The 62,742-nt window shown below is 36.6% G+C and overlaps 1 long non-coding RNA gene across 1 annotated transcript, besides 5 other annotated features; it reads left to right on the top strand.

The window, feature by feature from the left end:
- Positions 14,807-15,712: an enhancer, noted in NCBI's record as "OCT4-NANOG-H3K27ac hESC enhancer chr4:93198441-93199346 (GRCh37/hg19 assembly coordinates)". NCBI's record gives its function as "activates a minimal SCP1, AML or CMV promoter by ChIP-STARR-seq in naive and primed H9 embryonic stem cells {active_cell/tissue: H9 hESC(naive and primed)}" and the evidence as "EXISTENCE:reporter gene assay evidence [ECO:0000049][PMID:30033119]".
- Positions 15,700-30,504, top strand: LNCPRESS2 (lncRNA p53 regulated and ESC associated 2). The gene is made up of 3 exons (NR_125920.1): positions 15,700-15,952; positions 23,646-23,759; positions 29,647-30,504. It is a non-coding gene; the product is annotated as a lncRNA p53 regulated and ESC associated 2 (long non-coding RNA).
- Positions 15,713-16,620: an enhancer, noted in NCBI's record as "OCT4-NANOG-H3K27ac-H3K4me1 hESC enhancer chr4:93197533-93198440 (GRCh37/hg19 assembly coordinates)". NCBI's record gives its function as "activates a minimal SCP1, AML or CMV promoter by ChIP-STARR-seq in primed H9 embryonic stem cells {active_cell/tissue: H9 hESC(primed)}" and the evidence as "EXISTENCE:reporter gene assay evidence [ECO:0000049][PMID:30033119]".
- Positions 18,437-19,342: an enhancer, noted in NCBI's record as "NANOG-H3K27ac hESC enhancer chr4:93194811-93195716 (GRCh37/hg19 assembly coordinates)". NCBI's record gives its function as "activates a minimal SCP1, AML or CMV promoter by ChIP-STARR-seq in primed H9 embryonic stem cells {active_cell/tissue: H9 hESC(primed)}" and the evidence as "EXISTENCE:reporter gene assay evidence [ECO:0000049][PMID:30033119]".
- Positions 19,343-20,250: an enhancer, noted in NCBI's record as "H3K27ac hESC enhancer chr4:93193903-93194810 (GRCh37/hg19 assembly coordinates)". NCBI's record gives its function as "activates a minimal SCP1, AML or CMV promoter by ChIP-STARR-seq in primed H9 embryonic stem cells {active_cell/tissue: H9 hESC(primed)}" and the evidence as "EXISTENCE:reporter gene assay evidence [ECO:0000049][PMID:30033119]".
- Positions 21,159-22,066: an enhancer, noted in NCBI's record as "OCT4-NANOG-H3K27ac hESC enhancer chr4:93192087-93192994 (GRCh37/hg19 assembly coordinates)". NCBI's record gives its function as "activates a minimal SCP1, AML or CMV promoter by ChIP-STARR-seq in naive and primed H9 embryonic stem cells {active_cell/tissue: H9 hESC(naive and primed)}" and the evidence as "EXISTENCE:reporter gene assay evidence [ECO:0000049][PMID:30033119]".
- Positions 30,505-62,742: the final 32,238 nt, after the last annotated feature.

The following is a 62,742-nucleotide window of genomic DNA, read 5'->3' as shown; positions in this document are numbered from 1 at the left end:
CGCCTCAGCCTCCCAAAGTGCTGGGATCACAGGCGTGAGCCACCGCGCCCAGCCTCTCCTGGTTTTTTCAGGCCAATAAATAATAATGACCAAAATCTGCAAGAACTCTAAGTGGGTCTGACGTATTTTTGACCAGGTGCTGTAGATCAAAGAATTGGCATCCACAGTTGAGACTGATTAATAATCAAGGTAAATTGTTTTAATGTGCAATTAATAGATTCCCTGTTTGGAGAGGTACATTTTTCTTGTCCCCCCTCCAATTGAAACAAAACTGCACTGTTTAGGTGTTTCTTAGCATATAAGGGTCAATTCACAAATATTAATAAATAAATGTGGAATGAATAAATATGTTTAGAATGGCGATTGATTCATAAAAGTCATTTTCAAAGGAAAAAAGAAGATTGATTACTAATACAATGACAAATATTGTTGTTGACTATAGTATGGTTACCTAAAGGAGAATAATGATGAACATCTAAGCACATATAAAAATGATGTTACCTACCTGGAAAAATGAAATACCCTTATACTCTAGGTATAGTGGTATACTTATTTAAAAAAAAAAATTCAGGGAAATAAATTTATCTAAATTGTATTAAGGTTGTCTATGAAAGCAATGAGTAACATTTAATAACAATGATGGAAAATCCTTGAATATAATTTCAGATACAGAATAATTTACTACCGCGTTCACACACACACACACAGCTACGTAGAGTAAAACAAAGAAGTGTTATTGCTTAGCATGTTGCCACTGCTTGAAATAAATATAGGTGATTTTTTGGTTTTGGTGTTTCTATTTTTTTGAATTTTCCTTAATTAGCCCATGGTAATTTACCATAAATAGTAACAAAATAAAACAAGATCATATGAGAACTTTTTATTTTGTTTTCACCACTTACAGTAAAAGTTAGAATGACAAAATTATAAGAATAGGAGATCAAAAAATAAGCAAAGACTAAGTGATCTTCATTTAAAGATGTTATAGCTATTATTCAGTGAATGGTACCATAGAAACAATCACTAGAGCTTAGAATGACTGATTGAGTAAAAACAGGTATAAAAATCAACCAACATAGGCATAGTATATTTTCATGGCTACTTTTAAAGGCATCATTAATGCTTATTTTGTCCTGCTTTGGAATGGCAGTGGTTATTTATAATTCTAGTGATTTGAATTCACATGCTCTATTAAAAAAAAGACAATATTTTTCACATATGAAAATTTGAGAGTCAAAGATGTCATTTGAGTTTTAAAAAATGTGGATATCATCATGATGGCTGACTAGAGATGCCCAATGTTCAGAGGAGTTTACATGAGTGTACCTCAGGGCCTCAGAGCCAGCTACCTAGTGCCAGTTGACAGTGACCTCATTCTCCTGACTGGTGATTACTAAGAGTTGTGCATATCTCCCCCAAGCCTTGAGGACAGGCACATTTGGTGCCTACTGCTGCTGGTGAACCCACCTCCAGCAAAGCTGTGCCATTGCCTCCACAAAAGCCTGCAATTTAAGGCACAGAGGTACTCAAAGACATTGCTGATGTTGATTACACCAGAAATATTATACAAAGACTACATTACTGCTCTTACACAGAAACAAAAGCCAAAGCACTCTACTCAAGCAACATCACAAGTCACATCTTGTATTAGTCCATTTTCATACTGCTATAGAAAACTGCTCAAGTCTGGGTAATTTATAAAAGAAAGAGGTTTAACTGACTCACAGTTCAGCATGGCCGGGGAGGCCTCAGCAAACGTGCAATCATGTCAGAAGGCAAAGGGGAAGCAAGGCACCTTCTTCACAAAGTGGCAGGAAGAAGTGCCGAGCAAAAAGAGAAGAGGAAGCCCTTATAAAACCATTTTAGATCTTCTGAGAACTCACTTACTATCAGGAGAACAGCATGGAAAAAACTGCCCCCATGATTTAATGACCTCCACCTGGTCTCTCCCTTGACACATGGGGATTATAGGGATTACAATTCAAGATGAGATTTGGGTAGAGATACGAAGCCTAACCATGTCATATCTACAAGAAAAAGTCTTTTCCTACAAAAGCTATTCCGTAAAATTGGAAGAGGTGACTGTTCCACCCGATGTGCAGATATCAAGATAGGGACATGAGATAAATAAAGAAGCAAGAAAACATGACACCTGCAAAATTTTCCAGCAACAGACCCCAAAGAAAAAGAAATAAAAAGAAAATTTAAAAAGTTTTTGAAACAAATGAAAATAGAATAACAATATATCAAAACCTATGAGACAGCAGCAAAAGCCATACTAAGAGGAAAGTTTGTAACAATAAATATCTACATCAAAAAAAGAAAATTTTCAAATAAACAACCTAACAAACACCTCAAGAAACTAGAAAAGCAAGAACAAACCAAGCTCCAAATTAGTAGAAAGCAAGAAACAATAAAGATGACAGCAGAAATAAAATAGAGACTAAAAAATACAACAGAACAATGAAACAAAGTTTTTTTTAAAAAATGATAAAATTGACAAAGTGTTAGTAGTTAGCTAGACTGACAAAAAAAAGAGAAGGTTCAAATAAATAAAATAACGAACTAAAAAAAAATACATGACAATTGATACACAGAAATACAAAGGATCATGGAAAACCCAGAGGAAATGGATACGTTCCTAGACACATATTACCTACCAAGATTGAACCAAGAAGAAATATAAAACATGAACAGGCCAATGACAAGTAATGAGATTCAATCAGTAATAAAAATTATCATAACAAAGGAAAACCTAAAACCCAAAGATTTCACTGCTGAATTTTATCAAACTTTTAATGAACTAACACCAGTTCTCTATTTATTGCAAAAAAAAAAAAAAAAAAAAAAAAAAAATTGAAGAGGAGAGAATTCTTCCAAACTTCTTTTACAAGGCCAGAATTACCATGACACTGAAACCAGATGAGGACACAACAAAAAAGAAGGGTATAGGCCAAAGTCCCTAATGAACACAGACACAAAAATCTAAAAAAACCAAACCAAAACAAAACAAAAACCAGGCAAACTGAATGCAGCAACATATTAAAAAGCTCATTCACTAAGAGCAAGTTGGATTTATCACATTATTTTAATACACAAAAAATGGACACACATACCATGTTTATGAATGGGAAAAATTAATATTGTTAAACTTACCATACTACCCAATGCAATCTTATTAAATTATCAATGCCATACTTTACAAAAATAGAAAATAAAAATCCTAAAATGTGTATGGAATAACAAAAAACTCCAAGTAGCCAATGCAATCCTGGGCAAAAAAAGACCAAAGCTGGGGGCATCAAACTACTTAACTTCAAATAGGCTACAAAGCTATAGTATCCATTAAAGCATGGTACTGGGATAAAAACCAACCAAGGCATCAGAATAGAGAATCCAGTAGTAAATTTACATATTTCCAGCCAACTGATTTTCAACAAAGGTGACAAAAAAGTACACTGGGTGATATGGTTGGGATATGTCCCCACCCAAATCTCATCTTGAATTGTATCTCCCATAATTCCCATCTGGTGGGAGATAATTCAATCATGAGGGTGGTTTCCTCTATACTTTTCTTGTGATAGTGAATAACACACAAGATCTGATGATTTTATAAGGGAAATGCCCTTTCACTTGGTTCTCTTTCTCTCTTCCCTCTGCTATGTAAAATGTAATTTGCTCTTCCTTGTCATCTGTCATAATTTTGAGGCCTCCCCAGCCATGTGGAACTGTGAGTCAATTAAACCTCTTTCCTTTATAAAGTACCTAGACTTGGGTACGGCTTCCTCAACAGTGTAAAAACAGACTTGTACAGTAAATTGGTACTGGTAGAGTGGGGGGGCTGCTGCAAAGATACCCAAAAATATGGAAGCAACTTTGGAATTGGGTAACAGGCAGAGGCTGGAACAGTTTTGAGGGCTCATGAGAAGATAGAAAAATGTGGGAATGTTTGAAACTTCCTAGAGACTTGTAGTGCTCAAAAGACAGGAAGATGTGGGAAAGTTAGGAACTTCCTAGAGACTTGTTGAATGGCTTTGACCAAAATGCTGATAGTGATATGGACAATAAAGTCCAGGCTGACACGGTGTCAGTTGGAGATGTAGAACTTGTTGAGAACTAGTAGCAGTTTGCCCCTTCGTTAGAGATCTGCAGAACTTTTAACTTCAGAGAGATGATTAAAGGTGGTGTCTGGTGGAAGAAATTTCTAAGTAGTGAAGCATTCAAGAGGAAGCAGAGCATAAAAGTTTGGAAAATCTGCAGACTGATGATGCAATAGAAAGAAAAGAAAAAACCATTTTCAGGGGAGAAATTCAAGCCTGTTGCAGAAATTTGCATAAGTAACAAGGAGCCAAATGTTGATCTCCAAGACCATGGGAAAATATCTCCAGGGCATGTCAGAGACATTTGTGGCAGGCCCTCCCATCACAGGCCTGGAGGCCTAAGAGGAAAAATGGTTTTGTAGGCCAGACTTAAGGCCCTCCTACTTTGTGCAACCTTGGGACTTGGTGCCCTGCTTCCCAGCCACTCTAGCCATGGCTAAAAGGGGCCAAGGTACAACTTGGGCCATAGCTTCAGAAGATGCAAACCCCAAGCCTTGGCAGCTTCCATGTGGTGTTGAGCCTGTGAATTCACAGAAGTCAAGAATTGAGGTTTGGGAACTTCTGCCTGGATTTCAGAGGATGTATGGAAATGTCTAGATGCCCAGGCAGACATTTTCTGCAGTCAGGGCCCCCTGAAGCAAACTAGAACCCCTGCCAGGGCAGTGTAGAAGAGAAATGTGGGGTGGAAACCCCACACAGAGTCCCCACTGGGGCACTGCCTAGTGGAGCTGTGTGAAAAGGGCCACTGTCTTCCAGACCCGAGAATGGTAGATCCACTGACAGCTTGGACCGTGCACCTGGAAAAGCTGCAGACGCTCAATGCTAGCCCATGAAAGCAGCCAGGAGTAGAGGCTAAACCCTAAGGCCACATGGGTGGAGCTGCACAAGACCATGGGAACCCACCTCCTGCATCAGTGTGACCTGGATGTGAGACATGTAGTCAAAGGAGGTTATTTTGAAACTTTAAGATTTGACTGCCCCACTGGATTTTGGACTTTCATGGGGCCTTTAGCCCCTTTGTTTTGGCCCATTTCTTCCATTTGGAATGGGTCTATTTATCCAATGCCTGTACTTCCATTGCATCTAGGAAGTAACTAACTTGCTTTTGACTTTACAGGCTCATAGGCAGAAGGGACTTGCCTTGTCTCAAATAAGACTTTGGACTGTGAACTTTTGAGTTAATACTGAAATGAGTTGACTTTGGGGGACTGTTGGGAAGGCATGATTGGTTTTGAAATGTGAGGACATGAGATTTGGGAAGGGCCAGGCGTGAAATGATATGGTTTGGCTGTGTCCCTAACCAAATCTCATCTTGAATTGTACTCCCATAATTCCCATATGTTGTGGGAGGGATCTGGTGGAAGATAACTGAATCATGTGGGCAGTTTCCCTGATACTGTTCTCATCATAGTGAATAATTCTCACAAGATCTGATGGTTTTATAAGGGGAACCCCATTTCTCTTGGCCCTCTTTCTTTCTTCCCTGCCACCATGTAAGATGTGACTTGCTCTTACTTGCCTTCTGCCATGAATGTGAGGCCTCATCAGCCATGTGGAACTGTGAGTAAACTGAACCTCTTTCCTTTATAAATTACCCAATCTCGAGTATGTCTTTATCAGCACTGTGAAAATGGACTAATACCCTGGGCAAAGGATAATAAATAAATGTTGCTGCAAAAACTAAACATCCATATGCAGAAGAATGAAAATAGACTCTCATATGCCACAATACAAAAAAAAAAATCAATTCAAAATGTATTCAAGACTTAAATATCAGACTCAAAACTATGAAACTACCAGAAGAAAACATAGTGGAAATGGTTTAGGCCATATGCCTGCACAAAGATTTTAAAAATAAGACCTCAAAATCACAGGAAACAATAGGAAAAACAGGCAAATGGAATTGAATCAAACTAAGGAGCTTCTACATAGTAAAGGAAATAATCAATGAAATGAAGAGACAACCTGTGAATGGGATAAAATATTTGCAAAATATTCATCTGACAAGGAAATAATATCCAGAATATCCAAAATCTTAAACAACTCAACAGCAAAAGACTAAATATAATAATACAGTTCAAATTGGGCAATTGATTTGAATAGACAATTCTCCAAAGAAGCCATACAAATGGCCATACAAAAAGAAATATATGAAAAAAATGGTCAGCATCACTAATCATCAGAGAAAGGCAAATCTGGATAAGATATTATCTCACCTTAGAAGGGCTATTATAAAAAAGACAAAAAATAACAAATGCTGGTGGTGATGCAGCATAAAAGGGAAATACTTATACATGGTTAGTGGGAATATAAGTTAGTTCGTTATGGAAAACAGTATGGAGGTTCCTCTAAATGTTAAAACTAGAGCTACCATATGATCAAGCAATCACCCTACTGGGTATATATCCAAAGGAAATAATATGTCAAATAGAAACCTGAACTCCTATGTCTATTACAGATTCTTCACAATAGCCAAGATACGTAATCAATCTAAATGTCCATCAACAGATGCATAGATAAGTAAATGTTACCCATGAACACAATGTCATACTATTCAGCCATAAAAAAGAATGAAATTCTGTCATTAATGGTAACACAAATTAGCCTGGAGGACATTATATTAAGTGAAATCAGCCAGGCACAGAAAGATGAAAATGACATGTTTTCACTCATATGTAGAAGCTAAAAATGTTGATCTCATAGAAGTAAAGATTAGAATAGTTGCTACTCTAGAGGCTGACAAGGAAGGGTAGGGGAGGTAGAGATAGGGAGAGGTTGGTTAATGTATACAAAATTAAAGCTAGATAGAAGGAACAAATTGTAGTGTTCTATAGCATTGTAAGGTGATATAGTAAATAATAATTTCTTGTATAATCTCAAAAAGTAGAAGACAGGATTTTGAATGTTTTCAATACAAAGAAATGATCAATGTTTGAGGTGATCCATGTGCTAATTACCCTATTTGGATCATTTCATACTGTATACATGTATTGAAATATCACTCTGTACCCCATACCTATGTCTAATTATCATGTCTATTAAAAATAATTTTTAAAAACTCAAAAAAGATATAATCATTGTATTCAATTAAGCTAAGAAGATTGGGGAAATAATTTATATTAATCAGCATGCTGAATAAAAGTATAAACCTTATTGACTTAAAGATATTACCTTCATCTTAAATCCATCTAGCTCAAATGTAACTAATTAATAAGGCAATAATACAAATTTAAATACTGCACTCTTATGCAGAAGTTATAGCCTCTTATTCTACTGTCCTTGCTTTGATGATAGCATTTCCAAGAAAAAAAAAATATGGTACATTAGAAAAATAATGCATTTTCCACTTTTGGGCAGCCTAGAAATTTTAATTGGATGTATCAGTGACAGATATTGTGGGCTTCAACAAACCACTCAATACTTGTTTTCCTATCTTTATTTATAAAATGTGGATTTGAATAGATAATTTCCAACTGCATTATTGGGACCTCTGAAAAATCAAGTTTGTTTTGCATGGTACACCAATGAGGTGATTAAAAACAGCACTTGAAGCATACGCACAAAACCACAAATAACTGGTATGCTTAGACCAAATCAGTGAAGATTATTGTTTTCTTTCTTCAATTCACTGTACATACGCAGTAGAGCCAACCTAAAAATCTACTTGAAAGATTTAAGGGAAACTTAAAAATAAAACTTTTTTAAAAAATGAAAAAAAATTAAGAGAGAGTTTTCCACCTTTTATAGTTGCATAAATTGTCACAGATACTATCCAATTTTAAGATGTGAACAATTTGCAATGGAAGTAAACCCAAGATAAAGGGAAATCACATGAAATAGCACAATACTGTATGAATCTATCCCTTACTTATTACATGTAGGAGGCTTGAGAAGAAAAAGTGCAGCTTAAAGACTTACTGAATACTGTGTACTAAAGAGGCAGGTATGAAAATATTAACAAGTCTACCACTTAGGGGCACAAATAGTTATGGTGGTATTATTATGTAGCCTGAAAAATGCATATCGACTCTGTCCAATCCATCTCCTCTTTTGTTGTTTTTTACATCATGACCTCTATATTAACTGGGGAAGTAAAGACTCATTTAAGTAAAATAATATGTTCAAATAATGGATTTAATTTTGTCTTATCAAAAATCCAATTCAAAGTGAATAGAAAATGCAGCTAGGGGCCAGACGCAGTGGCTCATGCCTGTAATCCCAACACTTTAGGAGACCGAGGCAGGTGGATTATTTGAGTTCAGGAGTTCGAGACCAGCCTGGCCAATATGGTGAAACCTCAAATCTACTAAAAATACAAAAATTAGCCAGGTGTGGTGGCACATGCCTGTAATCCCAGCTACTCGGGAGGCTGAGGCAGGGGAATTGCTTGAACCTGGGAGGCAGAGGTTACAGTGAGCCGAGATGGGCCACTGCACTCTAGTCTGGGCAACAGAGCAAGACTCCATCTCAAAAAAAAAAAAGAAAGATAAAAGAAAAAGAAAATGCAGCTAGGGTATAGTATGTTTCATCTCATGATGGCAGAATTAAATTGGAAGATCACAGAATTTATTATTCCAGATATTTTTGTAATGGAAGATCACAGAATTTATTATTTCAGATATTTTTGTAATGCATTTATCCTCCTGCACTATTTTCATGGAGAAGTAGGGGGTGGTAGGCATGGGGGTAAAACTTTACCTGCAGAATTTAGCTCCAGTTTTTGTAGGTGATTTCTCACTAAGAGATTACTTGTTGAATGGTGATTTTACCACAACATGAACACTACTGTTGGAAACAACGAGGAAAGATTGCAGGAACAAGTTGATGAGAGAATAAAAATTAATTTACAAATAGAAGTCAGTACTGACCAGGAGCAGGAATATCTCTCGTTTACACCAAAATAGTGTCTATGCCTGTATGATGAGATAGTAAAGGCACATCTCAAATGTGTACCTGATGCTGATGGAGAATTCTCTTCCTTCCTTTTACATAGCTGTCTTTATAATACATTCTGCCATGAAGGAGCTGTGTGACATTGGACAAAGCATATATCTGGTCTCCTGTTTTCCCTGTACCCCTGCTATCTCATGTGAAAGTTGAAGATAATAATAGGTTCATGTAATATTTTATACAATTAAGTATATGAACATATAAAGCACTTAAGACAGTGCACACATTAAGCATGACATGTTAGGTATCATTATGTTTTCTCTGTATTATTATATACATTTACTGTATTATGTATTATTTATAATAGAGTTATAGTATGATTTTTATAATTAAATACAAAAACATGTATAAAACATTTAGTGTACCCTTTAAGCATGCTATGTATTAGCTAAAATATGCATGTGTTATCTATCACTATTGTAATTTTGGTCAATTTGGTTGAGAGGAACTGCTTCTTGACTTCCCAGATCAACTTGATTTAGTCCCTACACTTCCCAGAAATACATGAAGATGAACATCTCTGTGATAGTAGGGTCACTGGGAGTGCTTCTCAGCTGAATGGAGCTGCTTCTTGGCTTCCCAGGTCAAACTGATCTAGCCCATTAGCTTCTCCAAAATGGGTGAAGACAGTTATCTCCCAGAGTGGTTAGAATGGGCTCTGAGGCTGAGCAGGTAGGCTAGCAATCTAGGAATTCAAGCTAGGTTGAACTGCCCACCATGCTTCTGAAGGTAATCACCTCAGCTTTGCGGGTGAGCTATGAGGTTGGCTGGTATCGGTTATCAAGCACCACAGCTGGCAGGAAAATAGAGGCACCAACAAGATCCACATGTTGGTCAATATGATCTCTGTTTCCTTTCTTTGTTTCTATCTGATCCTGAGAAGTCTAGCTGTGCTGTTTTCCCTGGTGTTGCACTCTTGGTGAGACCACAGTGGGCTTCCTGGGAAGTGTCTCATAATGCTAGAAAAGCTGCACGAATACTTTTGGTGTTCTCTTCCCCATGTAGAAATGGTGGGCCCAGGGAAATTCTCTTCATCTGGCATTATACCAAATTAGGGAAAGGGGTTGTGTAGTATGGTCAGAGTGAGACCGTTATTCTTATCCTTCTAATTCAAACTTAATTTGGTTCTATGGACTACATAGGTGTCTCAGACTTGTTCCCAAGTGTTGAGCTTTTCAAAAGTATATTCTATTCTGAGGATAATTGCTGGTTGAACTTTCTTTCAGGGAGAGATAGGTAGTAGAATTTGAGACTTCCTATTCTGTATCTTGATGTCTATTTTTGAACTTTATATAAATGAAAACAGTTTTCTTTTGTGACTGGCTTCATTTGGTTTACATTTTGTTTATAAGTTTCATCTATGTTGTTGCATGTAGCATTCGCCCGTTCATTTTCAATGCTATAAATACTATCCTACTATGCAAACACACCATAATTAGCTTAATTCATTGTTATTATTATTGTTCTACTGGATAATATGGCCAAGATAATGTACATTAAACATGCTAATAGTGGGCATACTTTATCTAATTTTTCAATAATTTACCAATTCGCCATAAAGATGTCATTTGTTTTGAGATTATATAGATATTCCTTATCAGATTGATACATCTATTCTTACTTTTCTAGAAGTCTAGAAAATAGATATTATCTGTGATCAAATACTTTACTACATTTTAGGAGGATTATAGGTAAGCAAAATATGCTACAGTAAAGTTTAAACTTTTATAATGATTTTAGAAAAATTATTGCTTACATGGATTTTGAAAGTCAGAAAAACAGGAAAATTATTCTGATTAGTAATCTCTATTTATAAATGGAGGAATAGTTCCAAATAAGCTGGTAAAATGGTTCTATGAAATTCAGTATGTGTGACTTTGAGAGAAAAACATAAAATCATGGCTCCCATCCATAAACAAAAAAGAATTTGTCTGTAAGGTACATAAAATATTAATTTTTCCTGATCTGAGACCAAGTACACCACAAAAGGAAAGTATATGCTACCTATAAAATATCTGGTTTCATGTCATAACTTAAAGACAGTTTTACTATGCTCACCTAAATTCAGAATTCAGTATGATATTACATTTCTGCTTTGGGATTATAAAAGTAGGAAGGAATCTTTGATGAGAAAAAAAGTGAAAGCAGGCTAGAGTAGAGATTTCTTTGCAGAAAGTGAATGATCTCTTTGATAGGCAGGTGAAATTTATGTGTCTTCTTTTGGTTCAGGATTGTTCTTTACATTTTGTTTTCTTGGAAATATCATTGCACTATTCCAGTAATCTTTGTTCCCCCCTCCACTGAATACCCTAGATTTTGTTTTGTTTTTGAGATGGAGTCTCACTCTGTCGCCAGGCTAGAGTGCAGTGGCACGATCTCGGCTCACTGCAACCTCCGCCTCCTAGGTTCAAGCGATCCTCCTGCCTCAGCCTCCTGAGTAGCTGAGACTACAAGCGTGGGCGCCACCATGCCCAGCTAATTTTTTGTATTTTTAGTAGAGACGGGGTTTGACCATGTTGGCCAGGATTGGTCTTAATCTCTTGAACTCGTGTTCCGCCCACCTCGGCCTCCCAAAATGCTGGGATTACAGGCATGAGCCACCGCGCCTGGCCTGAATACTCTAGTTTTTTTAAAGCACCCAGTGGTGAGTAATTTCTTTATTCTATTCATGTCACTATGTGCCAAGCAGGGTGCCCAGCATTGAGGATATAGCCATAAAGACCCCTGCCTTCAAGGAGCTTTTATTCTAATGCATATGTATCCTAATACTCAGAATTCAAGTTTAACTGCAGAAAAATAATTTTAAAGATTGTTATGCTTTGAAGTCTGGAGAAAAACAAAACACCATGTGAAACCTTACAGGTTTTGGGAAAAAAATATTTATTAACTAATGTTTTTTTCTTTTGAAAATACGAGTGAGTGCAATCTGATATTATGGCCAAAGATTAAATGTTAAGTAATTTTTAAAGTACATTTTTAAATGTTGATAGCAATGCATGTGGTGAGAGCTTACCAGGATGGAAGGAACAGGCCTAGATAACAATCTAATGCTTTCTGGCTTTGTAAAGTCAAATCAAAAAAACTGGTGGTGAAAACCATAACATTCCTAAAACAATATGCATATGATTGGCAGACATCAAAGAAAACTCTCCCAAATCGATGCTTTGGCTTTCTGTGCTATTCATTATTGAGGAAATAAAACCCCATTATGCAAGAGATATATTGTTACTTTATGACATATATTGTTCTTTTCTTTTGCAGGATAGACATATGGCCATGTCTATATTTGGTTTCATATTTTAATAAAGCATTTGAGAAAATACATCTACCACTTCTTCATTTTCATGCTGTGTATTTCTTCTGGCAATCTCCCATCCTAAGACTAGTAAATAGCTTACCTATGAAGATGAAAAAAAAATAACTTTTAAAATATAGAAATAACTCTGGTAGGGCCTGGCATGGCAGCTCACACCTGTAATCCCAGCACTTTGGGAGGCCAAGGCAGGTGGATCACGAGGTCATGAGTTCAAGACCAGCCTGGCCAACATGGTGAGACCCCCGTCTCTAGTAAAAATACAAAAATTAGCTGGATGTGGTGGCCTGTGCCTGTAATCTCAGCTACTTGGGAGGCTGAGGGAAGAGAATTGCTTGAACCTGGGAGGCTGAAGTTGCAGTGAGCCAAGATTGCGCCACTGTACTCCAGCCTGAATGACAGAGCAAGACTCTGTTAAAAAAAAAAAAAAGAAAGAGAAAGAAAGAAAGAAAAGAAAAGAAAGAAATAACTCTGCTAAACTCAAGATACATTTGGCAATTCATTTTGCAGAAGTAAAGACCGACTCATCTATGAAAACATATTGTCAAATGCTTTTATTCATTTACCCACATTATGTAAGTTCTTTTTTTAGTAACTTTCATATTTCCATCAAGAAGTCTTAGTTTTAAATTCCCCAAGCTTTTCCTTTTTCTTAAAAAAAGGCTTGGGAAAGAAATATATTTTTGTGGTGTGACCTAAAGTTCTGTTTTAATACAGAGTGCTCAAATACCTGATCTATGAGATCTATCAGATTCACACCAGTCTTTCATTTTTGTCTACTACTTTTCTTTATACCATCTAATAGGGAATCAAAAATATCTTCCTAAGCCTCAGTAGAATATTGTCTTAAGCTGCACTTTTCTCTAACTCAGAATGTCTAGAAATATTTCAGTTTAAAAGAACCACTCAATCATGGGAGAAATGCTGTTGTAATCTAACTATTTTAATGTTTTACTGCCTTGAATCTTACTTTGCCTAGATTTTCCTGCAGTGAGTGAGTCTCATCTGTGTAAGATTTCTTAGATGGCTTGAATTTATACTCTAGCACTGAGAACTCTACCTACTTTAACAAGGGACTCAACTAGCCCTGCAGAAGTAGTTTAGAGATTTGTACCTTCTTTGAATATTCATTTCACATAGTTGCTGATTCTTAAGAATGTGGCATGCATACAATTTCTTGAAAGCTGTGCATGCAAAAGAATCTATTTCAGAACTGCATCATTACCATAGAAATGTAAACGCATCATTGTCTTTAGAAAGGAAAAATAAAGAATGTAAATTAGCATTTTCCTTAGTCCCACCATATTAAATTTCTGTAAAAAGTAAAATTATTAGAATCATTATTAAAGCATAGAAGCATTATTTTCCTACCATGTTTATTCAAAATGATGAAATACAATTCCAAAACTTGTTACATGAAAAATATTAAATATTTAAACTTTTATATTGTGGAGACTTTAATGTTTGATTTCTCTGAAATAAAATAGGAATTTTAAGGCATTTCCTTGTCTAGTTAATTTTTCCTACAAGATCATATTAATAGTTTGTCTTCCAGTAATGGTGTTCTTCTGGGTACAAAAGACGTAAGTAGGTTCTTCCTTCATTTCTGGCCAGTTGAGTTTCAGAACATGCACTTTTGTACTAATTTACTATAAAAATTAACTTACTATTAAAATGATGGGATTTTTAATCAATGATATTTTTCAAATATTTATGAAACATAAAGAAATGATAAGGGAAAATGTTAGCAAGGTTTCATGATGCTTGAAATTTAAACCATTATTGATGATATTTAGTGAAATGTGGAGTTTTGAACTTACAATGTTGATTCTGAAATTTTGGTGGTCACTCAGATTTTTAATTTCTTTTAGAAAGAAAACAAAACAAAACTAGCTGTTTGTTTAACCAGAGATAGGCACCATTATAAACACCATTACTGACTTTATGAAAAGGCATTGGTGAAAAGATCTTTTCTTTGTTTGATGCATGTCTCCTCACTAAAGCTTTCCATGTAATAAACCACATTTCAATATTCTATTCCTCAATCTTTATACTTTATATTAGAAGAGAAAAAAAGGAGAAATATCTTGCTTTTCTCTTCTTCACCTAAATATTTGTGACACCTACCTTCTAGTTAGCATGTGAATAACTGAATAATCTACAAAAATAATTTATTTCACTAAATGATGCATTTTGCAATCACTATCTTGTTTCATAAGCATATTTCGAGATAATTATTACAGAAACTTTTTTGAACTAAAAAAAAAATGTACATGCTCTTTGAATCTATTTAACCTGTTTTGACCAGAAGAGAATAAATTAAAATGATTTGTGGTGTGTGAGTGAAGTTTCTTCAAAACTACCAAAATAGTTATTACATTAAGAATGAAAAATAACATAGGCCATCAGTTTCCAATTATAATAAAATCATGAGGTTAAAATGCTTTCCTCTCTATAGGAGATGATTTTGTTACTAACATTCTGAGACCATCAGAGTAATGAACAATTGCAGTTTTCCAGCTATATTGCTGGAAGGTTATAAACAATTTTTAGGACTGGAACCAAAATAGTAAATGCTATCTAAAAAGCTTCCTGACAGTTAAGAACAAAGCCTAGTTTTCTTATCATCTTAGTTTGTAGTCCCCTCAAAATACCATGATATAAAAACTTGGATACCAGTACTTTATTTAGTAGATGATTAAAAAAAAAAAAAAAGCCAGAGAATAGGAAAAGTGAGAGTGGAAGAAAGAAAAAGCCAGCATAGAATGTGTTAATGAGTGGATTGTTGGGACTCACTTCTGCTGAGTATCCTCTGACAAACTGTGATGAATATGCTTCTGGATAGTACTACTGAGAGATGGGCATTTTTTTCTCCACAATTGCAGGTGAAGACACAAGCAAGCCAAGGAAATATTGAGTGCTTTATCCATTGTGTTGGCTACCGTCTACCTCTTGCACTGCTCAGATATGCTTACATCCAATACAGATTCTGTCAGGCCTCTGAGCCCAAGCCAAGCCATCACATCCCCTATGACTTGCATGTATACACCCAGATGGCCTGAAGTAACTGAAGAATCACAAAAGAAGTGAATATGTCCTGCCCCACCTTAACTGATGACATTCCACCACAAAAGAAGTGTAAATGGCTGATCCTTGCCTTAAGTGATGACATTACCGTGCGAAAGTCCTTTTCCTGGCTCATCCTGGCTCAAAAAGCACCCCCACTGAGCACCTTGCAACCCCCACTCCTGCCCGCCAGAGAAAAAACCCCCTTTGACTGTAATTTTCCTTTACCTACCCAAATCCTATAAAACAGCCCCACCCTTATCTCTCTTTGCTGACTCTCTTTTCAGACTCAGCCAGCCTGCACCCAGGTGAAATAAACAGCCATGTTGCTCACGCAAAGCCTGTTTGGTGGTCTCTTCAAACAGACGTGCATGAAATTTGGTGCCCTGACTCGGATCGGGGGACCTCCCTTGGGAGATCAATCCCCTGTACTTCTGTTCTTTGCTCCATGAGAAAGATCCACCTATGACCTCAGGTCCTCAGACCAACCAGCCCAAGGAACATCTCACCAATTTTAAATCAGGTAAGCGGCCTCTTCTTACTCTCTTCTCCAACCTCTCTCACTGTCCCTCAACCACTTTCTCCCTTTCACTCTTCAATCCCTCCCTTCTCTTAATTTCAATTCCTTTCATTTTCTGGGAGAGACAAAGGAGACACATTTTATCCGTGGACACAAAACTCCAGCGCCGGTCACAGACTGGGAAGGCAGCCTTCCCTTGGTGTTTAATCATTGCAGGGACGCGTCTCTGATTATACACCCACCTTTCAAGGGTGTCAGACCACGCAGGAATGCCTGCCTTGGTCCTTCACCCTTAGCGGCAAGTCCCACTTTTCTGGGGAAGGGGCAAGTACCCCAACCCCTTCTCTCCTTGTCTCTACCCCTTCTCTGCTTTTTTGGGAGAGGGGCAACTATTCCTCAACCCCTTCTCCTGCACCCTTAGCGGCAAGTCCCGCTTTTCTACGGGGCAAGAACCCCCAATCCCTTATTTCCACGCCCCAACCTCTTATCTCTGTGCCCCAATCCCTTATTTCTGCACCCCAACCTCTTTTCTCTGTGCCCCAATCCCTTATTTCTGCACCCCAACCTCTTATCTCTGTGCCCCAATCCCTTATTTCTGCACCCCAACCTCTTTTCTCTGTGCCCCAATCCCTTATTTCTGCACCCCAACCTCTTATCTCTGTGCCCCAATCCCTTATTTCTGCACCCCAACCTCTTTTCTCTGTGCCCCAATCCCTTATTTCTGCACCCCAACCTCTTATCTCTGTGCCCCAATCCCTTATTTCTGCACCCCAACCTCTTTTCTCTGTGCCCCAATCCCTTATTTCCACACCCCGACCTCTTATCTCTCTGCCCTAATCCCTTATTTCTGCACCCCGACCTCTTATCTCTGTGTCCCAATCCCTTATTTCTGAGCCCCAACCTCATATCTCTGCACCCCAACCCCTTATTTCTGTGCCCCAACCTTTTATATCTCTGTGCCCCAATCCCTTATTTCTGCACCCCAACCACTTTTCCCACTTTTCTGGAAGATAAGAACCCCCAAATCCCTTCCCTCCGTTTCTCTACTCTCTCTTTTCTCTAGGCTTCCTTCCTTCACTATGGGCAACCTTCCGCCCTCCATTCCTCCTTCTACTCCCTTGGCCTGTGTTCTCAAAAACTTAAAACCTCTTCAACTCACACCTGACCTAAAACCTAAATGCCTTATTTTCTTCTGCAATGCCGCCTGACCCCAATACAAACTCAACAGTAGTTCCAAATAGCCAGAAAATGGCACTTTGAATTTTTCCATCCTGCAAGATCTAAATAATTCTTGTCGTAAAATAGGCAAACGGTCTGAGGTGCCTGACGTCCAGGCATTCTTTTACACATCAGTCCCTTCCTAGTCTCTGTGCCCAGTGCAACTTGTCCCAAATCTTCCTTCTTTCCCTCCTGCCTGTCCCCCCAGTACCAACACCAAGCGTCGCTGAGTCTTTCTAATCTTCCTTTTCTACAGACCCATCTGACCTCTCCCTTCCTCCCCAGGCTGCTCCTCGCCAGGCCGAGCTAGGTCCCAATTCTTCCTCAGCCTCCGCTCCTCCACCCTATAATCCTTTTATCACCTCCCCTCCTCACACCTGGTCTGGCTTACAGTTTCGTTCTGTGACTAGCCCTCCCCCTCCTGCCCAGCAATTTACTCTTAAAAAGGTGGCTAGAGCTAAAGGCATAGTCAAGGTTAATGCTCCTTTTTCTTTATCCCAAATCAGATAGCATTTAGGCTCTTTTTCATCAAATATAAAAACCCAGCCCAGTTCATGGCTCGTTTGGCAGCAACCCTGAGACGCTTTACAGCCCTAGACCCTAAAAGGTCAAAAGGCCGTCTTATTCTCAATATACATTTTATTACCCAATCTGCTCCCAACATTAAATAAAACTCCAAAAACTGGAATTTGGCCCTCAAACCCCACAACAGGACTTAATTAACCTCACCTTCAAGGTGTGCAATAACAGAAAAAAAGTTGCAATTCCTTGCCTCCACTGTGAGACAAAGCCCAGACACATCTCCAGCACACAAGAATTTCCAAACGCCTGAACCATAGCAGCCAGGCGTTCCTCCAGAACCTCCTCCCCCAGGAGCTTGCTACAAGTGCCAGAAATCTGATCACCAGGCCAAGGAATGCCTGCAGCCCAGGATTCCTCCTAAGCCGTGTCCCATCTGTGTGGGACCCCACTGGAAATTGGACTGTTCAACTCACCTGGCAGCCACTCCCAGAGCCCCTGGAACTCTGGCCCAAGGCTCTCTGACTGACTCCTTCTTGGCTTGCCGGCTGAAGACCGACGCTGCCTGATCACCTCAGAAGCCCCGTAGACCATCACGGACGCCGAGCTTTAGGTAACTCACAGTGGAGTGTAAGTCCGTCCCCTTCTTAATCAATACGGAGGCTACCCACTCCACATTACCTTCTTTTCAAGGGCCTGTTTCCCTTGCCCCCATAACTGTTGTGGGTATTGACAGCCAGGCTTCTAAACCTTTTAAAACTCCCCCACTCTGGTGCCAACTTAGACAACACCCTTTTATGCACTCTTTTTTAGTTATCTCCACCTGCCCAGTTCCCTTATTAGGCCGAGATATTTTAACCAAATTATCTGCTTCCCTGACTATTCCTGGACTACAGCCACATCTCATTGCCGCCCTTCTCCCCAACCCAAAGCCTCCTTCGAGTCTTCCTCTCATATCCCCCCACCTTAACCCGCAAGTATAGGATATCTCTACTCCTTCCCTGGCAACTGATCACAGGCCCATTACCATCCCATTAAAGCCTAATCACCCTTACCCCACTCAATGCCAATATCCCATCCCACAGCACGCTTTGAAAGGATTAAAGCCTGTTAACACTCGCCTGCTACAGCATGGCCTTTTAAAGCCTATAAACTCTCCTTACCATTCCCCCATTTTAAGTGTCCTGAAACCAGACAAGGTTTACAAGTTAGTTCAGAATCTGCGCCTTATCAACCAAATTGTTTTGCCTATCCACCCCGTGGTGCCAAACCCATATACTCTCCTATCCTCAATACCTCCCTCTACTACCCATTATTCTGTTCTATATCTCAAACATGCTTTCTTTACTATTCCTTTGCACCCTTCATCCCAGCCTCTCTTTGCTTTCACTTATACTGACCCTGACACCCATTAGGCTCAGCAAATTACCTGGGCTGTACTGCCACAAGGCTTCACAGACAGCCCCCATTACTTCAATCAAGCCCAAATTTCTTCCTCATCTGTTACCTATCTCGGCATAATTCTCATAAAAACACACGTGCTTTCCCTGCTGATTGTGTCTGATTAATCTCCCAAACCTCAATCCCTTACAAAACAACAACTCCTTTCCTTCCTAGGCATGGTTAGTGTGGTCAGAATTCTTACAGAAGAGCCAGGACCGCACCCTGTAGCCTTTCTGTCCAAACAACTTGACCTTGCTGTTTTAGCCTAGCCCTCATGTCTGCGTGCAGCGGCTGCCGCTGCTTTAATACTTTTAGAGGCCCTAAAAATCACAAACTATGCTCAACTCACTCTCTACATTTCTCATAACTTCCAAAATATATTTTCTTCCTCATATCTGACGCATATACTTTCTGCTTCCCGGCTCCTTCAGCTGTACTCACTCTTTGTTAAGTCCCACAATTACCATTGTTCCTGGCCGGGACTTCAATCTGGCCTCCCACATTATTCCTGATACCACACCTGACCCCCATGACTGTATCTCTCTGATCCACCTGATATTCACCCCATTTCCCCATATTTCCTTCTTTTCCTGTTCCTCACCCTGATCACGCTTGATTTATTGATGGCAGTTCCACCAGGCCTAATCGCCACATACCAGCAAAGGCAGGCTATGCTATAGTACAAGCCACTAGCCTGCCTCTTAGAACCTCTCATTTCCTTTCCATCGTGGAAATCTACCCTCAAGGAAATAACTTCTCAGTGTTCCATCTGCTATTCTACTCCTCAGGGATTATTCAGACCCCCTCCCTTCCATACACGTCAAGCTCGAGGATTTGCCCCCACCCAGGACTGGCAAATTAGCTTTACTCAACATGCCCAAGTCAGGAAACTAAAATACCTCTTAGTCTAAATAAACACTTTCACTGAATAAGTAAAGGCCTTTCCTACAGGGTCTGAGAAGGCCACCACAGTCATTTCTTCCCTTCTGTCAGACATAATTCCTCAGTTTAGCCTTCCCACCTCTATACAGTCTGATAACAGACGAGCCTTTATTACTCAAATCAGCCAATTAGTTTTTCAGGCTCTTAGGGTTCAGTGAAACCTTCATATCCCTTACGGTCCTCCATCTTCAAGAAAAGTAGAACGGACTAAAGATCTTTTAAAGACACACCTCAATAAGCTCAGCCACCAACTTAAAAAGGACTGGACAATACTTTTACCACTTTCGTTTCTCAGAATTCAGGCCTGTCCTCAGAATGCTACAGGGTACAGCCCATTTAAGCTCCTGTATAGATGCTCCTTTTTATTAGGCCCCAGTCTCATTCGACACCAGACCAACTTAGACTGTGCCCCAAAAAAACTTGTCATCCCTACTATCTTTTGTCTAGTCATACTCCTATTCACCATTCTCAACTACTCATACATGCCCTGCTCTTGTTTTCACTGCTGGTTTACACTGTTTTTCCAAGCCATCACAGCTGATATCTCCTGGTGCTATCCCCAAACTGCCACTCTTAACTCTTGAAGTAAATAAATAATCTTTGCTGGCAGGACTATGCTGAATCTCCTTAGGCACTCTCTAATCAGATATCCTGAGTCATCCCAATTCTTAAACCTTTTATGCCTGTTTTTCTCCTTCTGTTATTCCATTTAGTTTTTCAATTCGTACAAAACCGTATCCAGGCCATCACCAATCATTCTATACGACAAATGTTTCTTCTAACATCCCCACAATATCACCCCTTACCACAAGGCCTCCCTTCAGCTTAATCTCTCCCACTCTAGGTTCCCACGCCACCCCTAATCCCGCTTGAAGCAGCCCTGAGAAACATCGCCCATTCTGTCTCCATACCACCCCCCAAAAATTTTCGCCGCCCCAACACTTCAACACTATTTTGTTTTATTTTTCTTATTAATATAAGAAGGCAGGAATGTCAGGCCTCTGAGCCCAAGCCAAGCCATCACATCCCCTGTGACTTGCATGTATACACCCAGATGGCCTGAAGTAACTGAAGAATCACAAAAGTGAATATGCCCTGCCCCACCTTAACTGATGACATTCCACCACAAAAGAAGTGTAAATGGCCGGTCCTTGCCTTAAGTGATGACATTACCTTGTGAAAGTCCTCTTCCTGCCTCATCCTGGCTCAAAAAGCACCCCCACTGAGCACCTTGCAACCCCCACTCCTGCCCGCCAGAGAACAAACCCCCTTTGACTGTAATTTTCCTTTACCTACCCAAATCCTGTAAAACGGCCCCACCCTTATTTCCCTTTGCTGACTCTCTTTTCGGACTCAGCCTGCCTGCACCCAGGTGAAATAAACAGCCATGTTGCTCACACAAAGCCTGTTTGGTGGTCTCTTCACACGGACGTGCATGAAAGATTCCACTCTGTCGCTGGCATTTCAAAATAGTGGCTGTACTCAGTATCTAAAATAAGAGCTTAAATTAAGATTGTTAGTGAAATGTATCTGCTGCTACAGATTAGATGCCATAATCTATATTCAACCTATATTCAATGTCTTCTTTCTCTACTTCCCATTTCGGAGACCATTCATCTTAGTGGGATTGTTACTGTCTAGGTCCATTTCCTCGTGGGCACAGATCTTTGTTCCTGAGGTTTCTACGCCTCTCAATACTTTGGTGTTCTCAGTCCATGATTGCTAAAAATGCTCACTTACTCTCATCACAGAGAAAGAAGCACTAGGGGATATCCCAGTGAATTTCTCACATTCCAGACTCATGTCCTCCATGCCCTGATTCAGGAACAGCAACTCTAGCACCTCATTGTGGCAGTTATAAGAATACACCTTGCAGATCTCTGCAGGTGCATTTAATTGTCTGAGCTCTGAAATTAAGTCCATGCTTCCCATGGACTATTCCCAGCCAATAATTTACCAAGTAAAGAATACTAAGGTAAATCTAGTCATAGGAGGTAGAGGACTCCTCTGACAAGCAAATTTGATTCAAGGACTCCCTAACAGCCTTGCCAATCTCTATTATAATTGTGTTGAATCTGAGATGCTTCTACCCAATCTTCTCTCTCCTTTAACTAGGATTAGATCTTCATCAAAGTGTCATTGCATTGCCAACTTCCTTCTTACTCTTTCCCAATTTCCCTCACAATTATGGCGATTTTAAATATATGGCAAATGGCTAATCCTCTCTTGGTGTCTTTTTCTTGGAGGACCTGACACAACATAAGTGATACTATGACAGCAAACTTTATAGAAGATTCCATAGCAAAGATAGAGGAGGGTGACTGTTTAAAGCAGCAGTATTGAACACTTGCTGCACTTATGAGCATCTCCAGAAGGCCATCTGAACTTCAGAACTCCCGCTGCTCCAGTTTTTTGAGGTCGTTTTTGCAACCTAATCATCACAATTCAACTTCTTCCTTTTTTCAGTTCTGCACTGTCATGGCCTTTCTGGTGTAGTTCCTGACAGCACTCTCCAATCAACCCCCTGTAAGGCAATCTCATTTTGGGAAACCCAACCTATGACTGCAATGCAAACATTCTTTTCTACCTTTGTTATAGAATCTTTTATTAAATTGACATTGCTCATGAATGCTTTTAAGATGATTTTTTTTTTTCAAAATTTGAAAAAGCGTTGAACTTCATATTTGTGTTTAGGCCACACAGACAAAGCCCTGAAGGAGCCCTGAAGAGAAAGAGATCCTTCGAGAATGAGTGTTTGTGAATTTGCACAAATTGATGAAGCTTAGGGTTTCCCCAGTCATAGGCTTTGGAAGGGGTTGAGGAAAGAATATTATGGTCAAAGAAGTCCTCAAAAGACATCAGACTATAATAATTTTATGATAATAAATCTATTATGTTAAATTGTTAGGGGATCTATCAAAATATTGTTATGTGTTTGGAGCCAGAACACCACTGGGAAATTAAGGCTAAAGTTTAGGCTTGGATATTTTCTACTTGGAGATTGGAGTTGAGGCCATAAAAAGGAAAATATGCTTTGAAAGAAAATACTTAGTTCTAAATTTCTGACAACCTTCTCTACATTTGCAACGCTAAACTTGCTCTGACATTCTTCACTTTTCCTTACTGCTTTGTTATCATATTTTGTACTTTTTACCATGTAACCTATTGTATATTTTAGTTATTAATCTTGTATATTGTTTGTCTACCTCATCTATAATGTAGTTTCAAAAAGGGCAAGGTTTTCTCTTTATATCACTATGAAATTCCCAGAACCTGGAATAATATCTGGCTCATATTCGGTTCTTAATAATTTCATGAGAATAAATGAATATGAATGAATAAACAAATTTCAAAAGAGTTTAGATAAGAGAGTTATATAACAGAAGCCAGCCTTTTTACTGAAGTAAAATGAAATTTATTTTTCTAAGAAAAAGGATTACTGTACCCTGATCTGGAATTTAAGTAAGAAAGATGAGTTTTACTCTTGCTTATATGTGAAATATACTAAGACAGTGCTTTTAAAACTTCATTGCACTTACAAGGCAATCTTGCTAAAATGTGTATTCTATTCCAGTTTTTCAAGTGGTACCTGAGATTCAGCACTTCTAAAAAGCTCCAAGGTGATGAAGGTGCTGCTAGTTGGAGGCCATACTTTGAGTTGCCAGATGCTAAAAATTCAACAGATGGGGTATGTAAGCAGATAGTGTAGCATATTGAAAACAACTCTCAGTTTGAATCAGAAGCCTGGGTCTGTGATATTATGACACTAACTAGCTTAATATTTTGTGGATTATTGTGCATGAAATATATCCATTTAAATATCATACTTTCAATTTAAATTATGGGTTTCAACTTTGCCAGGCAAATATAATCAACAATATATTCAATAGTATGCCACAGCTAAAGACACAAATGAAAACAATGATCTCAGACTTTTGATCCAGGTGCCAAGTTAGAAAAAGAAGTTAAAACAGTGTAGTTTATTTCTGTTCAATGTCCTGTATAGGTGGAAACTAATTTCAGGGTTAATTTTTGGTTAAACAACTAGCTTGGAAATTTATAATTATTTGGGATTGAGGACCAAACAAGGTGAGGCACGATAAAGAAATTAGAAGGGGATCGCTATGAAAATCAAGATGAATAAAACGAAGGGAGTGTTTACGGCAAAGTAAAAAAAGAGGCATCAAATTTTAATTCACTGCTGCAAAGTAGAGCTCTTATATCTATTGCTGATGTAAGGAGACAATCTGGATTATACTGTGAGAAGGAAAGCATAACAAACAACAATCCTTGACAGTATTCAGATTAACAACCTTGTAGTTGAGGTTGTTGGTACAACCAGTTAAATGAAGAAAAATTAGGTGAGACAAGGATATATATTAAGTATAAGACACAAAGTTAGAAAAAATATACTGTCTTTTTTCTCTTTTTATCTGAATATGTAACTATTCTAATCTGAAGCAGATTACATGGTCATAATTGATTTAAGACTAGAAGCATAAATTTTCTCTTTTGAATTCCATCAGAGTCTACTCTGGCATTCCCTCCTATGTACGCAAGGGTTTGTAGGTAAAGATTGAGGGCGCTTAACAAACTAAGTAAAAAGAAACATATGTTACTGTGTATGTAAATTACTATTTTTAGAAGATATTCTTAATAGTTTCTTCTTAATACTTGTTAGTAATTATCAAAGGGCATTTTTCCAATTTTCCACCTTCCCAATTTATTAGAATTTTGACTTGTTTCAATGATTTTACACCCAGAAGTATAGCCTATAAGACAAAATAAATATTTTAATTTATTCATGGTCACTATTTCTTATCTGCAAATTATTCCTTACTACTCTTCCTTAACTTTTTAGTTATATTTTATATGTTAATGAGAAAGCAAAATACAAATATTTTCTGCATTACAATGCAGATGTCTTGCTACTTTTGCTCTATGACTATGAATTTTGAAATCTCATCAAAATTTGAATTTGTTTTTCTTATTTTATAATCCTGATTAAAACACAGAATAAATAAGCACTCCCAAGAACATTTTTGATGTCATTTTCTTTACTTATTCGGCCTGATTGCCTTTAGGAGAGTGATGTCAAATAAGAATCGAACTTTGAAAGTCTTAAAGCAAACATATACAAATAACATGATTATGAGATTGCATTTTTTAGGTTGGCAATGCAGATTCTGGTGGTTAAAGATCCTGAAGTTTTTCACAGACAATTTGTCACCTCTGAAAGAGATAACAGGTTGCTTCAAAGCTTTGATTGTCTGTGATAGAGAAATTAGAAAATTGAGCACCACTTGATGAAACAGCTGAACCAATTTTATATTTCCAATTCATTTTCTCACAAATAATGCTTGAAATTAAGGGCATAAATAAGTAAAAAATGAGCCAAATTGTTTTTACATTTATTTAAAAAAATAGAAATTGAGAAGTGAGTTACTTCTTTAATGCACAGCTCTGTACTGGGAGAAAATTTCTGTTTAAGAAACTTAATGGAAATGTGTAATGAAATTATCTTACCACCTTTCAGTGAAAATATCCTTAAATTATTTTGCCCAGCAAAATCCTTTGACAGGGACAGAAGAATGACAAGTAGTTTGCTCCCCTCCCTCTCTGCCCTTTGGTAATTTTAATTTTTCTACTCTACATTTCAGTGGAGCAGGTTAACATCTTAAAAATTAATTTATAGTTAAAAATGGTTATTTATATTATTTCTTCATCTCTGAATTTAAAAAATTCTGAGGTATTATTTGAAATTTTGATAAGATCCTAAATAAGATTCAACTCTTGCACAAAAGAATTAGAAATATTTGTTTTATATCTTAGCACAGTAAAAAAACTTCCTGATTGAATTAAGTGGCTTCCTGGGTCACACCTGATTGCCTGAATATGTTAGTACATCTCTAAGTTTAGTGATTCTAAATATTTGAAGCATATGACAAAGATAAAAGTCATTATCAGTGAGTATCATTGGTTTACTCTTTAATGTCAAAGTATAATTATCAAAAACGTAAAGCATGACTGTCATACAAATATACAGTGATCACATTTCAAAGATTTTGTTCAACACATAAAGGAGGAAACCAGTGAGATGAAAAATCTGATCCAAACGAGAATTAGAAAAACAAAGATTATATAGTACAGACTTTACATAAGTTCAACAAGATAGTTAGTGTCCTACAGGGCAATAAAACCATAACTTTTGTGATGGTATTTAGCAGGAGAAAAAATTCAGACAAGTTCTGCAAATTAGTATGTAACTTTGAAGTGTCCGAGGTCTTAACTTTTTAGTAAATTTCAAAGTCACATGAAAGTACATTCCTTTGGAAAATTAAGTATTCTTTGGGTGATCCTGTTAAACAGCTTTTCAGTATGATACTGAAATGAAATGCTGAAATATCTTATAATAACATTTCTAAGTTTTAGATAATTTCTTAATACTAATTTCTAAACCAAACTTTAAAATGTGATTAAATTAAAAATCTTATGTGTATAGATTTGTGTGTGTATTTATTTATGTGGGAGTATAAAAAATACCTGATTTTTGATATTTGAATTTGAGAGTAACAGTGTTTGTGGATAAATTAATCATAGAAAATTAGAGCCTTGCTTGAAAGAAAATGACATGATTACACATCCTGTGGAAAAAAACATTCCAACATAAACTAAAAATTTAAAAGCAAAAATATAAAAGTTGATTGAGATATTTATTTAAATATCATTGGACTTAAATCATGTGAATGGGGCAGACCCTAATATTCTTTCCCATCAGCCACTCCCTCTTTTTCCCTGTCAAGTCTGTAATTTGGTTGAAGAATTCAAAGATACTGTGGTCAGGGCATTTCAGTTTCTTCTCAGGCCCAGGAAAATAATGAAGAATTGGTCAGAATCTTAAATGGTATTCCCATTTCTTTTTGCTAATGATTGCTGTAGGAGTGGCCAGGAAGATGTGTGAAATGAATTGTTTGAAAAGTTCCTCCCCCAAATGAAAGAAATGCTAAAGCAAAAATAACATTTTTGTCTTCCACATTACTTTGTGATCTGTGATACTTGAATAGCAATCCTTTGGCCATAAGGCAGAAGAGCATCAGGATAAAAACCAGCATGCTCAGGATGGCAGAACAGAAAGTTGTAAGAATCTGAGTTTTCATGAAATAATTGTGCTAACCTTCCAACTTTGTTTTATGAAAATAATATTTCTTGTTTACGTCAATTTAGTGTTCTGTTATTTGCAAATATTAGTATTCAAATTGATGTTAATATTTTTAAACAGTATATGAGTATAAATAATAACATGAGATATTGGTATTTAATAAAACAAATATTTAGAAAAATAATTGTAGCATACAATTCTTAACTCCACTTAATTATTTTCCCCAAAATAAATGCAGTTACTTGGCCACATCTGCTGAATAAATGTAATGCAGATGGAAGTTACTATTTGGAGTTATCATCATGTAATCTGGATAAATCTTATCAATAAATCTCATTTATTATTTAATGAAATGTTGGCACATTATTCTTTTTGCATGAACCAGATCATTGTTCAATGTTTTACTTACTTTTGTTGCATTTTTTTCCATGTAAGCAGTTGAGAAACTTGAGACCTTGGCCTGAGCTTAATTCTTTATTTCTCTTTGTTAAGTGGAGACTTGACCTTAACCTCTGTTTCTAAATACAGCATTGTTTTTTCTTTCCATGGCTACTGGCCATGATTTTATTTACTGGAAAAAATAGAACCCTAGGAAAAAAGGGAAGGACAAAATCGAGACTGAGCAAGCTGTAGAGCATTGATTCTAAGTGCCAGGGATGGCTTATAATCAGTACAGTTGTTGTGGTTTCTGGATGCTTATTTAATGTTTTCTTATCAAAAGAATAATTCTCTCATGTGTAGTTTCTGAAATGTGACAGCACTCCAGCACTTTGTTCTAAAGCAAGGATAGTCTTCTCTCCCCACAGAATGGTTTATTATTGTCATCATCATCATCATCACCATTACCATCTCAATTATTTAAAATATTTTCTACTTTACTAAAATTTATATGAAGTGCTGAATATATAATTTCCTCTTTAAGTACCCATTTTATGATTTTGATTTCTAAAGCAATTTCTCCTGACCTTTTAGTTATATTTTCTTCTACAAAGAGGCAAAGTTTAATTTTTTCTCTCATGTGAAATACACTCCAATCTATATTTAGTAGAAGGTAGCTGTGGAAACATTAGCTATGAATGTTTTGATTCTTGTAAATTATAAAATAAAAGTATAATAACGTAGGCTTATTCTTTAAGTTCCACTGGGGAGAGATTTTTGGTTTAATATTTTAGAGGTATTTAATTTCTAATAGAGGAAAATACTTGAAGAGAGGGGAGTTGTAATACATTTATCTGCATGTATCTTCTTGTTAGCTGTGATGAAATATTACAACAGGACCAATATAATTATTTAAAGGTATGATCATAAATCACTCATAACAGAGCAGCATCCAGCAGGCTAAACATCAAGTGAGGGATTATTCGTATTTGCTAGTGATTCATTTTAACAAGAAGGTAAACTGGTAGCTATTCCAGTGAGAAGTGGGATTAACTTGCTTACTTATAGAAGGGTCCAGTATTCTCTTAGGAGGAAGCCTGCAGAAATACTGGTCTATCATAAAAATTTCATGAGGGCAACATAAACGTATTTCATGACCGTAGACTTTTTTTTTTTGCCAGTTTGACATCCAATAATTAAATCATTTGTGTCCCTTTTAGATCTCCACAGTAAAACTGAGCTTATAGATATTCCTAACAATTTCAATTGTCCTAATTGATAAAGAGTTTGCATGAATAATACAATTATGCAAAAATAACATTTTTGTTTATAAAAATATGTCACCCTTCACTCAATAATTCTTTAAGCATACACTGTCATTAGCCCACAAATTGCAGGGCTGGACTATATTTTTTTTAATATTGTGGTAGAGAAGTTTGAAAAGAATACAGAAAACTCAGTGAATGAATAGAAGCAAAGTTTCTAAATAAGGACAGGCACTAACATCTGTACCTCTTTATACGTATCAGGTTGAGAGGTATTTTTTACAAAAAGAGGCTGAGGTATAGAATAATGGGACTAGACCATCAACTCTGAAAATTTCTACTCCACCAGATAGATTTACAACATGATCCTACCAGGAAGTGTGAGGTCCTAGAAAGAAGGCTTCTTACTTCCTTCAACATCAGAGTATTTTCCTGTTGCTAGAGTTGTACTGTATGCCAAAATGGTAGGCCAAAGAAATATTGTTCCTTATGGGTGATTTACATTTGGGAAAATTAATGCCTTTATTGTTTAAAAATTGATCATGAGATACTTATCTACAGAAAACATTCCACTGTATCTGATGGGGCTTATGCCATCATTCAACTTGATGAGTTCAAGAAACATTTGTAAAATCATTATTACCAAATTAAAATACAAGTAAAAGAGAAGCCATTGGACAAATCCTTAATGTCTCACGGTCTCATGAAATTTTTTTCTTTAATTCCTGTATATTATTTTGAATATGAAATTTCTATTTTTCCTCTTTATCCAGAGTAGGATTTAATGGCATCAAGATTACAGCAAGAGTGTCGTCAATGTCTGAGAGAAAAGGCACAGGACAATTCATGTAATCTACTTTTTACCTCCTCACTATGCCAGCAGCACACTTGGAGAGGAATGTTATAATGGAAGAAGCTGCCCAGTCACTGATTAAAATGTAAGAAACTGTGCTCCATTGCAGACATCTCCTGTTATGCGTTCATGAGCATATATGTGTTCTAGTATGTGTAACCTTTAAGACAATGATGGAATTTGAACCATACTTTAGGACTGACACAGGTAAGAGAGTCTTGTATTAATAAGCTTCAAAATATTTTATTGTAACTTAAATTACCTCAGCAATGATACTGGGGTAGTCAGAAAAAAAATTCACCTAATTTTGAACTGATTTTTTTTAAACTTTAGTAGCTTTGTGTTAGACAGATAATGTAATCTGAGTTTCAATTAACTTATTTATGGTATGGTAGTAAAACTACCCTCTACACAGTGCTCTTGATAGAGTTTTTAGATATAAATAGTTTCTGTGGTGGAAGGATTTGTTTTGCCAGTTGAGTCACATGTAATGTTTGACAAACATAAGAAGATATTTGAGATGAAAAAATGATGTTATATAAAGGCACAGAAAGAGAAAATACAAGTTTGATTGAAGTAGAGGGCTTATAAAAGGAAAATAAGTGTTAAAAGTGAGCTTTGGGGCAGATTGTGGAGTGCTTCATACAGATTGGGATCTATAGGAGTCTAACTGGCTACTAGACTTCTTGAGACATAAAATGATTGATTTAACTGGAAGCAATATGCATGTTAGAAGGGAGAAAAAACTTCTAACGGAGGTAGCAGTTCAATTAGGAAGCTATTATTGTGGTAAATGCAGCACTGGATTGCAAGTGTTAGCTCTTAGTGTATTTTTGACAATGATTGGTCTCTCAAGACTTTAGTTTCTTCGACTATTAAGTAAAAGCATTTACATTAGATGAATTCTATAATTTGGTATGACTTCTAAATATGACTCCTCCATAATATGGACTTGAATTTGAGTAGTGACAATCCAAAGACAATGGGAGATAAAAATGAAAAGCAAATACTTTTGTTATAGCAAGCAAACAACAGCAAAAAAACACATGGAAACAAAAACTGTAAAACTTGGTTACTTACTGGGTATATGTTTTTGTCATTTCACAAGATATTTTAAAGCAAATACTTAGCTCATAAATTATTGTTAATTACTAAATATATTTCTGATATTTTCAGTTTTTCCTTTTTCCTCTGCTTTCTTTTTCTTCTTTTTAATATCATGTTTCCTCAAAATTTCTTTCTGAACTATAAACCAATTTAGAAAAAAATCTTAAAGTTTGCCTTTGGGCTGTGACTAGTAATACAGGAGAATTTTTCAGAAGTTTATGAGAAGTGAAAAAGGGGTAAAAAGAACAAAAAATAACAGACCTTACATCCTCACCAAGTACTCCTGGGATTTCATGCAATATAAAATAATGTTATAAGGGAAAAGCACGGAAGCATTTATAAAAGTTACGAAATAGTATTTTTGAGGAAGGATGATAAAAATTTTACAATAGTTCTTTTATTTCATGTGAATTCTTTCTCATTCAGAATTTTGATAACCTAAAGATGATTGTATATTTTGGCTTAATCTCTGTAAATGTAAACTCAGCCAAGTAAAATATATATCCTTTCACATAAGCGTAGCCTCCCTTAAATTTAGAATATTTATCGTAAAGAAATATCAGAAGTAAATAGAATTTCTTTTCTAGAATAAAGAATACAGAGATGGAGTGAAGTAAGTACAAAATGCATGAGTGAATGAAGGATGGACACCATTTTTTTAAAAAATGTATAAGAGTGATATCTTTCACCCATCCTCTGGGGAAAAAAGTGAAGAGAGGTGCTTGAGTGGTAGTATGGTAGCTTTTTCTCTTGCCATCACCAGCACAAGTGAAGAAAAGCCACAGTGTGTGTAACTGCTCTCTTAAGACTCTATTCTCAGAAACTAAGATTAGTTTACAATGTAATGCTTATCAGTTTCTCTGTTTCCAACTTAAAACAAAGTAGAACTTAAAAAGACAATTCTGGATAATTAACGTTATTCTCTGGTGTAGAGCTTGATACTTTTGCCTAATTTTGAGAAAGTTTTGTTTGCCTTTTTCTCTTTCTCTCGGTCCTTCACTGATTCATTCTGGCAATATCAGCCTGAGGTATATGTTTTTCTGTCCTATAATTCAGGCATTTCATAAAATTGTGGAACTCAGTGTTATTCCATTTTTTTCCTTAATAGATATTTTTTCAGTTTTTGCTATGTGCCAAGCACTGTATAGGTGCTAGAAATACAAAGGAAAAAGAAAGAAGGCATCTCTTTTCTCAGCAGGATTAACATTCTAAAGGGTGAGACTGAATCCAAGGAAGAATTTTGTTGATGAAAACACAAAATGAAAATTAAATAGAATCAAAATTAACTAGTAAATTATTATTATTTTTAAGATATTTTAAAGCAAAAACAATATATAGCACATATATAAAATATTTTAAAGCATAGATATATTACATATTGCTTTATACATATTTTAAAACAAATATGTATACAATTTCAGACCAAAGGGTCTCCTGATTAATGAGAGAAACAGAGTTTAACTGATATATATATATTCCAGAGAAGTGTCTATATATGTCGTAAGCAAAAACAGAATGAAACAATAAAATAATGCAATTTAGAAAAATGTAACAGAAGAAAAATGCACACATACGAATTCTAACTTCCCTCCTTTTTTTCACTTTGTACTACCCTGACTTTCTTTCCTCCCTCCTTTACTTCTAACTACTTATTTTATTTTAAAAAATATTTGAGATAACTGCATTGAGTTAGATTAACTAATGAGAAGGCTTTAATTTTTATATCTCAATCATTAATATATTGGATGGTTATTCTTAAATTCAACAGTGTACTCATGCATAACGCTCTCTCCTATTGGAAAGCAAATTCTTATTATAGTTAATATAATCTCCTATCTTTATGAGAGTCCCTACAACAGATATAGTGTCAATTTAATATGGCTATATCTTGTAACATTCCTTAATTTAGGCCAATGGTGGTTTGCCATAGCATTCCACTTACCTTTTAAATTTGAACATTTAAAATGAATGAAATTCTGGGACTTTCTGCTGAGAATAAGAACAAAGAGGGCTAAAATATACCCTTCCACCCAAAGTGTTTGAACATCTTGCAGTGTTCTGGTGATTCTATCACTTTACACTGATTTTCTTCCAGCAAAATTTTCAATTCAAAAGTAATATGTGCAGAGAGGTAAGAAGTCAAAGAGACAGTAGCTGCTAAGAGGCAGAGAAGCTTTTCAAAGTCACACTGGACTGGGGGGACAAACTTGAAAAGTTATCTACCACTGTAAGCAGACTTGCAGGACTATAGTTTGGAGATGAGAGTAGAATAATGAAGCCCAGGATACAGAATTTATTGTTTCTTTAATGGCGATCATTAAAAAGTCAGGAAACAACAGGTGTTGGAGAGGATGTGGAGAAATAGGAACACTTTTACACTGTTGGTGGGACTGTAAACTAGTTCAACCATTGTGCAAGACAGTGTGGTGATTCCTCAAGGATCTAGAACTAGAAATGCCATTTGACCCAGCAATCCCATTACTGGGTATATATCCAAAGGATTATAAATCATGCTGCTGTAAAGACACATGCACATGTATGTTTATTGCGGCACTATTCACAATAGCAAAGACTTGGAACCAACCCAAATGTCCAACAATGATAGACTGGATTAAGAAAATGTGGCACATATACACCATGGAATACTACGCAGCCATAAAACAGGATGAGTTCATGTCCTTTGTAGGGACATGGATGAAGCTGGAAACCATCATTCTGAGCAAACTATCACAAGGACAGAAAACCAAACACCGCATGTTCTCATGCATAGGTGGGAATTGAACAATGAGAACACTTGGACACAGGGTGGGGAACATCACACACTGGGGCCTGTCATTGGGTGGGGAGCTGGGGGAGGGATAGCATTAGGAGATATATCTAATGTGAATGACGAGTTAACGGGTGCAGCACACAAACATGGCACATGTATACATATGTAACAAACGTGCACGTTGTGCACATGTACCTTAGAACTTAAAGTATATTTAAAAAAAAGACTTTTTTCCTTTTATAGGCAGATCAGGCTGGGAGGTAGAGAAGGCAAACAGAAAGCTGTTGATAAAATTCTAAATATCTAACAAAAATTATTGGTGATGCTATAGTTCTGGGAAGGAAAAATTGGCATTTAGAGCCTGATAGTGAATGGTCTTATTAAACAGCCCATAAATTTATTCTAAACTTCTAAAATTCCAAATTCTAAAAGTACCAGATAATCAGAAATTAGATGGTCTCCCAAAAATCTAAAGCTGATCTGCAAATTACTTTAGTTCCTGACAAGATTAAGGTTATTTTCTCCTACTCTCAGTGACTACCAAGACCAGCAAAACAATTGTTTCTTGAGGAAGATCACATCAAAAGATTCCATACCTTTCCTCATGCAGTTTCTGTCATCCAATTAAAAGTAATAAGGCAAAAAAACTTTCATTTTATACCATGATGCCATATACTGGGCCTAAGTTCAGCTTTTGATGTACTTTGGATAGTTGTCCCTGCCCAAATCTCATGTTGAATTGTAATCCCCAATACTGGAAGTGTATCCTGGTGGGAGGTGTTTGGATCATGAGGGTGGGTCTCTCATGGATTAGCACAGTCTTTGTGATAGACAGTTCTTGGAAAATCTGGTCATTTAAAAGTGTGTGACACTTTCCCCCTACTCCCTCTCTTGTTCCTGTTTTCACCATGTGAAGTACCTGCTCCCACTTCACCTTTTCCCATGTGTAGAAGTTCCCTGAGGCCTCCCCAGAAGCTGAGCAAATGCCACCACCACACTTCCTGTATAGCTTACAGAACTGTGAGCCAATTAAACGTATTTTCTTTGTAAATTACCCAGTCTATATATTTTTGATAGCAATACAGGAACAGCCTAACATACCCTTCCACTGATAAACAATTAGAAAACAGGATTAAATATATGGCAGAGCTGTTTTCAGAGATTGGACAAAGACATGGATTTTGATCCAACAGGATGTATATGCCTTAGAGAAGAAAAATAAATTTATGTGTACAGAATTAAAAAAATGTGAATTATCACAGACTACTCATCAGAAAAAAAACAATGTGCATGTGAAGGATACAATGGAAAGTCACTTAAACTAAGATGAAAGGGAAAAAAACACAAAAAACTTGTTCACTTATAATTCTATATCCAGGTTTACTGAAACCTTTTCTCCAGACAAAATCTGACAAAATCTGATAGAATTTGTTGTCAGCAGATGAACATAACAGGAAATGTTAAAAGAAGTTCCTCCCTGAAGATGAAGAAAAATGAAGCCAGATGGAAAATTGAATTTACACAAGGAATGACAGTGTCTAGAATGGTAAATATGTGCATGAATATAAAACACTTTGAAATTTTAATTTTTAGTACCTTTGAAATATAATTAAGTAAAATGAATTATTTTGAGGTCTATAACCCTGATGTAAGTAAAATGTATAACAACAAAGCACAAAAATCAGTTCGGAGGAAATAAAATTAAATGTTGCAAGGTCCTTTGATGATACATGAAGCAGAGTAATATTATTTGAAGGTAGACTGGAAAAAGCAGAAGTATGGCCACTAGCAGTGAATAGCATTAAAATTTCATCAGATAATTTAAGTGCATAAAAATATTATATTTTTATATAATATTGTATATAATAAATATTAAAGATGAGTGACTAGGGACATTGAATACCCACCCTGTCCAAAAGGAAGAATCAAAATTATGAATAGATAATTGTACCTGGAACAGAACATCTAGGAGCGAACACTAGAGTCCAACAGAAAAGCCACAAGAAATACCTGGGGCATAGAAGAAGAAAGTGAGTGGTCAGCTCAGTCGAGATCGGGATCAACTGGGAGCCCAGGGGTGCTCAGTGTTGTAAGGAAAAGGTAAGGGAGAGAACTTCAGCAGTCCACATCTCCAGCATGGACTGCTGCAATCCTAACCATGGGAGAAGTCCTGTACTCACATAAACACTAGTGTAGGCAATGATTTGGAGAACCCATGAGGGCACTGAACCAGACAGGGAACTCACACTGGGTCACTCACCCCATTGAGACCTAAGTGGCTACAGCAAGGTACCAATGTGAGAACACAGCCATGACAAGACTGCTTCCTGCCCTGGGAACCATAGTTCCCATATCTCCACAACTTGGGAGCCCGCACTGACATCCCCTAGTGCCTACCCAAAGAGCTACAGTGTCATCGTGCTGTCTGGACCGAAAGGTGTTGTGGAATCCCCAGTATTCTAGCCCACAGGGAGTACTACTCTCCAGAAAAAAAGGATAGTTCAGATCACCAAAAAGGGAGCACCACTTAGGACAAAGGAAACAAAAGCACGTGCTTTCTGGGCTGAGAGCTTTCTGTTTGGGGATGTGAGAAGTGACCCTGCTCCAAGCAGTGGCACAAACTGTGCTCAGCCTTGCAAACAGAGTGATATCCCTTCCCACTGGCAGAGTGGCTTCTACGCTTGGACCGACACATGGAAAATGGAATCCCTTCTCCTGCTCCTTGCACTTCTGTAGGCACAGCTGCTGTTGCTACCTCAGGAGGCTGGGGCAGTAGAGCTGAATGGCTGCCTTTCTGGGGCTGTTAGTTGTGAGTGTACCCCCACATGTGGTATGGCCTCCATGCATGGACTGTCCCATGAAAGATGGGTGTCCTCACCCTGTGCAGTGCTGCTGCTACTGAGAGTGGCAAGCCTGGGAGCTGCATGTCTGAGACTGGGTGTCAACCCCTTACCACGTCACCACCAACACCAGTGTACACCACTCAGGACCAAGAGAATCATCCTGCTGCTGCTATCTATCACCTATATACCATGCTTCTATCACCCATATACCATGCAAACTGCTCAGGACCCAAGAATCTGCTCACCTACCTAGATGAATGTTGCCACTCAGGCCATCTGAGCAAGCTATCTGGAGGCTCAAGAATCAGTCCATCTGATTCCATTAACATTGATGACAGTGTATTCTACCCTGGAGCACAAAAACAGGCATGTTTACCCACTGCTGCCACCATGGGGGTCTGAAAACTGGCCTACCTGGCATCCTTGTTTGCCGCAAAATTTTACCATAGCCTCCACTAATAACTGCACCCTGAACAACCTGAGGAAATAACAGATACCACTCAGGCTGTCACAGCTGAAAAATCATTCAGGGATTACACTGTCTCATGCACCCAGAATAAAAGCTAAAAGGTCTTACCCAACCAACACTATTAATATATTTTCAGGAAAAAGTACCCACCTACAAAAGAAAATTTGAAAAAAAAATTAAAAAGCAAGAAAATGTGACACCTACAAAAGGACATAATAATTCCAGCAACAGATCACAATATAAAAGAAATTCATGAAATTCCAAAAAAAGAATTCAAAATTATGATACAAAAGCTCAGTGAAATAAAAAAGAATTCTGAAAAACAATATGAGGAAATCAGAAAAAGAATCCAAGATATGAATGATAAATTTACCAAAGAGATAGATATCATAACAAAGAACCAAGCAGAAATTCTAGAATAAAGAACTCCGTGAATGAAATACAAAATATATTTGAAAGCTTCAAAGACAGGCTAGATGAAGCAGAAGAATATCAGAACTTAAAGACATGTCTCTTGAAATAACCCAGTCTGAAAACAATAAAGAGAAAAAGAATTTTAAAAGTATAAAAAGTATAAGTCAGACAACAATCAAAAAAAATAATTTTAAAAATATAAATAGGGGGCCAAATGGCTTACTATAAACAGCTGCCATTACAGGTTCCCACCAAGAAGAACCAAAATAGCATGTGAATCCTGCACTGGCAACTGAGGTATCCATGTTCTATCATCAGGACTGACTAGTAGGTTGACATGACCCATGGAGAGCAAAGAAAAGAGGGGTGATGCGATGGCTCACCTGAGAGCCACACCTGGCAAGGGGAGCCGCAACCCCCAGCCAAGGGAGGCAGTGAGTGATTGTGCTACCCAGCTTGGTAAACCATGCTTTTTCAATGGATCTGTGCAACCCGTGGATAGGGAGATCATACTCATGAACCCATCCCACCAGGGATTCTGTCCCAACCACAGAGTCACACAGATTCTCAATAGCCACTTGGCTGGAGACTGCCTAAGACTACTGAGCTCCCAGGGGAAGGGGAGGCCATCATCACTGCTGCTGCCTGCTGCCTTAGAAAACTGAGCACCCCAGGCAAGGGACGGCAGCCATCACTGCAGCTGCCTGCTGCCTAAGATGACTGAACTGCTGGCGGTGGGGGTAGGGCAGCAGCCACCCCTGCAGCTTCAGTCCGCTGTTTTTCCCCTGCAATGCCAGGGAGACTGAATGGTTTGGACTTAAGAGGTATTCCCCACAGGATAGCACACTGGCTGTGGCAGATTGTAGACATACTGCGTCTTTAGGCCAAACTCTGCCCCGTGCCTCCTGGGCAGGCCATCCCTCCAGGAACTTCAGCAACTCCAGCCAGAGGCTTAGGGACAGAACTCTGATCTCTATGGACCTGAGCCCTAGGGAGTGGGGTGGATGTGGTCTCTGAGGACCAACAGACTTAGTCTTTCCCCCTGCTAGTTCTGAGGAATCCAGGCAGCCCAGACCAGTGGGTTTCCCCCAAGTGCAGAACACCCCCTCCACAAAGGGACAGCCAGAGTGCTTTGTTAAGTGGGTCCCAGATCCTGTGCCCCTGACGGGTGAGATACCCCAACAGGAGTCACCAGACACTTTATACAGGAGCATTCCTGCTGACATCAGGTTGGTGCTCCTCAAAGACCTCAGAGGAAGAAGCAGCCACCACCTTTGCTGTTCTTCAGCCTCTTCAAGTGACATCTACAGGTGCGGGAGGGACCCAGGTGAATAGGGCCTGAAGTGAACCATCAGCAAATCACAGCAGCCCTACAAAAGAGTAGCCTGACTGTTAAAAGGAAAACAAACACACAGAAAGCTACAACAACAGCATTAACAAAAATGTCCCCACAAAAACCCCATCCGAAGATCAGCAGCCTCAAAGACCAAGACAATGGGGAAAATGTCTCCAGCACATATCAAAGTTCTTCATGGCAGCCACTCTCGTCACAGGCCTGGAAGACTAGGAGGAAAAAGTGGTTTTGTGGGTTGGGCCCAGGGTCCCCATGCTATGTGCAGCCTAGGGACTTGGTGCCCTGTGTCCCAGCCACTCCAGTCATGGCTGAAAGGGGCCAATCTAGAGCTCAGGCTGTGGCTTCAGAGAGTGCAAGCCTCAAGCCTTGGCAGTGTCCACTTGATATTGAGCTTGCCAGTAAACAGAAGTCAAGAATTGGGGTTTGGGAACCTCCTTCTATATTTCAGAAGATGTATGGAAATGCCTGGATGTCCAGGCAGAATTTGCTGGAGGGGTGGGGCTCTGGTGGAGAACTACTGCTATTGCAGTGCAGAAGGGAAATGTGGGGTCAGAGCCCCTACACAGAGTCCATACTGGGGCACCTCCTGGTGGAGCTGTGAGAAGAGGGCCACCATCCTCCAGACCCGAGAATGGTAGAGCCACTGACAGCTTGCACTGTGCATCTGGAAAAGATGTGGACACTCAATGCCAGTCTGTGAAAGCAGCCAGAAGGGAGGCTGTACCCTGCAAAGCCACAGGGACAGAGCTATCCCAGACCATGGGAATCCACCTCTTGCATCGGCATCATCTGGATTTGAGACATGGAATCAAGTAGATCACTTTGGAACTTTAAGATTTGAGTGCCCTGCTGGATTTTTTACTTGCATGGGGCTGTAACTCTTTAGTTCTGGCCAACTTCTCCCATTTGGAATGGCTGTATTTACCCAATGCCTGTACCCCTATTGTATCTAGGAAGTAACTAACCTGCCTGTGATTTTACAGGCTCATAGATGGAAGGGACTTGCCTTATCTAGGATGAGACTTTGGACTGTGGACTTTTGAGTTAATGCTGAAATGAGTTAAAACTTTGGGGGACTGTTGGGAAGACATGATTGGTTTTGAAATGTGAGTACATGAGATTTGGAAGGGGACAGGGGAGGAATGATATGGTTTGGCTGTGTCCCCACCCAGATCTCATCTTGAATTCCCACATGTTGTGGGAGGACCGGGTGGGAGGTAATTGAATCATGGGGACAAGTCTTTCCCATGCTATACTCACGATAGTGAATAAGTCTCGTGATCTGATGGCTTTAAAAATGGGAGTCTCCCTGCACAACTCTCTCATCACTTGCTGTCATCTACATAAGATATGACTTGCCCCTCCTTGCCTTCTGCCATGATTGTGGGACCTCCTCAGCCATGTAGAACTGTAAGTCCAATAAACTTCTTTCTTTTGTAAGTTGCCCAGTCTCATGTATATCTTTATTAGCAGTGTGAAAACAGACTAATACAAATCACCTCTATGCAAATAAACTAGAAAATTTAGAAGAAATGGATAAATTCCTGTACACATACATCCTTTCAAGACTAAACCACAAAAAAGTCAAATTTTTGAATAGACCAATAACAAGTTCTCAAATTGAGGCAGTAATAAATAGCCTACCAATAAAAAAAAGCCCAGGACCAGAGAGATTTACAGCTGAATTCTACCAGAGGTACAAAGAGGAACTGGTACCATTCCTTTTGAAACTATTCCAAACAATTGGAAAGGAGGGACTTCTTCCTTACTCATTTTATGAGGCCAGCATCATCCTGATACCAAAACTTGGTGGAGATTCAGCAAAAAAAGAAATCCTCAGGCCAGGCTTCCTGATGATGAACATAAATGCAAAAATCCTCAATGAAATACTGACAAACCAAATTCAGCAGCACATCAGAAAGCTTATTCACCATGAACAAGTAGGCTTCATCCCTGGGATACAAGGCTGGCTGAAAATACACAAATCAATAAATATAATTTATCACATAAACAGAACTAAAGACAAAAACCACATGATTATCTCAATAAAAACAGAAAAAGCTTTGATAAAATTCAACATCCCTTCATGTTAAAAACTCTCAATGAACTAGGTGTTGATGGAACATATCTCAAAATATAACAGCCAGTTATGACAAACACACAGCCAACATCATACTGAATGGGCAACAGCTGGAAGCATTCCCCTTGAAAACCAGCACAAGATAAGGATGCCCTCTGTCACCACTGTAATTCAAAATAGTATTAGAAGTTTAGGCCAGGGCAAGATAAAGAAATAAAGGATATTCAAATAAGAAGAGAGGAAATGAAACTGTCTCTCTTTGCAGACAACACAATTCTATATCTAGAAAACCCATTGTCTAAGTCCAAAAGCTCCTTAAGCTATAAGCAACTTCAGCAGTGTCTCAGGATACAAAATCAACATGCAAAAACCACAAGCATTCCTATACATCAACAATAGACAAGCAGATAACCAAATCATGAATGAACTCCCATTCACAAATGCTACAAAGAGAATAAAATATCTAGTAATACAGCTAACAAGGGATGTGACGGACCTCTTCAAGGAGAACTACAAACAACTTCTTAAGGACATAAGAGAGGACACAAATGGAAAAACATTCCACGCTCGTGGATAGGAAGAACAAATATTGTGAAAAATGGCCATACTGCCCAAAGTAATTTATAGATTCAATGCTATTCCCACTAAACTACCATTGACATTGTTCACAGTATTGGAAAAAAAAAACTACTTTAAAATTCATATGGAACCATAAAAGAGCCCATACAGCCAAAACAATCCTATGCAAAAAGAACAAAGCTGGAGGCATCATGCTATCTGACTTCAAACTATACTGTAAGGCTACAGTAACCAAAACAGCATGGTACTGGTACAAAACCAGACACATAGACCAATGGAACAGAATAAAGATCTCAGAAGTAAGCTCAAACATCTGCAACCATCTGATTTTTGAGAAACCTGACAAAAACAAGCAGTGAGGAAAGGATTCCCTATTTAATAAATATTTCTGGTAAAAATGGCTAGACACATGCAGAAAATTGAAATTGGATCCCTTCCTTACACTTTATACAAATATTAACTCAAGATGGATTAAAGGCTTAAATGTAAAACCCAAACTATAAAAACCATAGAAGAAAATCTAAGCAATACCATTGAGGACATAGTCACAGGCAAAGATTTCATGACAAAAGCCTCAAAAGCAATGGCACCAAAAGCTAAAATTAACAAATGGCACCTAGTTACACTAAAGAGCTTCTGCACAGCAGAAGAAACTATCATCAGAGTGAACAGACAACTTACAGAATGGGAGAAAATTTTTGCAATCTTTCCATTCGACAAAGGTCTAATATCCAGAATCTACAAGGAACTTAAACAAATTTATAAGAAAAGAAAACCCATAAAAAAGTGGGCAAAGGACACGAATAGACACTTCTCAAAAGAAGACATTCATGTGGCCAACAAACATGAAAAAAGAGCTCAACATCACTGATCATTAGAGAAATACAAATCAAAACCACAATGAGATACCATCTCATGCCAGTCAGAATGGCAATTATTAGTAAGTCAACAAACAGCAGATGCTGGTTTGGTTGTGGAGAAATAAAAACTCTTTTACACTGTTGGTGGGAATATAAATTAGTTCAACCATTGTGGAAGGCTGTGTGGCAATTCCTCAAAGATCTAGAACCAGAAATACCATTTGACCCAGCAATCCCATTACTGGGTATATACCCAAAGGAATATAAATCCTTCTATTATAAAGATACATATACTCATATGTTCATTGCAGCACTATTCACAATAGCAAAGACATGGAATCAACCCAAATGCCCATCAATTATAGACTGGATAAAAAATGTGGCATATATAACCTATGAAATACTATGCAGTCATAAAAAAATGAGACCATGTCCTTTGTAGGTACATGGTTAGAGCTGGAAGCCATTAATCTCAGCAAACTAACACAGGAACAGAAAACCAAACAGCGCATATTCTCACTTATAAGCAGAAGCTGAAAATGACAACACATGGACACAAAGAAGGAAACAACACACACTGGGGCCTGTCACAGTGGTGGTGGGAGGAAGAGCATCAGGTTAAATAGCTAATGAATGTGGGGCTTAAAACCTAGATGATGGGTTGATAGGTGCAGCAAACCACCATGGCACAACTTTACCTATGTAACAAACCTGAATGCCCTGCATGTGTATTCCAGAACTTAAAATAAAATAAAATAAAATTGAACAGAAAGAAAAAAATTTAATTATAAACAAAGTCTTCATGATATATGGAACACCATTTCTCAATATTCCAGAAGGCAAAAAGATAATGAAACAGTTTTTTAAAAATCTATGTAATAATATAATCAATGAAAATTTTCTAAGTCTACGAAAATAATTTAAACATTCAGATATTGGAAGTTCAGTCATCCATTCCCAAACAGATAGAAAGCAAAAAGTCTTCTTCATGCCACACAATAGTCCAACAGTCTAAAGTCAATGGAAAAGAGAAAATTCTAAAAACAGCAAGAACAAAGCATCTAGTCAGATATAAAGGAGCCCTCATCTGACTGACAGCAGATTTCTCAGTAGAAATCTTACAGGCCCAGAGTGAATGCGAGGATATATTCAAAGTGCTAGAGACAAAAATTTGTCACCCAAAGATACTATTCCAACAAAATTATCTTTCACAAATAGTTACACATCCCCATTTCAGAGGGTAGGAGGGAAATAGGAAATATCACCAAATCTGTGGAGAGTCAACAAATGATTACCAGGGAGAATAAATGAGTGGGGAGAACAGAGATTTGCTTGTATGTGGTTCTCTTTGGCAACTGAATGAGCCTGAGAGACTCATTATTTTGTAAAAACCAATGGACCTTATCTGGTTACATTCTTGATATTCTTTCCTACAATAGAAAATGAGACAACATGAAGAGGAAAGAAAAACCATTGTTTTTCTTGATTGATCTTTCCAGCCTTTATGTAGATAAGAGAAAAGTCTGTTCTAAGGCCTGTCAATCTCTAAGGGTAGATATCCATATTAATTTTACCAGGCAGACATATTTTGGAGTAAATTTCCTGTGCTCCTTCAATAGCAATAAATTCCTACATCAAGAAAATCCAGAAAGTTTTAAAGTAAACAATCTAACAATATACCTCCAGAAACTAGAAAAGCTACAAACCAAACCTCAAATTAGCAAAAATAATAATAATCAATATCAGAGCAGAAATAAAAAATGGAGACAAAACAGTACAAATAATCAACAAAATGAAATATTAGTTCCTCTACAAGATAAACGAACTGGTGAACCACTAACTAGACTAACCAAGAAAAGAAGAAAGAAGATGCAAATACACACAATCTGAAATGAAAAAAAAAAGAGGCATTACAAGTGATACCACAGAAATACAATACATTATCACAGATTATTATGAACAACTATATGCTAGTACACTGGAAAATCTAGAGGAAATGAGTGAATTCTGGGAATGTTACAACCTACCAAGATTGGATCAGAAAGTAATAGAAAACCTGAACAGTCCAATAACGAATAGTGAAATTGATTCAGTAATAAAATCTCACAACAAAGGAAAGTGCAGAATTGGATAGGTTCATGGTTGAATAGTACCAACTGTATAAAGAAGAACTGCTACTAATTCTCCTCAAACTTGTCCAAAATATTGAAGAGGAGAGAATCTTCTCTAACTCCTTCTATTAAGTTTGTGCAAAAATAATAGCAGTTTTTGGCATTACTTTTAAAACCGTAGTTGCTTTTGCACCAACCTAATACAAGGTCAGCATTACCTTGATATCAGAACCAGGCAATGAAACAACACAGCAGAAAACTGCAGGCCAATATCCCTGATGAACATAGATGCAAAAATCCTCAACAAAATACTAGCAAACTCAATCCAACAGCACATCAGAAAGGTAATATACCATAATCAAGTGGGTTTTACATAAGAGGTGCAAGAATAGTTCAACATACAAAAATCAATATATGTGGTGCATTACATCAACAGAATAAAGGACAAAAATATGATTATCTTAATAGATGCAGAGGAAACATTTGATAAAATCTAACACCTTCATGACAAAAAACTCAAAACTCCTGCCAAACTAGGTGGAGAAAGATGATACCTCAAAATAATAAAGGTCATAGTGAATAGGGAAAAATTGAAAGCCTTTTATTTTCAGAACTGGAATAAGACTTGGGTTCTTCTTTCACCACTCCAATTCAACATAGTACTGGAAGTACTAGCCAGAGCAATCAGAACAGAAAATGAAATAAAAGACATCCAAATTGGAAAAGATAAAACTATATTGCCACTTCGCAGATGTCAAGATCTTATATCTGGAAATATATTGCCCATCAGAATATTAAATATTAAAGAAAGGGAAACTATAGACCTGTTATGTTCCTCATAAATATTAGATGTAAAAAATATATTAAAAAGAAGTAAAATATTTAACCTATAGAGCTACACAAGGGAAATACATCATTATTAATTTGGATTCATATAAGTAATCCAAGGATGCATAGATATTCAAAAACCAATTTATTTCACCACATTAGATTAAAAACACAATATTATGCTCACTTTAACAGATGCATGTAAAGCTTTTGATCATGTGAAACTCCCTCCTTCATAAAAATTATAACAAGTTATGAATAGTAGAAACATTATTTGTAAAGGGTAACAAAAAGTCAAAAACAAAAAAATAACAAAAACTACAGAAAACATTGTAGATATCCATAAAATATTGAAAGCCTATGTAATGAGATAAAAAATGAGACAAGAGTAGTTGCTATCATTCATTTTCAACATTGTATTGAGTTTCTGACTCTGAGCAACAACTCAAGAAAGGATAATAAGGAATATATAGAAAACAAGAAAATTCAATTGTAATTATTTGCAGAAACTATGTTTACTTGGAAAAATCACAAAGAATCAACAGATAAGCTTTTTTTGTAACTAATAAGCTAATTTAGCAAGATTACCTGATAAAAGGTAATTTTTTAACTAATAAGCTAATTTAGCAAGATTACCTGATAAAAGGTCAGTGATTAATTATATATCGATAACACTTTGAAAATTAATTTCAAAAAATAATACAATTGTCTTTAGTGAAATAAATCATCAATAACCTAGGACTGTATTTACCAGGAAATTTCAAGCACTTTACACCAATCACATTACAATAAGAAATAAATGAACTAAATAAGTGGGAGGGGGTATACAATGTTTGACATAGAAGATTCAATATGATTACTATGTTGATAATTATCTCCATATATATCATATATTAAATTCATTCCAATTAGAACCTCAGCAGGACTGTTTTTGAAATTTTGAAAATTTTATGTGAAGGCTGGTCTTGGTGGTTTATGCCTGTAATCCCAGCACTTTGGGAGGCCAAGGTGGGAGGATCACTTGAGGCAAGGAGTTCAAGACCAGCCTAGGCAACAAAGTGATACCCTGTCTCTAAAACAACTTTTTAAAAATTAGCCAGGTGTTGTGGCATGTGCCTATAGTTCCAACTACTCAGGAAGCTGAGAGAGGAGGATCACTTGAGCCCAAGAGGTTAAGACTGCAGTGAGCCATGATCATGCCACTGCACTCCAGCCTGGGTGACAGAGCAAAACTCTGTCTTTAAAAGATAGATAGATAGATAAATAAATAAATAAATAAATAAATAAATAAATAAATAAAGTGGAAATGGAACTGGCCCAAAATAACAGAATTGAGGGCTCTGATCACCACATATCAAAAGATGCTAAAAGAGATAGTAAAAAGTCAGTGTATTATTGGTGGAATAATATGATATATGTTCTTGAAACAGAATAAAGAGCTCAGAAATGTCCATCTCATATTAGATCACTTGAGTAAGTATAAAGGATCCATAGAAGCACTGCAGAGAAAGAATGCACCTTTTAATATATGGGTCAACTGAATAATCATATGGTATAAAATGGATATTGACTCCTGCTTAACACCATATAAAAAATCAGTTAAAAGCATATTGTTGATTAAATGTAAAATGTAAATCAATACACCTTCTAGAAAGCACTGTCCAATAGAAATATAATGTGGCCCACACGTGCGATTGATTTTATCATACAATTTATTTAATGTCATATATACATGATATTATCATTTCAACATTGAGTCAATATAAAAAATAATGAAATATGTTACATTCTTGTTTTCAAACCAATTCTTTGAAATCTGGTGTATATTTTCCACTTACATCACTTCTCAGTTTTGAATAGCCTTATTTCAAGTGCTTAAAAATTAGCACATGTGACTAGTTGCTACTGTATTAGACAGTGCAACACTAGGAGATACGAAGAACAGTATCTTCATGATCTTGTAGAAGGCAAAGATCTTTTCAATAAACACTGAGAATATTAACTATTAACAACAAAATATTACTTTAAATTTAAGAACTTCTATCCAATAAACAAACAATTAAAAGTGAAAAGTAAATCCCTAAGTGGAAGATTTGATATATTTTGCTAAATATAATACAATATATGTTATATTTTAATTATACACACACACGAATTTCAGAGTTTCTCCACCTTGGCACTATGGACATTTTGAACCAGATGTTCTTTGTAGTTTGTAGGCTACCTTGTGTGTTTAGGATCCCAGCATCCCTGGCCCCTGCTCGTTGGATGCTCATAGCACCCTTCCAGTCCTGACAAACAAAATTATGTTTAGACATTGACAAATGTGGTCTGGGGGATAAAATCAATCACAATTGAGAACTACTGATATATAAGGAAGATGTACAAATCAATAAAATATGACAGATTCATATAATCTAATAGAAAACATGAGGAAACTATTTGAATAGGCACTTTTCAAAAAAAAGATTTTCAAATACTTCAAAAGACATAAAAATATATTGACATTCTTAGCCTAATAATTCATTTAGAAAATGCAAATTAAAACAACAATGTGATATGACTACACAACCAAAAGAATTGCTAATATATATACAATAACAAGTGGAGCAAACAGAAGTTCTCTGGAACAGCCGAAAATTTTTTAAATTGCTGGTGGGGAGCCTATTTGTACAATTACTTTGGGAAACTCTCAGCGTCTTCTAAAGCTGAACATATGATACCCAATTACCCAGCATTTCATACTTAAGTGTATTCTACCACAGATATTTGTACAAATACGTACTAACACATGAGTACAAAGATGTTTATAGCAGCATTGTGCATAATAGCAAACATTTGAAAACAAACCAAATGGATAAAAATAATGGTCAAATATTCTTACAATGGAATGCTGCCTATAGCAATGGAAATGAATGAACTACTGCTATTTGCAATACCTTGGATCAAACATAATTATAAAGTTGAGCAAATAAATCACACATAGTAAAATATACAGTGTGATTCCATTAACAAAGTACAAAGCCAGGTAAATGCAATTTATGGGAGGAGGAAACATCATATTTGGGGAGAAGAGATCAAATAGTGTCTGGAATGGATGGGGCACTGGGTGCATTTAATGGGACTGATAACTCCTCTGGGGGATGGCTATTCTGGTGTGATCACTTTCTGAAAATTCACAAAGCTGTGCACTTATAGTTTGTTCATTATTTTTATTAAAAATTTTAAATTGATTCTTCTGAATAGCATCATGTAAGAAGGAAGCACATCCTTTGTGATAAATTATAAACTGCTATGTCTAACTGATCACTCTAAATATTTATAAAAATCACTTTATAAAAAGATACACAGAGTACAAGATAGGTTTCTAGAAATTGAACAAATATCTTATTTTGAATGAGTAGACAAACAGAAGCCAATAATAGAATATGGCAGAAATATTACTCAGAAATGACCACTGATGTCTGTCTTGTTTTGTTTTGTACCTACAATCCTTGGCACCCTGGGATTTGCCCATGCAACATAGAGCTTTTGGGAATGAGAGTGGCAGGAGGCCAGGGCCACCTATGGACTAGCTTCCATATTGGGCTGCAATGGCCCTATCCCCAGAGCATGGTTTAAATTCCTGTGTGCTCCTGGGAAGTGTGTAAAGAAATGAGTTCTTAATAATGAGGATACAAATATGTAGCATCTTTAAAAAAAATTGGAGGAAACAGTGAATAATTTCAGTATCTTTAATACACTCATGTGAACTATTTGAACAGGGGAGTTATCCGTATGAAGCAGAGTTTTATTAATAAATTCCATATATATAAGGATTTTCATATGAAAACTTTTTAATCTTTTAAGATTTTTTTAATCTTCAAAAATCCAGAGTTAATGGGAAGGGAGCTTAATGCAAGATTACTTGGAAAATTACACATAATATTGACTTCCTGAAATTTAATATAAAAAATGTTGATAATGTTTTTTAATTCCTTATATAAAGGAGCAGTGATATATTTAGAACATTCACAATAAATACACGTTGAATGAGTGAGTGAATGAATGAATGATGCATAACTTCCAAAATCTACCCCCGCCCTTGGAAACGCTTCAGGGCCACAGCTCACCCATTCTTTTTGCAAGAACCAGTCCAATCTTCTAAAAGCACCTTCAGATGTGTAGGTGATAACGATCACTTCTTTTCATTTTTGTTTTATTAGATAATTGAGCAAAAACAAAAGCAAAGCACAATGAAATTGTCATGCACAGTGGGAAAAGGAAGACAGAGCAAGTATTTTAACACAACCCAATTATATTTTAAATTTTGTAATCACCAAAAAAAAAAAAAAGCACTGCAAAGGAAAGTTGGTAACTTTGAAATGGAAATGATTACTAAAATGCACTTCTAAAATCAAAGTTGAAAGAAATCCCTCTTTAGCTTAGCTAATTAGCAGTTCCTCCCTTGAGTAATGTATGTGGTGGTTTCTTTAAACCTCAATGTCACCCTTTTAAGGTGACATCACTGATAATATATAAACACTTTATCACACATCAGTGATTGTTTTAGCAATTGGCACCAAAGATAATAAGCCACAAACATTGGCATGAGTGTAAGAAGTTATGTTTTTTGAAATAAATGCTTTTAATAAAAATACCTCGTATTTGTATTGTTTGCACTTTTAAGCACTTTCATGTTTCATAAATAATTTAGTCTCTTAACCACGATGTTTAGTGACCAGGACAACTATTTCTAATTTTTATATAAGGACATAAAGAGTCAGATAAACTTTGTGTCATTCTCAAGGTGCCTCTCACAAGTAGTTTCCAAGGCAGCTGGCACTAGGAGTCAGTCTTCAAATTTCTAGTCCAGGACATTTTTTTTTCTCACAAAGCATCATCAATTCTGTTTGTTTTAATGACATAGTAGCAAACTAATGTTTTCATATGTAATTTTAAGAGAGCATTAATTTATATAAGTACGCTAGACTTCAAATGAATGATCATATACACATAATCCAAATAATTTTAATAGTAGAGGTATCATTTCATAGATTTGGATAGATAAATGCATTTAGAATTTTACGTAATTCATTACTTCAAGCTATTAAATTGGAAAAACCCTAACACCTGTTGATTACATTATCAAGCTAGCTTGGAACCTGGGTGAAACCCTATCAATGGGCAGGTAAAACACAGGAAATCCTGAAGCTTTTTAAGTGTTCAGGGGCAAAAAGGCAGGTATGAGAGACAGACAAGTTGTGAGGGGTCCATCATCCCTTTGAACACATCCTAAAAGCTGGAGTCATAAGGACTACTTCCATTTGCACTGTTATGGCTATACAGAACTTGTGGGGACTTCATTTATTAATCTAATTTTTTTTTACCTGCTATGGGTCATGCACCATGCCCAGTGATGGGAGCACATAGAATAAGGTAGAGTGTAGCCCTCAATTAGCTCATAATGTCCAGGTGGAAAGAAATATGTAAAGTCCAATATTTACAGTTTAATATAACAAATAATCTTACAGAGGTATATAAACATGCCATGGAAACCAGGAGATTAATTTTGCAGCTAAGTAATGGAGATGCATAGGTCTTAACAAGTAGATAGCATTAGAGCAAAGCCTGTAGGATGAATATATCTCCAGGAACAGAAGACAAAAGAAGATATTCTAGACAGAGAGAATTACTTATATATTGGCACAGCTTGGGGTATTCTCCAAAATAGTGGGAAATTTTGTATGGCTGGTGCTTAGCCTATGCTCATGACACAAAAGTAGCAGAATATTGGCTTGGATATATAAGTTATTGTAAAATTCCATTTACAAAATGCTAAAGAATGGAGACTTTGTCTGTAGTTGAAGGAAAACATTAAGAGAATTTGGGAGAGTTGCAAGATAAGAATTATGTTTTAGATAAACACCTAGAGGCAAAATAGAGGATGCTCTGAAAAGTAAGATGAAATCTTACTGTTAGATTGTCAAATTATATAGTATAAAGGCAAAATAAATTATTTTAAGTTTCATTTCAGAATCAAATGGTGATCCTCCATCTCAAGATCAGCAAGAGCTTTAAGACTTATAGACAATCATGAATACCAACACATTACAGCATTGGGGGGGATATAGTGGTAAATAAGAGCATCTACTCTAGATTAGATATATTTCTAGATATACTCCTACTTCTATTACTTGTGAAAGTGAATTAAATTCTCCGTGCATGAATTCTTGTATGTAAAATGGGGAAAATTGTATTTTCTCCAAACGGCTGTTTTGAAGATTAAATGCGTTATTACATGTGAAATGCTTAGATAATTACCAGGCACTTGGTTCTCAATAATTCTAGCTGTAATTATTCCACTAGAACAGTGGTTTATGCCTGGGGCAATTTTATTCCACAGGGGACGCTTGGTAATGTCTGGAGACATTTTATTTTAGATTGCCACAACTGGGAGGGAGAGGTGCTACTATATATTCAAGATCCAAATATGATACTGAGTAAAAACGTAGAAGAGTTCCCAATACATTTTATCAGTAGCAGTACTTGCTGGAAGCACCAGAATTTTTATTTATTTATTTATTTATTTATTTATTTATTTATTTTTTATCAGAATGTAGGAAGCTTGTGGAATCTCCAGGAGATCCAGAGACCTGGGTGTGGTTGTATCAGTGCCAAGAACAAAGCAACAAGTTATGATGCATTCAGGAAAAGCAATTTCCAACAAAACAAAGGACTGCTGCTTCCAACTGTTGCTTGGCATCTCTAACACTAGGCACCAACACCCAGGCACTTCCCTGCAGATGTCTCAGAAGAACCAGTTAGTTGCTTTTGCCCCTTGCTTGGTAAATTTGATTTCTTCCACATGGCCACCACTTACAGATGCTTTCTTCCTTCCCCAAGCCTGATGTGTGAATAAATCTTACGGATAGAAGGGAGGTACCAATAAAGCTCTACCTGCAAGAGAATCTTAGAAATTAGATTTTGAGCTAATCAGATTGGTCTCCAATCTAATCTGTTTATCCTCCATTACGGACTGAAGTAATCTCAAGTTACTTTGGTGCTCAGCTAATATCCTAAATGAAGAATACCTTTATTGTGACCCAAAACTTCTCTCTTTAGGTGTGTGATAACCCTATGAGTCCTGCCTGCACTTTTCTATTTACTTTTATTAATACGCCAGGCAGGTTTTAGGGCACACCTCATGCAATACATACCTTAATAATCAGGATTAATCATTCCACTCATCAGACCAAACATCTGAATTTCCTGTTCATTCAGACACAGCAGGGGCTTCACTGTTGAGTAAAGCATGTCTTATGAGTTGACTAACATCTCCCAAGAAAGATATATTTAGAGTTCAAACCCCAAGTACCTCCAAATGTAATCTTATTTGTAAATAGAGTCTTTTCAGAGGTAATCAAGTTAAAATTATGCGGTTAGAATGAGTCCAACTCCAATATGATCTCTGTCTTTTTAAAAAGGTGAAATTTATTATTTCATTTTATTATTTTATTATTATTTTTTTTAGAGACAGAATCTCACTTTGTCACCCAGGCTGGAGTGCTGTGACACGATCTCAGCTCACTGCAACCTCCACCTCCTGGGTTCAAGTGATTCGCCTGCCTCAGCCACCCAAGAAGCTGGAATTACAGGCATCCACCACATGCCCAGCTAACTTTTGTATTTTTAGTACAGAAGAAGTTTTGCCATGTTGGCCAGGGTGGTCTTGAGCTCCTGACCTCAAGGGATCTGATTGTCTTGGCCTCCCAAAGTGCTGGGATTACAGGTGTGAGCCACTGAGCCCAGCCTAAAAAGGTGAAATTTTGACACAGAGAAAAGTCAATGTGAAATCACACAGGGACAAGATTATCATGTGACTACAATGATGCATCTACAAGTCAAAAGAACATCAGGGATCACCAGAGAACATCAGAAGGTAGAAGATGCAAAAATGAGAATTCCCACCTAGAAGAGTTAGAGAGAGCATGAACCTCCTGACTCCTTCATTCGGATTTCTACTGTCCAGTCCTGTGAGAAAACAAATTTTTGTTGCTTTAAGTCCCCCAATTTCTAGCACTTTGTTATGGTAATCTTAGGAAACCAATATAGCATTCTTTCCTCATGGTCCAAGGCCACTGAATCAACAAAGCATATAATTGTTACAGGACCAATAGGTTCATGTGCAGTAAGAGACAAATACACAGAGACAGCAGGGTTTGCAAGAGAGAAGGAGTTTAATGGTCACAGGGTGCCAAGCAAGGAGATGAGGGGAGATTCTTAAATCCATCTCCTGGAGTTCAGGGGTGGAGTTTATAAGGGGATCATGGAAGGCAAGGGACTAGAAAATTGGGGTCATGGATTCACTGGAGTAAGAGAGATGAAATCATCCGGAAACAACATTCTTTGGTGGGTCAGCTTCTTGTGAGGTTCATCAGACCAGTTGACATCAGTAGTTTCATTGGAAAGAATATATCAAAGAGAAAACTTAATGTTTCATAATGTTCACATTGTTATCTATAGAGCGGTTAAGGGAAACTAATCTAGGGTCTATGTGATTTTAGTACAATAGGCACCAAGCAACAATGAGGAAGCAGGTAGAGAGCAAGCTGACCTAATGATCAGTGTGGAATGTGCTACAAGCTTTATTTTTGTTTCTCTCACACCCTTCTTCCTTGATTAATTATATAAAGTTTATAGAGACTATTTTATAATCATGAGGATGCAAAACATTTGTCTCAGACTTGTAAATAAAAGCAGTGTTCTTCTATAGAATGGTAGGTAGGTGACCAATTACAGTGTTTAAGAAGTGTGATGAAGTAAGTAGAGACTACTCTTTTGAGAAATCTGGTAGCTACATGAGGGCTGGAGCTTGGGTCTCATTTATTGGTACATCTTCATAGGCTATAACAATGCCTGCAATTGGGAGATACTCAATACTTACGTTGAATTAAAAGTTGGCAAATAGAAAATGCTAAGACAGGTTTTATTTTAATATTAGGAGTGGTTGAAAGTTGGGTGTATTTATTCATGAAAGAAAGGAACCTATGTAGAGAAAGAAATTATACTTGCAAATGACAAAATATAATTAACAAGCCAAGTCGGGGTATAGACAAAAGCAGCTAGAAGCAAAAGCCAAGTAGACTAGTTAGCTTCAGAAATGTATCAGGGTATTTCTTCTCTGACACATGAGGGAAAGAAGCATGAGCAGGTGAAATACAGATATAATTCTGAAGGCAGAAAGATGAAAGTTTGGAGAGTTCATACAGATTGGCTTGTAACTTCCTGGTAAAGTAGTGAGCTCTCAGCCTGCCAAAAAGAAGTGGGCAGGGTGGGGGCACAGGGCTTGAGGAATATGGGCAAGATTTGGAATAGACACTAAGAGAAATTAAAAAGGTTGTTGATTAGTATTAAGTAAAAGGATTGCCAAACAGAATTGAGGGGCCAGCAGAGGTTAAAAATTAAACTTGTGTTGGAGACGATAAGCTCAGTTATGGGATTTTCCTTCATAGCAATTGGCAAAGTAAGAGCAAATGCAGAGAAAATGGATTTTCAGGTTGGAGACTGGTGAGACAGGTGAGGCGGATAGTCAACGGGGTGATGAATGAGAAGGTGCTACTAACAGTATATTTGAGATGATGGATGATGGGGTCCAGTGTGAGTAACGAGGGGAGGTCTGCCAGGAGGGACTGATGAAGTTAGAGAACAAAGAGGGGTTGAGTGACCAGAGGTTCAGTGAGGTGAAACAGTAGGTTTATTGGGAGTAAAGAATTAAGAGAGGGGAAAGAGTCAAAGGTTGTGGCTAGATGGAGAATTTCAGTGTTCCAATTTCTTAAGTGTAGCATTTATCATTATCAGAAAACCTTTGCTAAAAGGGAAATGAGCACACTGTCCCACATTTCTAGGTCAGCACTTCTATTCCTATTGCTCACCTTCATGAAAAAAAAAAAAAAAACAAAAAAAAAACAGAAGTACCAGATATGAATTGGGTTAAGAAGCAGAATAGTTTACTAAATAAAGTTCAATATTAGTGGAAAAGTAAAAGAAAAGTCACTTAAAACTAATCTCCCCTTGTGATTAGAAGCTGAGAACTTTGTACACTAGCTGTCAAACTTTCCCTCTCCTGCCCTCTTTTCACCCTTCCAAAATACCAGCTGTTCTTTTGGCCTGTTTTTCATAATGCATTTGATTTAAAAAAAAAATCTCCATGTATTTTCAGATATAGGGTGTTTGACCTACCCTAGAACAGAACAATAATTGAACTCTTTCCCCTGAATCTCTGTAAACTTCACACAAATAGGTTTTCCAGACTGATCTTGGTTCCTAATATATATTTTTTGGTTCTTATAGTTTGGAATATGCTGTCTGTTAGTCAGTGTTACCAAGTAAATGATGGCTTTCTATAAATGAACAAATTTCTAAATTCCAAAAGCAAATGATATAGTTGAACAAGTTTAAAATACAATTTGTTAGGAAGTTCTACTAAGCAAAACTTAACAAAAAATTGGAGTTTTAAAACTCCTAATAAATAGCATTATGCTTGGAATATAATTAGGGTGATCAAAAGTACTAATTCTATTTTGAGCTTATAATTTCTAACCAAACTGAAAATTTTAGAACTTATCGCCACAAAGATAATAATTTAGTAAATCAGATTCTAGTAGAAACTTAGACCTGAGAGTATTAAAATGGCCATATAATGACTGGCTACATTTGCAGAATAAGCTTATTTACCCAGTGGTGGCTAATGCCAGAAACAGTTAAATTCAATCTGCATATCTCAGCTAGTGATGTAACACTGGAAAAAAAGGGTAATTGCCCAGTTGAATCAGGCTGAAACTGCTCCTTTGATCTTCTGTATATTTCTGTTCTGCAAAGTTTAAGAAGTATTGAGGATAATTTGTGAAAACCCAAAAGAGAACAGAAAGGGTTCAAAAAATGGAGAAAGATAAGTGAAACAGAAATACAAAATTAACTTATGTATTCCAGAAAAGAGCAGAGTGAAGTGAGCCATGTTCACAACCTATAAATAATACCTCCTGGGTAACAACATAATGAAAGAAGGGAATTATTCATAGTCTCAGAAGACACGAGGACAAAGAGCAAAGACTGGAAGCTAAAGAAAGCAAAATATAGGTTAGATATTAGGAGCACCATACGAAAAGTGGCTTTCTCCTGTTAGCACAATGTGAATAAAATACTTTTGTACTATAACATAATTATATGAGAGATTGAACAGTCTTTCAGAAAATATACATCCTTGTTTAACTGGTAAATTTATTCACATTTCTGAAACCACTTTAATCTGAAACCACTTTAATCTGAAAATTAACCAGTATGACAATTTCCACTTGCAAGTGAAAAAAAATAAACACACAGACAAATCACCTAAATAAATGGAAAAATATAGGCATTTTCGAGAGACATATCAGCAAAAAATTTAACCTTATCAAAAACATAGTAGTAAGCACAGATTTACTACTATGTAAAAACTACAAGCAGACACTTTGAAAGATGTTCAAGGAAAATTATTGAACTGTGCTATACACCATACAAGGTAGACAAGGTACAATAAAATTTAATTAGTTGTTTTAAAAGAGGGATACTTTCTGGAATAAAACTCAGGGAAAGTTTAGCAAATGGAGAGAAAGTATAACACTGAAGTTAAGAGAGTAGATTTGGAGTCGGAGGGACCTAGGTTTGAATCCCTACTCCAGCACCTGCTATGTATCCTTGGATATAACTTCCCTGTATCCCAATACCCTTTCTATAAAATGAGAACACATAAACTGGAGGGTTCGTGTGACTATTAAATTCCATAAGATAATAAGTGCAAAGTGCTCCACACAGTAGCTGATAGTGTGCAATGAACTGTCATCTTTGAAATGAGTGTGCTGGGAAATGGTGCTTAGAGGGAGAGGAGTTATAAGCAGTGAACACACATGGTAATGTGATCAGCCACCAGAACAAACTCCCTTTTTTCCCTCAGCACTTTCCGTTTCCTCTTCCCTTAGCCATTCATTTGCATTCTGGAGGCAAATCTAATTGTTAAGTGGGAACCATCTGTTTGGCAGAAAATCTTTCTCAATGGCAAAATCCATCAGAACCCCATAAAAATCTTTCTACTAAGTAAAGCAAAATAAAAAGTAAAATTTCACTTAGGAGAATGTGCTTGTGTTAATCACATTTAATTTTGATAAGATATGGCTTGATAGTCTCTACTAAAACAGTATAAAGTTTACTAATCAGTCAATCTAGGAACTAAAGTTTGAAATAATTAGCAAAATAATAGAGGTCAATTTAGAGCTATGGAATATTTTCCTCAGGTAAGGCAGAGGTAACTATAGATTCGTGATCTCATAGCAATAAGAAAACATTCATAGCAAGCATCACTTAAAGGTACATCTAACTGAAATAAGTGGCTGAGACCAGGATCAAACGTTTTTTGAATCTGCAGTGGCGCCTTAATTATTTGCTTGAATTACTTTTCTGTAGTCATTATCATCCTTCTTACTTACCAGAAACAAGCCTCATGACTGGGTAGACAACAAATTGCTTTAAAATTTTCTTAAAATGTATTACTTCCACAAAAAAAGAGTAGAATTTCAGGTCTAAAAATTGTATTTAGTGGACCACATCAATGAATGCTTAAATTTATCCTTTTATTAATTATTCATTTAAAACGTTGGCACTGATGCCAACATTTTAAATGCTTAAAAGGTGTTCAATGCTTAAAAAGTGTTTTTTGAAATATATATCAAAGTAGAAAATAGCCAAGAAAGATATAAATAAGGAAAGTAATAGAAAGCCCATAGTTGTATAGGTTGTATATTTATGACTATGTCATAAGAAAAATATGCTTAAACCAGATGCAAGCAGCACAAACCACAAGAAGAAAAATAGGTGGATTTCATTATAACAAAGTTAGTAGTTTGTATTTCACAGAAGAGGCACTAGATACAGTGACCAGATACAAAGATCTCCTGCAAATCAATAAAATAAGACAGGAAATCACTAACGATGGGCATATTATTTGACAAATAATTCATAGACTGGAAAAACAAATAGCTAGGAAGTACCTTAGGAGATGCGCTAGATTAAAGGAAAAAATACCACTTACCCCAATATAATGGCTAATAATTGAATAAGGAGTAAACATAAGTGTTATTAGACATGTAGAAACCCTAGTGAATGAGACTCTGGAATAAAGGAGGCATTGTAGAGCTATCTGGCAACTCTCAGTTATATTAAATGTATAAAGTCCACATTAAGTGTTTGAAATTCCTGTGGCTATGCAGTTGAATGGTTATGCAATTTCACTTCTTGGAAAATATCCCAGAGGTTTCCTCAGATAACATGACAGGACATTCAAGAAGACTTCGTCACAGCTTTGCGGTAGTAGGCAATTGTATGCAATATATGTACATTTCAGGGGATCACTATGTAAGGAAGAGAAGTAAGTGGCTGGTGAGACAAACAGAAAAATGAATGCCATAAAAGCAGCACTGAGTAGAAAAAAGACAGAAATAAATAGATAAAAGTCTATAGCACAATAAAATTTACTCAAACAGAAATACATGCATGAAAAACAATTCTATGTACCTTACATTTGTGCAATAATACAGATAATTCAAAGGATTTAAGACAAATAAATTAGAATTATTGGCTTTATGGTTAATGGGAGGAGGACAAGGATGGGAAAAAGAAGAGAGAAAGGGGGCAAATAATAAATATGAAAGAGAGACTTGCATGGCCAAGTGACAGTAAGTGAGGAAAATTATTAACTCAAGTTTCAGCATCTGTGGCTAAAAGGAACAAAAAATATAAAAGAAAAACAATAAGGAAAGAGAAAAATCATAAACAATACTCACTAAAATTTGTTTTGCCATTTGACAGTTATTCAATGTAGAGTTTCATTATAATGGTCTTTAGTGTAGCAAAATGTGCCAGCCTTGTCAATTGTAGGAAATGGAAAAATGCTCAAACCAGTTTGAGACCATAAAATGTATATTGAACACTTTTTGGATATCTTCCCAACTCTCAATGACACCTTTTCTCTGACAACTGCCATCTCCCCCTGTCCCTCCCCTCCACCCTATTTGTCTTATTAACTGGAGTGAGATTCTGGCAGCCAAACCATACCTAGGTGATTCAATAGGATTCTCTCTTCCATGAATTGGGGATTAGGATCCGGAGACAAGGACAATGTCTACTTGCTCAGGAATTGACAAGATGTGACCTGGGGAATGTGTCAAGGGTTGTAAAAAAAATTAATATTTTTGGTCACCCTAATCATTTTCCAGGCACATTGCTCTTTCCTGGATAAATAACTCCAAGTTTGATTACTTTTTGCTTAGTAGAATTTTTTTTTTTTTTTTAGCAAACTCTACTTTTCAACTTGTTCAACTATACGAAGTAGGGAAGGTGCAGAGGTGCAGACAGGGAAAGTAGGAATGAGAGTACTGCCTCGGTTCCTGATCCCGAGTGACATGACCAGTTTCTCCCATATATTTCAGTAATCTTATGGTAAACTGCCTATTTTAAAAAAAAGCCTTTCTTAACCAGATTGCATTGATTTCTGTAATTTTCAACCGAATGAGTTTTGAGTAAGTATGCCATAGGCATCCAGTACTCATCAATATCCTATCTTATTTTCTCAAATCTTCAACACTATGATCTCTAAGCCCTTAAGTCTAAATATCCTGCTCTGGAATTTGGCTTGGGTTTTGATCTTATATGTTCAATTGTTTCCATGGCAGTTTTGGAAGCATATGACTATTTATTTAAGTGAGAGAAAACAAATCCAAGTGCCTGCTTCAGAGGAAAAAATAAAAAACTGAGTAGATGTATTGGTTCATTGAATTCAAAGTCCAAGAATAGATCTGGGTTCAAGAACAGATAAATCTGAGTGCTGAAATGCCCTCATCAGTGAGGTGGCACTTTTTCCTGTGGGGTCTGACTTACTGTGTATGGGTATCTTTCCTAGGCAGCCTGTGGTGGCAAAGATGGCCAGAGCAACTATGTTATTATACAGTGAGCAACATCAGCAATTGCCTCTTTCATAATTACTGCAATGACTCTCAGTGGGTTGATATGTGTCAAGTGACTACTCCTGAACCAATTGTAGTGACTCAGATTGGCTGGTACAGGCCTTAGGGCTACCCCTGGAGCCAGAGAGTGGTTGGGAATAGCTCCATGCAAAACACATATACTCAGAAAGGAGGAAGGATGGTTTCTCTAAGGAAAATCAGAATGTGCTACAACAAAAGGGAGTCAATGGATGCTGGACCAACAAACACTATGCTAACTAAAATTGATCATTTTTATATCTCACCTAATAAGGTTTTATAATTTCACATTGAGGAAATCTCTTCTCAGTCATCACAGAAAGTAATGAAACCTGATTCAAACTTTAAATTTTTAATGGACTGTATAAATACATCACGAAAATTTTCCATGACCTCTCACATAATTACCTTACCAAGGGAAGAAAATAAAATAATAGTATGTGGAGCAGTAGAGGCAGTTGTTCTTGCTATTTCAAGGAATTATGGGGAATTAAAAAAAAAACCTTGAAAAATATGATTCCTTTTGAGACCTCTCAATTGAACATTTAAATAGCCTTGTAAATAATAAGAAAAGACTAACACTTTAAACTTTTTTTTCCCCATGGGTAAAACAACAATTTTCGGCTTTATTGTGGCTCTTAACTCTAAGCGGGTATCAGAATCTCCTGACCAGCTTTCACAAAGTGTACCTGTTTGGGCTTCATCATCATCAACCTTTAAAGAGTTTTTCATTACACTTACATTTTATAGCATCAAAAAAATTGCCCTAAACTTAGAAGCAGACAAACAAAATTACTGGATTTTTTTGAATATATGCTTAGTTTAAATTTCATTTTATTTTCTTTTTCAAATATCTTAAGACTACATGAGATTAGCCCTTAATACAATTGTTAAGTGCACAGTAGAGTACCATTAAATATAGGCCCTATGTTGTCTAGATCACTAGAATTTATTCATCTTGCACAACTAAAATATTATATCCATTGAACAAGGAAAAGAAGTTAACTTGTAGACTTTTTAACATGAAAATGCAAGTAATTTCTGTGTAATAGGAAAAAAACCTCAAAGATTGCAAAGATCAGTGTCACTGTTGAACTTGAATCATGTTTGTTTTTCTAACATTGCCTATAAATACCTACCCTTTCAAATGCTCTTTGGTTTTTTTACAAGTTACTAGTTATTTTATTAGTTAGTACATTAAATAAAACTTTTGACGCATGTTCTTTTTATATTTGTATGGCAGTCATGATCATTTTAGCTTTTTGAAAACTATAGCTGAAAAAAGAACTTTGCCATTTACTGATTACTATTTTTTTTACAGATTTTCACTCTCATAAAGAACTTTCAAATTTCTCAAATATTTTTTGTCTGCTTAACTAATTTAGAATAATTGATCATCAATATATTTTCCCATAATTTTAAGACTTAAAGGTAAATAATATAATAACGTTCTTTTTTTTCCTTTAATATAAAAAAATTGGATTAAATTCGGGTCATGTAGGCCAGATACTTTAAAAACTCACTCATGCATTTGAGAAGACAAAAATTAAATGTCTTGTTGGCTTCAAATTCCTGCAATAGCAAAACTTTTAAAGTAAAAATTAACATTTCCTCCAAAATATTTGAAGACGGAGATACAGAAAACTATGCTACCACATTTAAATACTGTTCTTGTGTTCACGTCCATGTGTGTGAAAAAAAGCTGAAATAGAAGAGCAAATGCTATATGCCACCTGCACTTCTAGATAAGAGAAAATTTCATTTCCTAAAGAAATGCACTTATGTTTGAGTACATAAAAACAAAGGTTATTTTTGAACTTTTAGAATTACATTTCATAGATGGTTTACTATCTTCTTAAACATTGCATTTTTGACTCATCTGCCCCTTTAGAGGGACTCTTTCCTTCCTACAAGCAGTTTCTTTTACCATAATATTGCCATCCATTAGTACAAAGCAACCACACATAATGTGGTCATACAAAATTCTTGTTGGCATTTTTGAATTTTGATTTACTTTATTTTGTTTTCTTTTTCCCTTGTACTTAACTTCTCATTTCTTACAATACCTTTTCATCCTATTCTCTCTACACCTTGTTCCATATTAGACTGTGTTTGCTCAATTTTTTTTTTAGATTTTTGTTTTTTATACTATTTAGTATGTTATGGGAAAATTCTACAAATTAATTTTATGCCATACAGCTATGGTTGGGAGTCTTATGCTTTGTGCATGTAAGATTGGAGTTGAACCACTCTATACATAAATGTGGAAAAATCTCAAATACAATTTTGAAGGAATGAACCCATAAAAAGTGGAATGTCTTGTTATTATGCCTATCTCAGTTCTCTGTAGGATGCTTAAAACATTTTTGATAAACTGAATCAAATAGAAATTATATGTTATTAAGAAGAAGATATTTTTAAGTCATTTTCCTTAAAATTTCCCTATCTAGAGAATATATCTCTGTATTTGCTTTTATTTGTTACTTCTATGCAATGAGGATAATTTAGATTTTCTGTTTGACTCTCTACATAGCATTACAAATGTTACAAA

This window comes from Homo sapiens, chromosome 4, assembly GCF_000001405.40.
Source record: "Homo sapiens chromosome 4, GRCh38.p14 Primary Assembly".
Classification (NCBI taxonomy): Eukaryota; Metazoa; Chordata; class Mammalia; order Primates; family Hominidae; genus Homo; species Homo sapiens.
This window is presented reverse-complemented; position numbering and strand designations above follow the sequence as displayed.